The following is a 72,089-nucleotide window of genomic DNA, read 5'->3' as shown; positions in this document are numbered from 1 at the left end:
TCAGCTCAGACCATTTCCTGCTAGAAATGTTCCCTTGCGGAAATTAACCAATGAGCAGGATCCCCTGAGTGTCTGGCTTGAGCCCAGGCAGAATCCCTGTCTCTGAGCAGAGTTGTTAGTTGCCGCGGGCCTAACATAATAAGCATTTGCATAGCAGTGCGATACACTCCTCCTAATTGATTTCCATTTGTTGTCAATGGGAGCAGACTGAAGCACCCTACAGATGGTCTAATGGCTCTGAATACTGTACCCACACAGGTACTGGTGGTAGCATTGTTCTCACTGAATAGCTACCCAAATACCTCTGATGGGCAATAGCTTAACATTGAACTCAATTTACATCACAGTCTGCCGTCCTTTCCTTCCCATGCTGGGTGCCGCGCCCCTTCTCTGCCTCTGACCCTCATCCCCAGGTGGGATGACAACATATCACGTCCTGTATTGATTCTAAACGGACCTCGAGATGTAATTGTCAAATACAATTATGTATATTATGAGACGGGTGGAAACTCCAATCTAAGAATCACAATTTCAGTCACCAGCCAACTGGATGGTCAGTAATGTAAGTAATGTCAGACTCAATGATTTTCAAAAACCATGGAATACATCAAATCAATACATTTCCTAAAGACACTTAAACAAAAAGTCTCACTAAACATTATATTTGATTTGGAACCTATATGGGCTAAATTCTGATCATCCAGTATCTTGTAAGAGAGAGAAGATTGAAATAATGAAAGTACAATAAGTACAAATAAAACAAAAATATATGCAAGTGCAAATACTGCACACATACATTATTGATTGTACAAAGGGCAGCATAATAGTTGTCTTCCAATATAATTATAAGAGGAAATATCACCGTGTGTTTGATGGATGGGGTGTCTATTCTGATTGGCCAATCAGTTCAAAGCAGCTAACTGCTCAACGATTGGCTCTGTTGTATAAGAACAAGGCTGTTTTCCTGACTGAAGTACTCATTCAACCAAACAGACTGGATAATCTGCTGGTTGACTTGAACCCCTCTCTGTGGCAGAACACATTCTCTACTGGAACAAGACTTTATACTAAAACCATCTGGATCTGGATTGCTTCTGATAACATATAGCAGACTTTTGATACCACAACATCTGTAAGTAGAATTATCTATTTTATTTTTTTCCGGTGCAGAGCCTCTCTTATTGTCTGCTTATTTCCTGTCTAAATATGCCGTCTAATATTTTGAATCTCTGTTGTTTATTTCTCTTCAATATGTAAAGGTATATTTGTACAGTTAAGACCACAATGACATATTGCAGATAAGTGTCAATTTTGTTGTGCACAGTATTTTAGCTAATGCTGACTCGTTTTTAATACCCATCCATGGAGCAGATTCACTTTCAAACCCTGCTTGATACTGCACTGCCAATCAGTTTCTCTGATGTGTGGTTTGTAATTGAGTGGGGATAAGGAAGGTGGTGCTATTGCTGGCCACACCTCAGGCTCTGACAAGAGAGGTCTGGAGAATGTCACACTATAATTAGTTACTATCTAAGCTTGATAAGGGGGGAGTTGTTGCAGCCGCATTTTTAGATCTAAAGAAAGCCTTCGACACTGTGGATCATGGTGTCCTGCTCACCAAGCTTTCTCGGTACAACTTCTCCCCTAATACCATCACATACATGAAGTCTTATCTTGAAGGTAGAACTCAGAGAGTAAGGGCAAATGGTGAGCTATCCTCTGCCCTTAGCTGTGGTTTTGGTGTCCCCCAAGGATCTATATTGGGACCGCTGTTGTTTAGTTTATACATTATTGATCTTCCAGCTGTATGCAATAAGTCTGACATCCAGATGTATGCAGATGATACGGTCATTTATGTCCACGCAGAAACCAAGCAGCAAGCTGCAAACAAGTTAACAGCGGTGTTGACATCGGTCACTGAATGGTTGACTAACTCATGTCTGCATTTAAACACCAAAAAGACTGTTTGCATGTTTTTTACAAAGAGGCTGATGAATACTGTCTCACCTGATGTCTATGTCAGAGGAGAAAGGTTGACAGTTGTATCTGAATATAGATACCTTGGGATAAAAATGGACTCCAATCTTACATTTAAAAAACAAATCAAATCGGTAGTAAACAATGCAAAGTTTCACTTATCAAACTTCCGTCACATCAGAAACTCTCAGCAGCACTGTATTTTAATGCCATTATTATGTCACACTTAACATACTGTCTGACTAGCTGGACACAAGCCTCCTGTACAACATTACGATCTGTACAGGTAGTTTACCATCAGGCTGTGAAAGTTCTGGACAGGAAAACAAACAGCCACCACCATTGTTATAGCATAGCAAACCAGAACCTACTGAGCTGGGACAATCTTGTCAAATTCAAAGATGCCTGCCTTACCTATAAAATCCTACATGGCTTGGCTCCTCCCCCCCTCTGTACTTTCATAAAACAGAAAGCATCTGCTGATAGATATACCAGGTCTGTAGTCAGAGGGGACTGTGTAGTCCCAAACAGGAGGTCTGCTTTTAGTCAGACAGCCTTTTCCGTGAGAGCAGCCCACACCTGGAACAGTCTGCCAACACGGCTCAGGGAGTATCAAAGTTACATCTCATTTAAAACTAACTTAAAATCATGGTTGAGAGATGGTCAAGTGTGCGACCATTTTAACTGAGGGGTTGTATTTTAATGTATGTATTTTAGTGTATTGTAACCTATACTGATTCCTACTGTGTTTTAATTATTGTACTATGTTTTTTAACTGAGGGGTTGTATTTTAATGTATTTATTTGTATGTATTTTAGTGTATTGTAACCTATATTGATTCCTACTGTGTTTTAATTATTGTACTATGTTTTAATTATTGTTGTGCTCATGTCACCTGCCCCAGAGACTACAGTTGAAAATTAGCCAACTTGGCTAAACTGGCATATTTACAGTCAAATGTTCCTTAATATGCACTGTCTCTGTATTTTAAACTAATAAATACAAAATACAAATACAAATACTAAACTAACTCCAACTACAACCCACACATCAGACCAAAACAAAATATATAAACAAGTGCAATACCGAAATACAGATTCTACCTTAAATAACATTTTTGAAACTACAAATTCAACCAAAACCCAATCTGAAATGTTCATTGTGGTTCTCTCTATTCCAGATACAATTGTTCACCAACAACAAATAATGGCTGATTCAAGGCCTCACTGCTGTGACCAATGTGGAAAGAGCTTCATCAAAAAGCGTCAACTTCAAATACACCAGCGTATTCATACAGGAGAGAAGCCCTACCACTGTGACCAGTGTGGGAAGAGCTTCAACCAGTCTGGCAGCTTAAAGATACACCAGCGTATTCATTCATTCATTCAGTCTCATCATATTGACTTTTCAATTGCAAATCTATCATGTGGATGTGGCCACTGTATCTCACTTGCTATACAAATGTTTTTTACGTATGACTGGGCCATTGGCTCTGGTATTTCCATTGTTGTTAACTCGTCATCACTGTAAATGAGGGAAACCTCAGTGCTTTCACGAGTATAAATAAAGGTTTGAAATGAAATTGTCACTATAGTTTCATGTGTAAATTGTTTGGGGGTAGGTAGGGAGGGGCACTGGGTTGCAGAGTCATTAGACATTTATTTTGAAATATATTTTTTCAGTTTTAGTGAAGTAATAATTTATTTGGTTTTGGTTACATTTAAATCCAGAAAACAGCCATCACACCAGGGCTGTACCGAATGCTTCGAAGCTTCGAAGCTTCGATCATAATGTTGACATTCGAATTCTAAATCAACATTTTTTATTTTGAATAAAAATATTTTTTTTTAATCTTTTTTTTGTGTCTATTCCATCTGTTTAAACTAATGGGGGTTTTCTTCACAGTTGCAGTTAAAGATTAGGCTACACTAATATTATAATATTATACTATAAGACGTCACCATCACTTTCATACCAACCGTGCCCTTATTGGATTATTTATGTTGACGAAACTGATGAGTTATATTCATTAAAGAAAGTTGATTTAATAAAAGAAAAATACTAATTTAATCAGATTAATCACTTTATTAAAATTTAGGATTTAGTTTGAGAAAAAAAACTTTTTTTTTATAAAGGTACATTTTTTTATAGACATTCAAAGCTTTGTTCGAATACTTCAATGGAAGCTTTGAATGTTAAAAAATGACATTCTGTACAGCCCTAAGTCTTGTATTATGGGTCCATGTGATCTATCTGACTGACTGAGAAGAGATAAGATAACTCTGTCATCAGCCATTTTTACAATATGGTGATTTATATATTTGCTAAAACAGTCGTTTGTTTATGAAACAAAAATAAGAGAAGAAAGAACACAGCCCTGCAGTGAGCCAGTGGAAATTAGAATTGATTTGGAACTTTTTCCATTTATACTTACTGTCTAGTTATATTAGTAAGAAAACTGATAATCCATCTGATAAATTGATGATCCAAGTGAAAGTAATTTATCAGTTGTTCTATGAGTATGTGAGGCTGCATTGTATTGAAGGGTGATGAAGAGTCAACAAAAAGTATGGATGGGGAGTCTATTGTTCTTCTGATTGACCAATCAGTTAAAAGCAGCTAACTGCTCAACTATATGCTCTCATGTATGAGAACAGGGCTGTTTTCCAGACTGAAGTACTCTGCATTTCTATAGCGCTTTTTTCCAAAGTGCTAAGTGAAGGCTCTCATGGGGGTGTCCGTTCATTATTATGTGCTGTCCTCTAGTGAAAATGTCAGCAACTGCAATATCAAAAAGTGTAAAGTGTCGTTCTACTGAAATCGACTTTTAGGCTGTAATTCCAAGCACATGTAACTCTCTGATATTCTAAACAGTTGCATATAATAATGCATCAGACACAGTAGTGAAATAATTGAAAAGTCAGACAATATAGATGGATCTTTGTCAGACATTACTCCATTTTCTTTAGCAAAACAGAAACACGTTTTATTTCTATAACTCATTCACTTGGAAACACTCACATTTTCATTTCAACCTTTATTTAAAAGCATCTGAGGTTTCCCTCATTTACAGAAACGACAATTGAACAAAATTTAAACAGTACATAATACAAACAATATTCACAGAAATGTAAACACCAGAGTAAAAATTAAAAACGTTTCAGATAATTTAAAAAGATCAGCTAAAACAGTTACAGGTAGTCACACAATGATCTGAAATCATACGTTTAAACATCCCAAGGGAAGGGAGAACCTCCAATTTTAAGAGTTGATGCCTATAAATTACATCACCATAGTCCAAAACTGATAAGAAGACTGATTCAACAATAATTTTTCTACTAAATAGAGGAAAATTGGATCTGTTTCAGTACAGCAAACATTTTCTGTCACAGTTTAGAGGCAAGATTGTCCACATGGAACTTAAATGTACATTTCTCGTCAAGCCACAGGCCAAGATATTTATACTCAGTAACTCTCTCTATACAAACACGCTGTGTCAGCTATACAGTATATAATGGTATCTTCCACATATAAATGGGCAATATAATTTATATAAATGGTGAAGGGGACTGGACCCAGGTTTGAACCCTGTGGAACACCCATATTTTATCTGTAAGAATTCAGATAAATTGGCATTTTTCAATCATTCTGATACCAGTCACAGGCTTTTCTACCCATACCAATGTTATATAATTTCTGTAAGAGCAAAGGAAGATCCACTGTATCAAATGCTTTAGATATATCGACAAAAAGAGCAGCACAATGCTTCTTGTTCTCTAATGCAAATATAATGTAATTTGTAATTAATGTGACAGCTGAAATGGTGCTGTGATTTGTTCCAAATCTAGAATGATGCAGATTTTAAAAACTGAATGAGTTGAAAGGAATGATTTGAATTAGTTCTCAATCAAGGATTCTATGATTTTAGACAAGCATGGTAGAATATTGGCCACTAATTGTTTAAGTCACTTCTATCTCCACTCTCACATTGGCCAATTATTTCCAAGCATAACGAAACTCACCTGTTAAAATAGAAAGATTAAATACATGCGCTAACTGTTCTACAACATCTAGAGCGGAATGTCCATCCCATCCACCTGGAGTCCATGGAGTGCAAACAGCCACCATATTCAACCTGCAGGTTGGTCCTGTTTTTGCTAGATTAACCACCTTCCACAATTTTGTCAGGTTTGTATATGAGGTTGTGAATTGATCCAGATAGAAGCTAGATGTAGCTGTTCTTATAGCAGAGGTACATTTATTTAGTGAAAATTAACCAATGAGCAGGATCCCCTGAGTGTCTGGCTTGAGCCCAGGCAGAATACCTGTCTCTGAGCAGAGTTGTTAGTTGGCGCGGGCCTAACATAATAAGCATTTGCATAGCAGTGCGATACACTCCTCCTAATTGATTTGCAATTGGTGTCAATGGGAGCAGACTGGAGCACCCTACAGATGGTCTAATGGCTCTGAATACTGTACCCACACAGGTACTGGTGGTAGCATTGTTCTCACTGAATAGCTACCCAAATACCTCTGATGGGCAATAGCTTAACATTGAACCCAATTTACATCACAGTCTGCCGTCCTTTTCTTCCCATGCTGGGTGCAGCGCCCCTTCTCTGCCTCTGACCCTCATCCCCAGGTGGGATGATCACGTCCTGTATTGATTCTAAATGGACCTCAAGATGTAATTGTCAAATACAATTATGTATATTATGAGACGGTGGAAACTCCAATCTAAGAATCACAATTCCAGTCACCAGCCAACTGGATGGTCAGTAATGTAAGTAATGTCAGACTCAATGATTTTCAAAAACCATGGAATACATCAAATCAATACATTTCCTAAAGACACTTCAACAAAAAGTCTCACTAAACATTATATTTGATTTGGAACCTATATGGGCTAAATTCTGATCATCCAGTATCTTGTAAGAGAGAGAAGATTGAAATAATGAAAGTACAATAAGTACAAATAAAAAAATATATATACAAGTGCAAATACTGCACACATACATTATTGATTGTACAAAGGGTAGCATAATAGTTGTCTTCCAATATAATTATAAGAGGAAATATCACCTTGTGTTTAATGGATGGGGTGTCTATTCTGATTGGCCAATCAGTTCAAAGCAGCTAACTGCTCAACTATTGGCTCTGTTGTATAAGAACAGGGCTGTTTTCCTGACTGAAGTACTCATTCAACCAAACAGACTGGATACTCTGCTGGTTGACTTGAACCCCTCTCTGTGGCAGAACACATTATCTACTGGAACAAGACTTTATACTAAAACCATCTGGATCAAAACTTGCTTCTGATTACATATAGCAGACTTTTGATACCACAACATCAGTAAGTACAATTATTTATTTGATTGTTTCCGTTGCAGGGCTGCTCATATTTTCTGCTTATTTCCTGTCTAAATATGCTGTCTAATATTATGTTGTTTATTTCTCTACAATATATGTATATGTAAAGTTATATTTGTAAAGTCACGACAATGACATATTGCAGATAAGTGTGCATTTAGTTGTGCACAGTATTTTAGCTAATGCTGACTAGTTTTTAATACCCATCCATGGAGCAGATTCACTTTCAAGCCCTGCTTGATACTGCACTGCCCATCAGTTTCTCTGATGTGTGGGTTGTAATTGAGTGGGGATAAGGAAGGTGGTGCTATTGCTGACCACACCTCAGGATCTGCCAAGAGAGGCCTGGAGAACATCACACTATAATTAGTTACTAAACTAAAACTACAACCCACACATCAGAATATATAAACAAGTGCAATACGGAATTACAGATTATACCTTAAATCACATTTTTGAAACAAAATACAAAATTCAAACCAAAACACAATCTGAAATGTTCATTGGAGTGCTTCTCTCTATTCCAGATACAATTGTTCCCCAACAACAAATAATGGCTGAGTCAAGGCGTCACTGCTGTGACCAATGTGGAAAGAGCTTCGTCAAAAAGTATAATCTTCAAATACACCAGCGTATTCATACAGGAGAGAAGCCCTACCACTGTCACCAGTGTGGGGCGAGCTTCAATCAGTCTGGCCACTTAAAGACACACCAGACGATTCATACAGGAGAGAAGCTCTATCCATGTGACCAGTGTGGGAAGAGCTTTAATAAGTCTGGCAGCTTAAAGATACACCAGCGTATTCATACAGGAGATAAGCCCTATCTTTGTGACCAGTGTGGGAAGAGCTTCAGACACGTTGGTGCCTTAAAGAAGCACCAGAACCAGAACATTCATTCAGAAGAAGCTTCTATCCCCAGGCCATCAGGCTGCTAAACGAACAATGAACACTACACAACAACAACCATCAAACGCACATAGCACACACATCCACACGCACACACTCACTTTAAACAAACACACTGTAGCACCCACTCCACACACTTTATAGCACACACTCACTTTAAACAAACACACTGTAGCACCCACTCCCCACACTTTATATTTATTGATGAAGGATTGCACTACAACTCGTACACCTTACTGTAAATTGTACCTAAATTGTACCTCATCCCATTTCTGCTTTGCACTATATAGTACTGTACATTAGTACACTGCATAGTATTGTATATTATATGGTAACTCAGTTACGTCTATTCTGCATCGAACATTGTACATATGTCTATACTGAACACTGTGACCTCATTTTCTACTTCTAAATTACATGCTATACTATGTTATTTGATACTATCTTGTCTAGCACAGTCTCTGGAGCGTAACAGTAAGAAGCATTTTGTATGAAAGTATTCTGTACTTCTGTATGACAACTATTAAAGAAACTTGAAACTTGAAACTTGAGAAGCACTATCCATGTGACCAGTGTGGGAAGAGCTTCAGTCGGTCTGGCAGCTTAAAGAGTCACCAGTGTATGCATACAGGAGAGATCCCTACCACTGTGACCAATGTGGAAAGTGATTCAGACATTTGAGTCACTTAAAGGGGAACTATTTTACTATTTCTTTCACTATTTGGGCACTTTTACACAATTCCTGTGAGTCTATGGAACACCTCTGTAATATATATATTTTTTTTATTCATTGTTTTGTATTTCTAATCAAGTCCTCAAAAACAGCATTTTTCTACCTCAAGATCTCGAGCCGTTTTGAGCTGATGTGGACTGGGGTGCAGGTGGAGGAGCCTGAGGAGCCACATTAACATGCAGCAGTGACTGTATGACATCACATATAGGCACATTTTCAAACGACTCAGTTCAGTGAGGGTGAATATTGTGAGAGGAGAATTGGAAGAATGCGCCAATATGAGAATTTTGAGACATAGATCATATTAATATAAGTTCACATAGCTAGGAAACAATGCTAAACACTCAAAAAGGCCATTTATAAGATAGTTCCCCTTTAAAAAGACACCAGAACATCCATACAGGAGAGAAGCACTATCCCTTTGACCAGTGTGGGAAGAGCTTCAGTACATTTTACATCTTAAAGATACACCAACATATTCATATAGGTGTAAAACCCTAGAATTATGTAGAAATCTGCTTTAATAAATCTATATACTCAAAAGCGCATTCATACGGGAAAGAAATCCAACATACTGCCTATTGTATAAACCTATGCATTTCAAAATAAAATCTGCAAACCTAATTACATTAATATAGTCAGAACAGCATTATGTTTGTAGATGAAGTATTTAATGTTCTCTTGGTCATTTACACCTTGTTTAACAACCAGGAAATGCCTAAGAGATGTTTGTATGTACTTTACTTGATCCATTCATGAATATGATTTTTTCAGTTTTTTCCCTCGCGGAGAAACCCAAGCATCTGTACAAGAACCAGCAGGTTCAGGGACAGTTTTTTCCCACAAGACTCCTGAACAAGGACAAGAACAGGAGATAACCCTTTTAAAAAACTCATACACCTCATAAAAACTCTTGTGTATTTCGGTATTCACTGACATCTTTAACCTGTCCTTAGAACAGGCTGTCATCCCCACCTGTCTGAAGAAGTCCACCATCATCCCTGTACCCAAAAAATCTACGCCCGCTTGCCTCAACGACTACCACCCTGTAACCCTCACCTCCATAGCCATGAAGTGCTTTGAGAAGCTAGTGAAGGGCTACATCTGTTCCTCCCTCCCCATCAACCTGGACCCCCTGCAATTTGCATACCGCCCTAACAGATCCACGGAGGATGCCATAGTCCATTTGCTGCACACAGCAGCATCACACCTGGACAAGAGGCAGGGGAACTATGTGAGAATGCTGTTCATTGACTACAGCTCAGCATTCAATACCATAGTCCCCTCCAAACTCATAGCCAAGCTCAGGGACCTGGGCTTGAACTATGACCTCTGCCAGTGGGTCTTGGACTTCCTGATGGGCAGACCCCAGGTGGTAAGAGCAGGCAACTGCACCTCCTCATCCATCACGCTCAACATAGGGGCCCCCCAGGGCTGTGTTCTGAGCCCCCTCCTCTACTCCCTGTACACACATGACTGCGTGGCACAGCGGAACAACAACACAATCGTCAAATTTGCTGATGACACAGTAGTGGTGGGCCTGATCTCTGCCAACGACGAGAGGGCCTACCTGGAAGAGGTAGAGAATCTGTCACAGTGGTGTCAGGAGAACTGCCTCTCCCTGAACATCAGCAAAACAAAAGAGATGATTGTGGACTTCAGGAGATCGGGGGTCAAGGACTACAGCCCCCTCAGCATCGACGGGGCACCGGTTGAGAGAGTGAACAGTTTCAAGTACCTCGGAGCCCACATATCCGAGGACTTGACATGGACCACACACATTCAAATCAAATCAAATCAAATTTATTTATAAGGCCCGACAACACACGTTAATGTCCCCATGGGCCGTACAGGTCTTCTTTAAACAAGTCAAGAAGAAAACATAACAATAAGTCAAGAACAAAACAAGAACACCATAAGGTCCAAACATTTTTAGATGAATGCAAAAAAAATTAAAAATTAAAGAATGCAAGCACTCCCAGTGTTGTGAAGAAGGCACGACAACGCCTCTACTTCCTCAGGCGCCTAAGGAAGTTCCAAGTCAGTCAGAAGATCCTTCTACTCATGTACAATAGAGAGCATCCTGACTGGCAACATCACCTCCTGGTTTGGGAATAGCACTGCACAAGACCGTAGCAGACTACAAAGAGTGACACGTTCAGCCGAACGCACTATTGGAGGGGGGCTTCCCACCCTCCAGAACATTTACAACAAGCGGTGCAGGGGGAAGGCTAAGAGAATCATCAAGGACTCCAGCCACCCGAACAACTGCCTCTTTGAACTGCTGCGGTCAGGCAAGCGATACCAGAGTCTTAAGGCGAGCACAGAAAGACTCAGAAGAAGCTTCTATCCCCAGGCCATCAGGCTGCTCAACGAACAATAAACACTATGCAACAACCATCAAATGCACACAGCACACACATCCACACGTACACACTCACTTTAAACAAACAACTCACTGCAGCACCCACTTTACACAATTTAGAACACCCAAACACACTTTACACTTTATATTTATTGGTAAAGGATTTGCACTACAACTCATACACCTTACTGTAAATTGTACCTAAATTGTACCTCATCCCATTTCTGCTCTGCACTATATAGTATTGTATATTAGTACATTGCATAGTATATTGTATATTGTATGGTAACTCAGTTACTTCTATTCTGGATCGAACATTGTACATATGTCTACTGAACACTGTGACCTCTATTTTTACTTCTATTTTACATGCTATACTTTTTATTTCATACTTATCTTGTCTAGCACAGTCTCTGGAGCGTAACAGTAAGAAGTATTTTGTATAAAAGTATTCTGTACTTCTGTATGACAACTATTATTATTACTATTGAAACTTGAACTTGACAAATAAAGAACTTGAACTTCCCTTCCTCTAACTCAGTACTGCCCAAACTTAATCTACCTGGCTATCTGTCTACCCACGGAACAATTTACAAATAAAACACAACAACACTGATGACATACCAGAGCCAATGGCCCGGGCATAACGTAATAAGGATTTGTATAGCCACCAATATGATGAGACTGAAGTACCCTTTAAACATCGACATAGCAGGGAACAATTAAGGTACTAAGGCTGAATGGGGGTAGTTAGTGTGACCAATACAGTAGCATTATTCATGCTGAATACCTCTGATAGGTATCCCATCTTTAATGTCCTCTATTCTGCTATATCTCCATAGAATCCATGCCTTATTTCTTACTTATCAATGATGATGTTTAATCAGTATAGTGAGTTATTTCATTCTTGCTTCTCATGTCAATGTGCTCAAGCTACTTTCGATACAAGCTGACTGAAGACTGCACTTTACCTTAATATGCACATACACTGTAAATATTTAATATTTTACTTTACCGTACCTCATTTTATATTTGATCTTACTACTACTACTTATGTTACCATTCTTGTATTCATTGTTGTTTCTTAATTGTGCACTGTTGCAATGCCCCTGTATTGTTGTGTATTTGACAAATAAAGAACTTGAACTTCCCTTCCTCTAACTCGGTGCTGCTCAAACATATGCTGCGTCCCAATTATCCCCTTTGCGCTATGGCTTGGCCCTACGGCTAGGTTTAGCATATTTCTTACATATATGTTGGATTATGTAATTGGTTTGTCATGACAAACCAATTAAAAATTGCAAATTTGTAGTTATCCTACAACCCTAGTTATATGATTACTGGCGAAGCGGATTGATTGATTGGCAATTTTATTAACAGATTGCAGAATGGGTACAATACAGTACGGCTCAATACACACAATTGGGATGCAGACCAGAGAAAGACTTTCGTCTTGTTTACATCAGGGTCCCCCATTTTCAATTCATCATAACATTTATGACATACAGATAAACAGTACTGTTACATCCAGATATTTATGACATACAAGATATACAAATGTACAGTACTGTTTAAGAGACAGAGCTTCTAAAAGAGAGTATATACATTTGAGGGGGAGGAAAACAGATCGCTTCTTGGCCCTGTTTCAACGCATGGTTGACAAAATGCCAGAACAATAGTCTGGGTACTGTATTGGGGGGGGGGGGGTAAATTAATTTATTAAAATGTATTTTCTACAATTGTTAATATTTGCCAGTGGATTTGTATTCTCTTTACATATACATGTGAATTACTAGAATTTATATCAAGAGAACCTAGAAGTAAAAAGTTAATATGTACTACCACTACCAGTACCATGTAATACACTGCAGTATTAACCTGCAATACCATGTTGTACCCTGTACTACCATGGTCATATTCTGCTGTATCATGTAGTACGCTATACTGCCATGTAGTACCATGCAATACCATGCTTTATATGCTTTATTATAGTCTCACCCATTCATTTGATATTTGACTGACATACTGTATGAATATAAAGAACCGGACTAACATTTGATTAAACTTGTGCTACAAAATAACAACAGAAAATGAGTTTGATACCAAAAATCTTTTTATATACAAGCATAAACACTGAAGACATTTGTTATAATGTACATGGTATGCAGAGCAAGCTTCATGGTCCTTCTGATGTAAGCTGCCTGTAAGTAATGTATACAGTCAGCGTGTGGGTGTGTTGCGTCATTACACTGTCGGCAACTGAGTGCTTAGTGCTGTCCCATTTCGTAGTGCAATTCACCCCTTGTGGCTCCGCTCTGAAGGGTGACTCCCATCAAGGGCACTCCAAGCCGTAGGGCCAAGCCGTAGGGCCAAGGGGAGAATTGGGACCCAGCCTTAATCTACCTGGCTATCTGTCTACCCACAAATAAAACACAACAACACTGATGACATACCAGAGCCAATGGCCCGGATATAACGTAACACACATTTGTTTAGCGGGATAAACTCCACCTAATTGATTTGCAATTTAAAAGTCACAGGCTACATATTCAACATGTCTCTATCCAATGCTTAACATGTATATCTGTATACAGTCTGTGGTTTATCTTTAGCTGTGACCAACACCTATATAGGTCACTCTTTTGATTAGTTGGTCCAGGTTTCGCCCTAGGAGACTCAAATGTGGCATGGAGGTGAAGTGTGTGTGTGTGGTGTGTGTTCATGCCTAAAAGGGGGCATGGTAATGGGAGTGTCCTATCACAAAAAGCGATTATGAAATTGCGCTTCTTACTAGAAAAGGTTCAACCACAATGACACATTTGTGTTGTATCACACTATTCAGTCAAAGGTAACCTACTTTCAATATCCGTACATGGAGCAGATTGTTAGACATACAGTATACAGTAAATGGGGGATTAGGCGTCTTGCTCAGGGCCACGTTGGCAGTATTCGGGGACTGTCAGTATCGAGGAATGACCGAGCAACCCTTTGACCACTAGGCGTCAAAAAGGCCAGACAAACCGGCCAACCTGCCAACCCAGACCGTCCTAACAAGGTTATTCATGGTCTGATTGATTCCATGTGATGCTCAGTGAGTATATTCACAAGGAAGACGGAAAGAACAGGACACACCCTGAGCTGCTTGATCTTTGCCTGGATGTCACTGTCACAAGTGTCACATACAAAGGTCTATAAATATTGTGTATAATGATGTATATGTTTTATAGACGTATGAAGTTACCCTGTATGGTAGCTGGACCGGGTTGCTGTGAACATCAACCCATCCAGTAGGTGCTTTTAGCACGGGTCCCGGCAGGAAGATATAATGGAGATGTTTTCCAAAAGTAAATGGGTATTTATTAAATGAAAGGGGAATGAAACACAATAGGGACAATGTAAGGGATAACAAACAGGGATACCAGTCTAAACGTGCCTGAATGTCTGTTGTTTATTTGTCTTCAATATAATATGTTTATGTAAGAGTTTATTTGTACAATGAAAGATACTACCACAATGACATATTGCAGGCAACTGCCCAGTATTTTAGAATTGAATGGGAGTTGAAGAGGTTGTTATTGTCTGGCCACACCTCAGGCTCTGCCAAGAGAGGTCTGGAGAAACACCAGAGTAGAGTCCTTTCTTGGCACAAATCCTAGTTTCTCATTCTAGCTCTGGCTAGTTAGCCAAACAACTATATGTCAATTCAATGGGGTCAAGTTCCTGTCTGTACAGGCTGACTTAAGCTCACAGAAATAGACTTTGGGTACAAAGTAGAATATATTTCAGTTGTCTTCAGTCATCTTGTAACAAAAGTAGCTTCACCGCATTGACATGAGAAACAAGAACGAAATAACTCACTATACCGATCCAACATAATCATTGATAAGTAATAAATAAGGTGTGGGTTCTATGGATATATAGCAGAATACAGGACATTGAAGATTGTTTACCTATCAGAGGTATTCACCATGAATAATGCTACAGTATTGGTCACACTAACTACCCCCATTCAGTACCCTAATTGTTCCCTGCTATGCACATGTTTATAGGGTACTTCAGTCTCATCATTATTGACTTTTCAATTGCAAACATCATCAGGTGGATGTGGCCACTGTATCTCACTTGCTATACAAATGATTATTACGTATATGACTGGGACATTGGCTCTGGTATTTCCATTGTCACTGTATAGTTTCATGTGTAAATTGTTTGGGGGTAGGCAGGGAGGGGCACTGGGGTGCAGAGTCATTAGAAATTTAGTTTGAAATATATTGTGAAATACATTAACCAATATAAAATACATCATGTCAACATTATATGTTTTGCAAATCTTGAAATCCCATCTGTAAAACAATATCCAGACCTGAAAAATGTTTTTGTAATCTGGTGGCTTAATACAAGAATCACAGTTTCAGTCACCAGCTAACTGTCAATAATACAATGTTGATTCTTGTTTCCAACATTAAACTTGAGCACTAGTCTCGTTGGTTTCATTTTCATTCTGAGACTCAATGCTTAACAAATACCATGGAATAAATCAAATCAATACATTCCTAAAGACACACAATTAAAAGTACGACTGAGGATTATGTCTGATTTGGAACCTGAAATATGGCAAATTCATTCTATTTTCAATATTAAAAAATTGGGTTAAGTGATAACACAGTATGTTGCAAGAGAGACATGATTTAAATAATTAAAGTACAATAGGTACAATTAAAAATATATACTGTATATGCAAGTGCAGATACTGCACAGATACATAGTGATTGTACAAAGTGATGTCTTCCAAGATGATCAGAGAGGAAATAACAGTTTGATGGAGGAAGTGTCTGGAGGAAGAGTCTGATTGGTGAATCAGTTCCAAGCGGCTAAATGCTCAACTATTGTCTCTCTTGTATAAGAACAGGGTTGTTATCCAGACTGAAGTACTCATTCAACCATAAAGACTGGATAGTCAGCTGGTTGACTTGAACACTTCTCTGTGGCAGAACACATTGTCTACTGGACCAAGACTTTCTACTAAAATCCATCCATCTGGATCAAAACGTGCTTCTGGAAACAGAGATCAGACTGTGGACAACACAACAGCTGTAAGTACAATCATTTATTAGATTGTTTTCATGGCATTGCAGAGCCTCTCTTATTTTCTGTGTTTCCAAGAATACCAGTCTAAACGTGCCTGAATGTCTGTTGTTTATTTGTCTTCAATATAATATGTATATGTAAGAGTTTATTTGTACAATGAATAGTTTGCAATACAGCAGTATCAAGACTTACAGGTGATTCTATGATTGTAACTTGAATGGAAGTGGAAGTAAATTAAAAATCAATGCATTTGAAAAGCCAATGTGGGTATCGGTGCTTATTTTATTTAATAAAAATAAATGTTAATATTTCCCATTGGTCAGCATTGGGTTGAAATGGAACATAGCCACATTATATGTTAAATGGGAAACAATTTATTTCTGTGTTCGGTAGGCCTCGGAATGCTGATCCAACATTGATTGATTGATTGATGATTGATTGATTTTTATTGTGGAGTAAAAGACAGCATCCAAGGGATAAAAACATGAGAAAGTGCAAGCACTTATTTCCATCATGGTCCCTGATTTTGGACATGGACAGACATCATAAAACATAGAGCATCACAATAAAACATACTAAAACAGAGCATCATAATAAAACATAGAGCATCATAATAAAACATAGAGCATCATAATAAAACATAGAGCATCATAATAAAACATAGATCATCATAATAAAAAACAGAATAAAACATAATAGCAACCCCATACAAAAAAAAAACACTTCCTACCCTCTCCTTCCTATGGCTATTCTATACTTCACTGGCTAGCCATTTCTTTGTGGCACGTCTAAAACGTCCCCCCTCTTCGATGTTTTTCAGGGCCACTGGAAGCTTGTTCCACTCCAGTGCTGCAGAATATAAAAATGTATTTGTGCCCATTAGGGAGTTAAATTTTGGCAGAATAAAATCCGTACTGCTCCTTCTAGTGGAGTATGAATGATTGTCACGGAATCGATTAAAATAATTAGATAGATATTTCGGACCTGTATTTTGAACTATCTTGTGTGTGAGACCTAATTTGATGTGAATTACCCTTTTATTGACCGGAAGCCAGTTTAGTTGCCTAAAGAAAGTTGGCCCTAGGTGAGTGCGTGGAGGTAGTTTAAGGACTACTCTCATTAATTTGTTTTGAGCTGTCTGAAGTTTATTTTTCAGGACCTGTTAATTGATCAATATCAAATATCAAATACATCAGGTCAACATTTGATGAAATACATGTTTCATAAATCATGAAAATAAATCTGCAACCAAGATGCCTCCCTGTTCGACAATATCTTGCTCTGATAAATTAATTTTTTGTAATCTGATGCCATAATCCAAGATTCACAATTTCAGTCACCAGCCAACTGGATGGTCAGTAATGTAAGTAATGTCAGACTCAATGTTTATCAAAAACCATGGAATACATCAAATCAATACATTTCCTAAAGACACTTATATTTAAAATCTTTGATTTGGAACCTGAAAGATGTCATTATTTAAGGATTTAAATTATGATCATCCAGTACCTTGTAGAGAAAATTAAAATAATGAAAGTACAACAAGTACAAATAAAACAAAAATATATACAGGTGAAAATACTGCACACATACATTATTGATTGTACAAAGTGTAGCATAATAGTTGTCTTCCAAGATGATTATAAGAGGTTTTATCACCTTGTGTTTGATGGATGGGGTGTCTATTCTGATTGACCAATCAGTTCAAAGAAGCTAACTGCTCTACTATTGGCTCTGTTGTATAAGAACAGGGCTGTTTTCCAGACTGAAGTACTCATTCAACCAAAAACACTGGATAGTCTGCTGTTTGACTTGAACCTCTCTGTGTGGCAGAACACATTCTCTACTGGAACAAGACTTTATACTAAAACCATCTGGATCAGAACTTGCTTATGATAACATATAGCAGACTTTTGATACCACAACATCAGTAAGTACAATTATTTATTTGATTGTTTCCGTTTCAGAGCCTCTCTTTTGTCCTGCTTATTTCCTGTCTAAATATGCCCTCTAATAATTTTAATCTCTGTTGTTTATTTCTCTTCAGTATATTTAAAGGTATATTTGTACAGTTACGAACACAATGACATATTGCAGATAAGTGACCATTTTGTTGTGCACAGTATTTTAGCTAATGCTGACTAGTTTTTAATACCCATCCATGGAGCAGATTCACTTTCAAGCCCTGCTTGATACTGCACTGCCAATCAGTTGCTCTGATGTGTGGTTTGTAATTGAGTGGGGATAAGGAAGGTGGTGCTATTGCTGGCCACACACCAGGCTCTGCCAAGAGAGGTCTGGAGAACATCACACTATAATTAGTTACTAAACTACAACTACAACCCACCCACCCACAAAACAAAACAAAATATATAAACAAAGTGCAATACGGAATTACAGATTTTACCTTAAATCAAATTTTTTAAACTACAAATTCAACCAAAACACAATCTGACATGTTCATTGTGCTTCTCTCTATTCCAGATACAAGTGTTCCCCAACAACAGATAATGGCTGAGTCAAGGCCTCACTGCTGTGACCAATGTGGAAAGAGCTTTGTCAAAAAGTCTACTCTTCATATACACCAGCGTATTCATACAGGACAGAAGCCCTACCAATGTGACCAGTGTGGGGAGAGCTTCAATCAGTCTGGCAGCTTAAAGAGGCACCAGCGTATTCATACAGGAGAGAAGCCCTATCCCTGTGACAAGTGTGGGGAGAGCTTCAATCAGTTTGGCACCTTAAAGATACACCAGAACATCCATACAGGAGAGAAGCACTATCCCTGTGACCAGTGTGGGAAGAGCTTCAATCAGTCTGGCACCTTAAAGAGTCACCAGCGTATTCATACAGGAGAGAAGCCCTACCACTGTGATCAATGTGGAAAAAGCTTCAGACATTTGAGTAACTTAAAGAGACACCAGAACATCCATACAGGAGAGAAGCTCTATCCCTGTGACCAGTGTGGGAAGAGCTTCAATCACTCTAGCACCTTAAAGAGTCACCAGAAAATTCATACAGGAGAGAAGCCTGTGACCAGTGTGGAAAGAGCTTCAGACACTTTAGTAACTTAAAGAGACACAAACATCCATACAGGAGAGAAGCCCTATCCCTGTGACCAGTGTGGGAAGAGCTTCAATCGATCTGGCAGCTTAAAGACACACCAGGATATTCATACAGGAGAGAAGCCTGTGACCAGTGTGGGAAGAGCTTCAGTACATTTGACTTCTCAGATATTTGAGTCACTTAACGAGACACCAGAACATTCATACAGGGGAGAAGCACTACCACTGTGACCAGGATGGGAAGAGTTTCAATGAGTATTGCAGCTTAAACAGACACCAGAACATTCATACAGGGGAGAAGGACTATCCTTGTGACCAGTGTGGGAAGAGCTTCAGACACTTTAAGAACTTAAAGAGTCACCAGAACATCCATACAGGAGAGAAGCCCTATCCCTGTGACCAGTGTGGGAAGAGCTTCAGAGACTTTAGTAACTTAAAGAGACACCAGAACATTCATACAGGGGAGAAGCACTATCCCTGTGACCAGTGTGGGAAGAGCTTCAATCTGTCTGGCAGCTTAAAGAAACACCAGCTTATTCATACAGGAGAGAAGTGCTACCACTGTGACCAATTCATACAGGTGTCAACCCCTAAAATTATGTAGAAAAAATAAATATATATACTCAACAGCGCATTCATATTGGACAGAAATTCAACCTACTTCTGCATATTGTATAAACCTATGCATTTAAAAATAAAATCTGCAAACCTAATTACGGTACATCAATATTGGCTGAACAGTATTATGTTTGTAGATGAAGTATTTAATTTTATCTTGGCCATTTTTACATTGTTTAACAACCAAGAGATGTTTGTATGTACTTGATCCATACATAAATATGATTTTTTCATTTTTTTCTCTCGTGGAGAAACCGGAGCATCCGCACAAGAACAAGCCGGTTCAGGGACCGTTTTTTCCCACAAGCCACAAGACTCCTGAACAAGGACAAGAACAGGAGATAACCATATTAAAAAAACTCTTGAACAGAAATACTGCATAAAAAAAAAACATACACACACACACACACACCCTGCTTTCTGTGAATATTTTATTTTTGATTTAGCCTTACCTCATTTTACTCATCTTACTACTACTACTTCTTGTTACCATTCTTGTATTCATTGTTGTTTCTTAATTGTGCACTGTTGCAATGCCCCTCCATTGTTGTGTATTTGACAAATAAAGAACTTGAACTTGAACTTTCCTTCCTCTAACTCAGTGCTGCCCAAACTTAATCTACCGGGTTATCTGTCTACCCACAGAACAATTTACAAATAAACCACAACAACACTGATGACATACCAGAGCCAATGGCCCAGGCATAATGTAATAAACATTTGTATAGCAGTGGGATACACTCTTCCTAATTGATTTGCAATTGTATTAAATAATAATAAATACCCATTTACTTTTGGAAAACATCAATGGGAGCAGACTGGAGCATCCTACAGATGGTTTAATGTCTCTGAATACTGTACACGCAGGTGTGCAGAGGCTGAACTGGTGGTAGTATTGTTCTCACTGAATAGCTACCCAAATACCTCTGATGGGCAATAGCTTAACATTGAACTTCAATTTGCCTCTGATTAGCTTACCTAGTATGTTGTAAGAGAGAGAAGATTGCTATATTTGAAGTAAAATATGTACAAATTAAACTCAAATATATGCAGGTGGAGATATCACAGTTATGCATAGTGATTGTACAAAGTGTAGCCGAATAGTTGACTTCCAAGATGATTGGAAGAGGAAATATCACCATGTGTTTCAATTAAATAAAAAAAACGTTATTAGTCCTGCAAGGGACAATTTAAGGCATGAATACGGCAAACAGCTGCACTTATACACATACAAGACAGAACAAGAGACATACATGACACTATTAAAGCACAAGAAACATGACACTGTTAGAACAGGATCCTTATATAGCTGAGCTGTCAAGTCTAATAAATAAATTCGGTCCGTACAAAAAAAGTGGGGTCAAAAGGTGCATATTAGTGAACTGACCATTCCTTGCACTGTGGCCATTCACCAGTCGAATGGCCTCTGGAACAAAACCAAACTTCCTTATGTTTGTTTTACAGGCAGGCTGTCTAAAGCGCTTTCCTGATGGCAGAACGTCAAAACACACAAGAAGGACATGTGTGGAGTCAGTCACTAATTATCTTATGTGCTTTCTTGAGCACTGGGGTGCAGAGTCATTAGAAATGTATTTTGAAATATATTGTGAATTACATTAACCAATATAAAATACATCATGTCAACATTTTATGTTTAGCAAATCTTGAAATCACATCGGTAAAACAATATCCTGACCTGACAAATGTTTTTGTAATCTGGTGGCTTAATACAAGAATCACAGTTTCAATCACCAGCTAACTGATGGTCAATAATACAATGTTGATTCTTGTTTCCCATGTTAAACTTGACCACTGGTCTCTTTGGTTTCATTTTTATTCTGATACTCAATGTTTAACAAATACCATGGAATAAATCAAATCAATACATTCCTAAAGACACACAATTAAAAGTCCCACTGAGGATTATGTTTGATTTGGAACCTGAAATATGGCAAATTCATTCTATTTTCAATATTTAAATAAACTAATTGGGTTAAGTGATAACCCAGTATGTTGTAAGAGAGAGAGGATTTAAATAATTTTGGTAATCACGTCAACATTTGATCAAATAAATGTTTCATAAATCTTGAAAGCACAAGAAACATGACACTGTTAGAACAGGATCCTTATATAGCTGAGCTGTCAACTCTAATAAATAAATTCGGTCCGTACAAAAAAAGTGGGGTCAAAAGGTGCATATTAGTGAACTGACCATTCCTTGCACTGTGGCCATTCACCAGTCGAATGGCCTCTGGAACAAAACCAAACTTCCTTATGTTTGTTTTACAGGCAGGCTGTCTAAAGCGCTTTCCTTATGGCAGAACGTCAAAACACACAAGAAGGACATATGTGGAGTCAGTCACTAATTATCTTATGTGCTTTCTTGAGCACTTGAGCGCTGTTTGTGTTTTGCCGATAATTTTTTTGAGCTAAGGTTGACAACACCTTGCAGTCTGTCCTTGTCTCTTTGACAGAGGGATGTGAACCAACATACAAATGAAAAGGTTAGAATACTTTAAATAAAGGAAGAATAAAACATTGCCAGAATTTTCAGCCAGCTTGTATCGAAAGTAGCTTCACTGCATGAGAAACAAGAACGAAATAACTCACTATACTGATTCAACATGATAAGTAAAAAAGAAGGCATGGGTTCTATGGTCATATAGCAGAATACAGTACATTGAAGATGGGATACCTATCAGAGGTATTCAGCATGAATAATGCTACTGTATTGGGCCACTAACTACCCCTATTCAGTACCCTAATTGTTCCCTGCTATGTACATGTTTATAGGGTACTTCAGTCTCATCATATTGACTTTTCAATTGCAAATCTATCATGAGGTGGATGTGGCCACTGTATCTCACTTGCTATACAAATGCTTATTACGTATGACTAGGCCATTGGCGCTGGTATTTCCATTGTCACTGTATAGTTTCATGTGTAAATTGTTTGTGGGTAGGCAGGGAGGGGCACTGGGGTGCAGAGTCATTAGAAATGTATTTTGAAATATATTGTGAATTACATTAACCAATATAAAATACATCATGTCAACATTTTATGTTTAGCAAATCTTGAAATCACATCGGTAAAACAATATCCTGACCTGACAAATGTTTTTGTAATCTGGTGGCTTAATACAAGAATCACAGTTTCAATCACCAGCTAACTGATGGTCAATAATACAATGTTGATTCTTGTTTCCCATGTTAAACTTGACCACTGGTCTCTTTGGTTTCATTTTTATTCTGATACTCAATGTTTAACAAATACCATGGAATAAATCAAATCAATACATTCCTAAAGACACATAATTAAAAGTCCCACTGAGGATTATGTTTGATTTGGAACCTGAAATATGGCAAATTCATTCTATTTTCAATATTTAAATAAACAAATTGGGTTAAGTGATAACCCAGTATGTTGTAAGAGAGAGAGGATTTAAATCATTTTGGTAATCACGTCAACATTTGATCAAATAAATGTTTCATAAATCTTGAAAGCACAAGAAACATGACACTGTTAGAACAGGATCCTTATATAGCTGAGCTGTCAACTCTAATAAATAAATTCGGTCCGTACAAAAAAAGTGGGGTCAAAAGGTGCATATTAGTGAACTGACCATTCCTTGCACTGTGGCCATTCACCAGTCGAATGGCCTCTGGAACAAAACCAAACTTCCTTATGTTTGTTTTACAGGCAGGCTGTCTAAAGCGCTTTCCTTATGGCAGAACGTCAAAACACACAAGAAGGACATGTGTGGAGTCAGTCACTAATTATCTTATGTGCTTTCTTGAGCACTTGAGCACTGTTTGTGTTTTGCCGATAATTTTTTTGAGCTAAGGTTGACAACACCTTGCAGTCTGTCCTTGTCTCTTTGACAGAGGGATGTGAACCAACATACAAATGAAAAGGTTAGAATACTTTCAATAAAGGAAGAATAAAACGTTGCCAGAATTTTCAGCCAGCTTGTATCGAAAGTAGCTTCACTGCATGAGAAACAAGAACGAAATAACTCACTATACTGATTCAACATGATAAGTAAAAAAATAAAAAATAAGGCATGGGTTCTATGGTCATATAGCAGAATACAGTACATTGAAGATGGGATACCTATCAGAGGTATTCAGCATGAATAATGCTACTGTATTGGGCCACTAACTACCCCTATTCAGTACCCTAATTGTTCCCTGCTATGTACATGTTTATAGGGTACTTCAGTCTCATCATATTGACTTTTCAATTGCAAATCTATCATGAGGTGGATGTGGCCACTGTATCTCACTTGCTATACAAATGCTTATTACGTATGACTAGGCCATTGGCGCTGGTATTTCCATTGTCACTGTATAGTTTCATGTGTAAATTGTTTGTGGGTAGGCAGGGAGGGGCACTGGGGTGCAGAGTCATTAGAAATGTATTTTGAAATATATTGTGAATTACATTAACCAATATAAAATACATCATGTCAACATTTTATGTTTAGCAAATCTTGAAATCACATCGGTAAAACAATATCCTGACCTGACAAATGTTTTTGTAATCTGGTGGCTTAATACAAGAATCACAGTTTCAATCACCAGCTAACTGATGGTCAATAATACAATGTTGATTCTTGTTTCCCACATTAAACTTGACCACTAGTCTCTTTGGTTTCATTTATATTCTGATACTCAATGTTTAACAAATACCATGGAATAAATCAAATCAATACATTCCTAAAGACACATAATTAAAAGTCCCACTGAGGATTATGTTTGATTTGGAACCTGAAATATGGCAAATTCATTTTCAATATTTAAATAAACAAATTGGGTTAAGTGATAACCCAGTATGTTGTAAGAGAGAGAGGATTTAAATAATTTTGGTAATCACGTCAACATTTGATCAAATAAATGTTTCATAAATCTTGAAAGCACAAGAAACATGACACTGTTAGAACAGGATCCTTATATAGCTGAGCTGTCAACTCTAATAAATAAATTCGGTCCGTACAAAAAAGTGGGGTCAAAAGGTGCATATTAGTGAACTGACCATTCCTTGCACTGTGGCCATTCACCAGTCGAATGGCCTCTGGAACAAAACCAAACTTCCTTATGTTTGTTTTACAGGCAGGCTGTCTAAAGCGTTTTCCTGATGGCAGAACGTCAAAACACACAAGAAGGACATGTGTGGAGTCAGTCACTAATTATCTTATGTGCTTTCTTGAGCACTTGAGCGCTGTTTGTGTTTTGCCGGTCATTTTTGAGCTAAGGTTGACAACACCTTGCAGTCTGTCCTTGTCTCTTTGACATAGGGATGTGAACCAACATACAAATGAAAAGGTTAGAATACTTTCAATAAAGGAAGAATAAAACGTTGCCAGAATTTTCAGCCAGCTTGTATCGAAAGTAGCTTCACCGCATGAGAAACAAGAACGAAATAACTCACTATACTGATTCAACATGATAAGTAAAAAAAAAAAAAAAATGAAAAAAAGGCATGGGTTCTATGGTCATATAGCAGAATACAGTATATTGAAGATGGGATACCTATCAGAGGTATTCAGCATGAATAATGCTACTGTATTGGGCACACTAACTACCCCTATTCAGTACCCTAATTGTTCCCTGCTATGTACATGTTTATAGGGTACTTCAGTCTCATCATATTGACTTTTCAATTGCAAATCTATCATGAGGTGGATGTGGCCACTGTATCTCACTTGCTATACAAATGCTTATTACGTATGACTAGGCCATTGGCGCTGGTATTTCCATTGTCACTGTATAGTTTCATGTGTAAATTGTTTGTGGGTAGGCAGGGAGGGGCACTGGGGTGCAGAGTCATTAGAAATGTATTTTGAAATATATTGTGAATTACATTAACCAATATAAAATACATCATGTCAACATTTTATATTTAGCAAATCTTGAAATCACATCGGTAAAACAATATCCTGACCTGACAAATGTTTTTGTAATCTGGTGGCTTAATACAAGAATCACAGTTTCAATCACCAGCTAACTGATGGTCAATAATACAATGTTGATTCTTGTTTCCCATGTTAAACTTGACCACTGGTCTCTTTGGTTTCATTTTTATTCTGATACTCAATGTTTAACAAATACCATGGAATAAATCAAATCAATACATTCCTAAAGACACATAATTAAAAGTTCCACTGAGGATTATGTTTGATTTGGAACCTGAAATATGGCAAATTCATTCTATTTTCAATATTTAAATAAACAAATTGGGTTAAGTGATAACCCAGTATGTTGTAAGAGAGAGAGGATTTAAATAATTTTGGTAATCACGTCAACATTTGATCAAATAAATGTTTCATACATCTTGAAAGCACAAGAAACATGACACTGTTAGAACAGGATCCTTATATAGCTGAGCTGTCAACTCTAATAAATAAATTCGGTCCGTACAAAAAAAGTGGGGTCAAAAGGTGCATATTAGTGAACTGACCATTCCTTGCACTGTGGCCATTCACCAGTCGAATGGCCTCTGGAACAAAACCAAACTTCCTTATGTTTGTTTTACAGGCAGGCTGTCTAAAGCGCTTTCCTTATGGCAGAACGTCAAAACACACAAGAAGGACATGTGTGGAGTCAGTCACTAATTATCTTATGTGCTTTCTTGAGCACTTGAGCACTGTTTGTGTTTTGCCGATAATTTTTTTGAGCTAAGGTTGACAACACCTTGCAGTCTGTCCTTGTCTCTTTGACAGAGGGATGTGAACCAACATACAAATGAAAAGGTTAGAATACTTTCAATAAAGGAAGAATAAAACGTTGCCAGAATTTTCAGCCAGCTTGTATCGAAAGTAGCTTCACTGCATGAGAAACAAGAACGAAATAACTCACTATACTGATTCAACATGATAAGTAAAAAAATAAAAAATAAGGCATGGGTTCTATGGTCATATAGCAGAATACAGTACATTGAAGATGGGATACCTATCAGAGGTATTCAGCATGAATAATGCTACTGTATTGGGCCACTAACTACCCCTATTCAGTACCCTAATTGTTCCCTGCTATGTACATGTTTATAGGGTACTTCAGTCTCATCATATTGACTTTTCAATTGCAAATCTATCATGAGGTGGATGTGGCCACTGTATCTCACTTGCTATACAAATGCTTATTACGTATGACTAGGCCATTGGCGCTGGTATTTCCATTGTCACTGTATAGTTTCATGTGTAAATTGTTTGTGGGTAGGCAGGGAGGGGCACTGGGGTGCAGAGTCATTAGAAATGTATTTTGAAATATATTGTGAATTACATTAACCAATATAAAATACATCATGTCAACATTTTATGTTTAGCAAATCTTGAAATCACATCGGTAAAACAATATCCTGACCTGACAAATGTTTTTGTAATCTGGTGGCTTAATACAAGAATCACAGTTTCAATCACCAGCTAACTGATGGTCAATAATACAATGTTGATTCTTGTTTCCCACATTAAACTTGACCACTAGTCTCTTTGGTTTCATTTATATTCTGATACTCAATGTTTAACAAATACCATGGAATAAATCAAATCAATACATTCCTAAAGACACACAATTAAAAGTCCCACTGAGGATTATGTTTGATTTGGAACCTGAAATATGGCAAATTCATTTTCAATATTTAAATAAACAAATTGGGTTAAGTGATAACCCAGTATGTTGTAAGAGAGAGAGGATTTAAATAATTTTGGTAATCACGTCAACATTTGATCAAATAAATGTTTCATAAATCTTGAAAGCACAAGAAACATGACACTGTTAGAACAGGATCCTTATATAGCTGAGCTGTCAACTCTAATAAATAAATTCGGTCCGTACAAAAAAGTGGGGTCAAAAGGTGCATATTAGTGAACTGACCATTCCTTGCACTGTGGCCATTCACCAGTCGAATGGCCTCTGGAACAAAACCAAACTTCCTTATGTTTGTTTTACAGGCAGGCTGTCTAAAGCGTTTTCCTGATGGCAGAACGTCAAAACACACAAGAAGGACATGTGTGGAGTCAGTCACTAATTATCTTATGTGCTTTCTTGAGCACTTGAGCGCTGTTTGTGTTTTGCCGGTCATTTTTGAGCTAAGGTTGACAACACCTTGCAGTCTGTCCTTGTCTCTTTGACATAGGGATGTGAACCAACATACAAATGAAAAGGTTAGAATACTTTCAATAAAGGAAGAATAAAACGTTGCCAGAATTTTCAGCCAGCTTGTATCGAAAGTAGCTTCACCGCATGAGAAACAAGAACGAAATAACTCACTATACTGATTCAACATGATAAGTAAAAAAAAAAAAAAAAAAAGGAAAAAAAGGCATGGGTTCTATGGTCATATAGCAGAATACAGTATATTGAAGATGGGATACCTATCAGAGGTATTCAGCATGAATAATGCTACTGTATTGGGCACACTAACTACCCCTATTCAGTACCCTAATTGTTCCCTGCTATGTACATGTTTATAGGGTACTTCAGTCTCATCATATTGACTTTTCCAATTGCAAATCTATCATGAGGTGGATGTGGCCACTGTATCTCACTTGCTATACAAATGCTTATTACGTATGACTAGGCCATTGGCGCTGGTATTTCCATTGTCACTGTATAGTTTCATGTGTAAATTGTTTGTGGGTAGGCAGGGAGGGGCACTGGGGTGCAGAGTCATTAGAAATGTATTTTGAAATATATTGTGAATTACATTAACCAATATAAAATACATCATGTCAACATTTTATATTTAGCAAATCTTGAAATCACATCGGTAAAACAATATCCTGACCTGACAAATGTTTTTGTAATCTGGTGGCTTAATACAAGAATCACAGTTTCAATCACCAGCTAACTGATGGTCAATAATACAATGTTGATTCTTGTTTCCCATGTTAAACTTGACCACTGGTCTCTTTGGTTTCATTTTTATTCTGATACTCAATGTTTAACAAATACCATGGAATAAATCAAATCAATACATTCCTAAAGACACATAATTAAAAGTCCCACTGAGGATTATGTTTGATTTGGAACCTGAAATATGGCAAATTCATTCTATTTTCAATATTTAAATAAACAAATTGGGTTAAGTGATAACCCAGTATGTTGTAAGAGAGAGAGGATTTAAATCATTTTGGTAATCACGTCAACATTTGATCAAATAAATGTTTCATAAATCTTGAAAGCACAAGAAACATGACACTGTTAGAACAGGATCCTTATATAGCTGAGCTGTCAACTCTAATAAATAAATTCGGTCCGTACAAAAAAAGTGGGGTCAAAAGGTGCATATTAGTGAACTGACCATTCCTTGCACTGTGGCCATTCACCAGTCGAATGGCCTCTGGAAAAAAACCAAACTTCCTTATGTTTGTTTTACAGGCAGGCTGTCTAAATCGCTTTCCTGATGGCAGAACGTCAAAACATACAAGAAGGACATGTGTGGAGTCAGTCACTAATTATCTTATGTGCTTTCTTGAGCACTTGAGCGCTGTTTGTGTTTTGCCGATCATTTTTGAGCTAAGGTTGACAACACCTTGCAGTCTGTCCTTGTCTCTTTGACAGAGGGATGTGAACCAACATACAAATGAAAAGGTTAGAATACTTTCAATAAAAAAGGAAGAATAAAATGTTGCCAGAATTTTCAGCCAGCTTGTATCGAAAGTAGCTTCACCGCATGAGAAACAAGAACGAAATAACTCACTATACTGATTCAACATGATAAGTAAAAAATAAGGCATGGGTTCTATGGTCATATAGCAGAATACAGTACATTGAAGATGGGATACCTATCAGAGGTATTCAGTGTAGCGTGATCCAATCTGCGTTGTGTCTGGTGTGGTGTAGAAGTAGACTCCGACAACGGTACTCAATTGACAGCTGGTTTTATTGGTGATCTCCTGTTATCGAACCAAAAACAGCACACACAACATGGTGATGAGCTACCGTCCTAGCCGGTGGAATCCACCTCTGTTCTCTTCCACGTTAAACTCAAAGAGAGCGCGCACACTCAAAACAGTGCGCCATCCACAGTTACAGCAATTGTTAGCTACTATCAAATACACGTAACTCAATACAAGTCAACTTCAGCAAAAACATATGAAATAATATGAAATGAAAGACAGTGTGTAAGCATTAATTAAACCGAAATACAAAAACAACGGTTCATACCTGTTATCGAACCAAAAACAGCACACACAACATGGTGATGAGCTACCGTCCTAGCCGGTGGAATCCACCTGTTATTGTTACAGAATAACTAGGCTGTTTTACACAGGGCGAATTAATGTCATCACACACAGGACAATTTCAGTACCAAAACCAAAACATAAATCAACTTTACAAGTTATACATCGCAATTAAACCAAACATTAGGTAACCGAAAGTGCATACCTCTGTTCTCTTCCACGTTAAACTCAAAGAGAGAGATCACTTCCGCCGGCGTTTCTCTTGCCGACGAACCGGCTAAACCATTATGTACATTATTTGAAAGTATTTACAATACAACAAATACTCAACTGGAAAGATGACCTATCCTCTCTAAACCCATTATAAAAGACCAAAAGGGATTTCGTTTGGAGAATCAATAACTCAATATGAGGAAATTAATATAAACTAATAACCAAGACACCCCTCCAAAACACTCGAGTGAGCTCGGTCCACTTTGTTCCTTCAAAATAAGAGTGTTTCCGTCTTGACCTACTTATTTAAGATGAAAGATAAACGTTTCTGTCCATGATCTAGCATAACAACTTCACTCTGCTACATTCACCCCTACTGTTTTATGCCAGATTATGGACATTGTTCCCTTCAATTAACTCAACAGCGCAAGTACAAACCAAAGAAATAGAAAATTAAAAAAGTATCACAATGAGTCAACGCGTCACATGTAACTCGGTGTATTCCCTTAATTCCAAACCTAGAAAATAGGTTGACCAGCTCAAAAGCTATCCGATGAAGGATCAGGAAAAATAAAGGGTAGCTAATCCCTCATCTAACCATAGAAAAAAAAACATGCCATGTACATATTTATACCATGGAATACACCAAAATTACTAAATCATGTCTAATGCAATAGACAACCATAACTACCAGTATGACTCAAAGAAAATCAAACAGCAAAATCAAAGAAAGAAAAGAAAAAAAATTATTAATAAAAAGAATCACTAAAAAGAAAACAAAAAAAATTGTGTCATCTTTTAAGATGACAGCAGAGCCCTGACTCTTTGTACAGCCATCGTCTGAATGAGCCTGTTAACTGGCCTGATGAACCTCCCCAGCCTAGTGTAAACCCCTTGAGGTACCCCAACTACACTCGGTATGACAGTGACAATGGCCGATTCAGGTTCACACACTGGTACAAGTAAGGATGAACTACAAGGGGCCTCCTCCGGAGCCATCATGTCCTCAGTGCCTGATTCCACAGTTGTCGTGTCTGACGACTGATCACTATCCTGATAAACAATTACAGAGTATGACTCCTCTGATTCAACATCTGCATCTGGTCCCTCCATCCAAAAGTGGCGTGGTTTCTTCAGTTTACACTCCTGCTCCCCACCATTATGTGTCTCAAGTGTAATTCTATGATGTTGATCACTACTCATACTTCCCACCTGCACCTCTGCTGTCTCTGATATACCCGTCCCTGTCATGGTATCTACTACCCCCTCCACACTGGACTCAGGAAGATGAGCAACCCACCGGGCAGTTCTCAGCTCATCCTGATCAGAATCATCTGTCATTTCCTCACTCGGAACAGTGCCTGGAATAGACACCTCAATCTCTGGCTCATCCCATGACGGCAGAGGCAGGAAATTGACGGGCATAATCAAGTTCCTATGAACAGTCTTAATCCTCCCTGTGACAGGATGACGGATACTGTATATGTTCAGCACACTGTTTTTACACACTACAGTATAGACAGCACTCTCCCAGCGGTCAGCTAGCTTTTTCTTGCCTCGCTCCCCCTTATTTGCCAGTAAGACCCGATCCCCCTTCTCTACCGAATGTCCCTTTAACTGTCTGTTATACACCTCAGCTTGCCTGGTCTGTTGCTTCTCAGCATGCTTTTGAGCAAGTGCCATTGCTTCCCTCAGATCCTTTCCCAGTGACTGGACATACTTATCCACATCCACCGTATCTCCATCCAAAAGGACACTCTCAAACATGACATCGACAGGTAATCTTGGGGTGCGGCCAAACATCAAAAAGAAGGGTGGGAGCCCTGTGGTCTCATGCACTGTGCAATTATAAGCAAACGTCAATGTGTTCAACATCTGAGGCCATTTCACCTTGGAACGAGGTGGCAAAGCACGGATCATATTACCTAAAGTGCGGTTTAGACGTTCTGCCTGTCCATTTCCCATAGGATGGTATGGCGTGGTATGGGATTTTTCAACCCCTGCCATCTGAAGCATTTCTGCTATGAGTGCACTCTCAAAATTAGCCCCTCTGTCGCTATGAATGCAGGCTGCAAAACCATAAACAGAAAAAAAATTATTCCAAAGCACTCTGGCCACTGTCTTGGCAGATTGATTGGGACACGGGTAAGCACATGCTAGTTTGGTAAAATGGTCAGTTATAACAAGCACATCAATGGACTTATTATTGGCATCCTCAGCCGACCAAAAGTCAATACACACCAACTCCAGCGGTGCAGTGGTGACTATAGATACCAACGGAGCTCTAGCCTCAGGCTCCGGTGCTTTGCTCAGTACACATATCTTACAATGACTCACATATTCTTTGACATCCTTTTCCATGGAGTTCCAATAGAAACGTTGTCTAGTGAGCCACAATGTGCGCTGCTGGCCCTGGTGACCAGCCTCATCATGTACCCCTTTCAGCACCTGTCCTCTCAGAGCGCTCGGTACAACATATTGAAAGACCTTCTTCTTACTCACAGCGTGTTTGTGAGTTTTCCCCACTGTCTCAGTGTGCGGTTTGTTTCTTTTGACTCATGAACTCTCTCTCTTCGAGATGGGCGGCGGCCTCTATCTACAAAGAATTTGACTCTACTAGTAACAGGGTCCTGGCACTGCTTGTCGTACAATTCTTTATGAGTGAGGACAGGCAATGGGCTCTGTCCCATGGACACCAACCTTTCTAACTGCTGCACATGAGAGACTGCTCTCATAGCTGCGCCATCCTCCCAACAGCGATGTGTGTGGAGTACAGCAGATACCTCTTCACGGGATATGCTCCCACTGTCACTACCCACCTCACCACTAGCCTTAAGGGAACTCTGGGTGGACAACCCTAGGCCCTTCCTCCTCACCTCTGGTTCCTCACAGGTAAGACGGAACATGTTCTGCACGTCATCCACCTCCAAACCTCTAGCCTCCCTCAACAAGACATCATACGAGGTCCTTGTCAGCCTGTGCATCACCCTAGGCCGAGTAAAAGGCTCCCTGCTCAGTGCATCAGCTACTGTATTCTTAGGCCCAGGAATGTACTGAATGTCAAAATCAAAAGATGCCAGCTTAGCTACCCATCTCTGCTCGCATGCATCAAGTTTTGGCTTTGTGAGGATGTACTTAAGTGGATTATTATCTGTCCACACTGTAAATCTATGTCCTCGCAGCCAATGGCTAAACTTGTCGTGTATAGCCCATTTCATGGCGAGAAACTCAAGCCTATGAGCTGGATATTTAGACTGAGCATGATTCAAAGATTTACTAGCAAAAGCTATGGGCCTGGCTGTGCCACACCCTTCCTGCACTTGTGAAAGCACAGCTCCCAGTCCACTAGTGGATGCATCTACAGACAATAGAAATGGCTGAGAAAAGTCAGGGTGAGCCAACAGAGCTTGTCCCACCAATGCGGCTTTTAACGCCTCAAAGGCCTCCCTACACTCCACAGTCCAGTCTGCTGCACTAAGCTTACGAAGGGGGGCAGCTCTCTTCCCTTTAACTTTGCCTCTCCGTGGCTTTTTCACACCCGTGGTCAGCTGAAACAGTGGTCTTGCAACTACAGAGCAGTTCTCAATGTAATGTTGATAATACACCACCATTCCTAAGAATGACCGGATCTTATTGGCAGACGGGGTGACACCATCCGACTCCATAATATCGCTCTCCGTCACACCCACTATAGCCTGCACCTTATCAGGGTCTGTGGCTATCCCTTCCCAAGAAACAATATGTCCCAAAAACTTCAGTGACTTTCTCAGAAACTGACACTTAGATGGAGACAACTTCAGGTTGTGTTCTCGTAAACGCTGAAATACCATCTCCAGCCTCTGCAAGCTCTCTTCTTCAGACTTGCCAAAGACCAGAAGGTCATCTAAGTAACAGAGAAGACTCAGTGAGTTCTGATCACCAAAGATTGTGAGCATCATTCTCATGAACGTAGCTGGACTGTTACAAAGCCCCTGGGGCATACGGTTATATTCATGTAAACCGAGGGGAGAGGAGAAAGCAGTGTATTTCTTATCATCCTCATGCAGTGGGACATTGTAATATCCGGATGTCAAATCCATAGAACTGAAAAAGGCATTGCCTCCCAACGCTGCAAGTACATCTGCTTGGTGAGGTAAGGGATGTGCATCTTTCACCGTGCGAGCATTTAACCACCTGAAATCTGTGCACAGTCTCAAGTCACCATTCTTTTTCCAACAAAGAACAAGTGGGGATGCATACTCGCTACTCGACTTCCTAATTATCTCCCTGTCCTCCATCTCGTTCAGAGTCTCTCTCAACTTTTGGTAATGGGCGGGGGAGAGCCTCCGGTAAGGTAACCGAAAGGGCCGATCGTCAGTCAGTCGGATACGATGACAGAAGCCACTAGCCTCACCACAATCCAACCGATGTCTAGAAAACACATCCTCATAGTTCTCAATTAGGTCAGTCAGTCTATCCTTCCAGACTGGTGAGACCTGACAGTCATCAACTGACAGGTTCTGGAGCCCTAGACTAGCCAGTCTATCATTCCCCCTAGCTACATTGTTGCTAGCACAACTCCTAGCTGTGAGACTGCCGTGAGAGCTGCCACTACTCACTCTACCGGCATTCTGGTGGACTGTCGTGTTCGTATCACTGTCAAAATCCTCTAATGCAATGCATGGATACACGTCAGCCACTTTTGCATTCCTTCTCAAGGTGATAGATTTGGTAGTCGGGTTTATAATCTTGACAGGAAGCCACCCATCCCCCCAGAGAGGTGTAACTACCCTGCCAACTAGTATGTTACGGTGCACACAACGAGAGGCGCTGGGCTCAACAATAACCGTACTTCCCATAGAAAGTTTTGTCCTGGGTGGGAGACGACCCCACACTACATGCTCACTCATAGGTTCAAGTGTCACGGCCTGTTTCAACTTGACTGTTCCCACTTTGTCAGGAATTTCCTCCCCCCTCCATCTCTCAAGGTTGGCCATGAACCTGATAAACTGACTGTTTTCATCCTGACATGGTGACTCAGCTTTTCCCAATATGCGCCAGTAGGCCCCAGTGGATTTGAACTGTCTGATTAAGGGCTTCATCACATTTGTGCCTATAATGAGCTCATCAACCTGACCCTCAACTATCAGGACTGGTACTATGTATTCAAACCGTAAAGCTTAAGTTCAGCTCACCACGTTCCCACCGGACTAGTCTGTTTCCCACCACAACCCACAAGAACAACATTGATAGTAGATATCAAGTCACCCGTTACTACTCCTGCCTCCCTCAGCCGAGGAACCACATCTGCATGCAGAGAAGTAGCCATGGATCCACTATCTAACATCCCCTGTAACTCAACTTGTCTCCTGTTAATACAGTGGTTGAAAATAAAGGAATGTCACTTTGGGGATGTTTGTTTGTTTGTTTGTTTGTTTATTAACACAGTTAACAGAAGTAAAAACAATACATAATAAGTTATAACGATTGTGAAGAGAAGTTAGAAGCCTAGAGGCTTATCAAGAACGTCCCCCGTTTTATAAATCAAACATACAAAAATACAAGAATATGCATATTATAAAATACCAGAATATTCACTTTGGGATGTTCTGGTCACATTCTGCATATTACTGTTTTGTCTTTGGGTGCTGCTTCACAAACGGACGTATATACAGACTGAATATCATCATTACAATTGGAGGAAAAACCATAGGGGCCCACATTGTCCTCCTTTGAATGGGGGCCGTCTAGTTTTCCTGAGGAGGACCAGTCTGTCTCTGACCAGGGGGCTGTCTATGAGTGGTCTGCCCACAATAGATACCGATATGCCCTGGCCGAGACACTTGAAGCACAGCCTGTGCGTCCTACAGTGCGTCCTAGTGTTGTGCTCCAAACTGCCACAAACCTGACTTCTTGAGAATGTTTGGGGAATTGTTTATGGGGGCCATGTTGTACATATGGGCCATTTTGTACATAGGGGCCATTTGTACAGACTGAGTGTTGTTGCCTAAGCCATCTCTAACACTCTCACTAACACTCTCAAAACTCTATCCATTGTGTTATTCTCAGATACAGACGACAGCTGCTCTAACTCTGGACTACTGACAGCAATAGGTGACGCGCTTTGTTCGTGGTTAACACCCGCCCTCTCCTGTGATGACTCAATGGCGACCACATGTTGTGTCAACCGACCTCGACTCGCTCTGTGCTCTCTCAAATATTCATCCAAATGTTCCTGCACCTCACATGCTGTCCACTCACGAGATGGCTTACTTTTGAACACTAAGGACAACTCCTTATCAGGGAAGTTACGGATGAACATGAGAACTAGATGCTGGCTCAGGTTAGTCTGAGGTTCCCCCTTACTAAGAAGACACTGCTCCGTGGCTTCTGCTGCTTTGTTAAGCCTAATCCAATAGTCAAGAGGATTCTCGCTTGCATATGCTTTGACTGCATAAAAGTCAGCTAACGGAAGATCTGAGTGAATAATATCACCAAAATGTTGCCTAAGAATGCTAAAAATAACACCCACCTCACTGACAGTTGAGTTGCTACGCATCCATACTTTGGTAACGTCCCGGGCCCTCCCCATTAGCTTGTTCATAACCTCCTCAACTTGTTCAGCCCCAGTACAGTTATTTTTCTTTCTGATATACGTCCTCATGAGTTCCTCCCACTCAAAAACAGAGCACTTATCTGTGCTGTCCCCTCTAAAATAGGGTGGGGCATTTGCATCTGAACGTAACACAAGATTGATTTTGGATGCATCAATCACAGTATTCCCACATTGGTCAGGTTGGAACATCTGTTGGGGATTTTGAGAAGCTAATGCAGGTGAAGTCCCCGAGGTTGTGTTCTGCATTAACGTCATTCTAATAGCTTCCCCTATTTCTGACCCAATGGATTTTATCAAATTGGCCATTTGGCTGGGGGATGTTTCAACACTAGTGTTGTTCATTTCACCGGGTGAGGGAACAACCGGGGTGAAAATTAAAGGTGGGGCATTTCTCTCAGAGGGACCCTCTACACTCTCCCTTCCAGGACTAGAGGGACCTGAAAAACCTGGACTCGCCGGAGTAGACTGCATAACTGGTGTGTACATTAGAGCCCCTCTCCCTCTCCCCACAGTCAAGCTCCCTGTAGGAGTGTTTCCTATGTTCAAAGTCATTTTCAGTATCAAATGGTACTTTTACCGTTACTTGTTTTAGGTAACACACTCGAAATCAATAAACTTGATGAGAGACCATATCTTTTTCAAAGGATTCAGTGCTCTCCAGCCTCCTCAGGAACAGACGGCGAATGCAGCGTCCACGTGACCAGGCCGCGCCGGCAGCCTCCACGCGACCAGGCCGCACATGAAGCCTCCACGTCTCTCCAGCAACACTGGTGGTCGGCTTCCGCTGACCAGTTGATCCGGATTGTCTCGGCACCAGTTTGTAGCGTGATCCAATCTGCGTTGTGTCTGGTGTGGTGTAGAAGTAGACTCCGACAACGGTACTCAATTGACAGCTGGTTTTATTGGTGATCTCCTGTTATCGAACCAAAAACAGCACACACAACATGGTGATGAGCTACCGTCCTAGCCGGTGGAATCCACCTCTGTTCTCTTCCATGTTAAACTCAAAGAGAGCGCGCACACTCAAAACAGTGCGCCATCCACAGTTACAGCAATTGTTAGCTACTATCAAATACACGTAACTCAATACAAGTCAACTTCAGCAAAAACATATGAAATAATATGAAATGAAAGACAGTGTGTAAGCATTAATTAAACCGAAATACAAAAACAACGGTTCATACCTGTTATCGAACCAAAAACAGCACACACAACATGGTGATGAGCTACCGTCCTAGCCGGTGGAATCCACCTGTTATTGTTACAGAATACGAGTTAGCACACGACGGTACTGTGGCTGTTTTACACAGGGCGAATTAATGTCATCACACACAGGACAATTTCAGTACCAAAACCAAAACATAAATCAATTTTACAAGTTATACATCGCAATTAAACCAAACATTAGGTAACCGAAAGTGCATACCTCTGTTCTTTTTCCACGTTAAACTCAAAGAGAGAGATCACTTCCGCCGGCGTTTCTCTTGCCGACGAACCGGCTAAACCATTATGTACATTATTTGAAAGTATTTACAATACAATAAATACTCAACTGGAAAGATGACCTATCCTCTCTAAACCCATTATAAAAGACCAAAAGGGATTTCGTTTGGAGAATCAATAACTCAATATGAGGAAATTAATATAAACTAATAACCAAGACACCCCTCCAAAACACTCGAGTGAGCTCGGTCCACTTTGTTCCTTCAAAATAAGAGTGTTTCCGTCTTGACCTACTTATTTAAGATGAAAGATAAAAGTTTCTGTCCATGATCTAGCATAACAACTTCACTCTGCTACATCAGCATGAATAATGCTACTGTATTGGTCACACTAACTACCCCTATTCAGTACCCTAATTGTTCCCTGCTATGTACATGTTTATAGGGTACTTCAGTCTCATCATATTGACTTTTCAATAGCAAATCTATCATGAGGTGGATGTGGCCACTGTATCTCACTTGCTATACAAATGCGTATTACGTATGACTAGGCCATTGGCGCTGGTATTTCCATTGTCACTGTATAGTTTCATGTGTAAATTGTTTGTGGGTAGGCAGGGAGGGGCACTGGGGTGCAGAGTCATTAGAAATGTATTTTGAAATATATTGTGAATTACATTAACCAATATAAAATACATCATGTCAACATTTTATGTTTAGCAAATCTTGATATCACATTTGTAAAATAATATCCTGACCTGACAAATGTTTTTGTAATCTGGTGGCTTAATACAAGAATCACAGTTTCAATCACCAGCTAACTGATGGTCAATAATACAATGTTGATTCTTGTTTCCTACGTTAAACTTGACCACTGGTCTCTTACTCAATGTTTAACAAATACCATGGAATAAATCAAATCAATACATTCCAAAAGACACATAATTAAAAGTCCCAGTGAGGATTATGTTTGATTTGGAACCTGAAATATGGCAAATTCATTCTATCTTCAATATTTAAAAAAACAAATTGGGTTAACTGATAACCCACTATGTTGTAAGAGAGAGAGGATTTAAATCATTTTTGTAATCACGTCAACATTTGATAAAATAAATGTTTCATAAATCTTGAAAGCACAAGAAACATGACACTGTTAGAACAGGATCCTTATATAGCTGAGCTGTCAAGTCTAATAAATAAATTCGGTCCGTACAAAAAAAGTGGGGTCAAAAGGTGCATATTAGTGAACTGACCATTCCTTGCACTGTGGCCATTCACCAGTCAAATGGCGTCTGGAACTAAACCAAACATCCTTATGTTTGTTTTACAGGCAGGCTGTCTAAAGCGCTTTCCTGATGGCAGAACGTCAAAACACACAAGAAGGACATGTGTGGAGTCAGTCACTAATTATCTTATGTGCTTTCTTGAGCACTTGAGCACTGTTTGTGTTTTGCCGATAATTTTTGAGCTAAGGTTGACAACACCTTGCAGTCTGTCCTTGTCTCTTTGACAGAGGGATGTGAACCAACATACAAATGAAAAGGTTAGAATACTTTCAATAAAGGAAGAATAAAACGTTGCCAGAATTTTCAGCCAGCTTGTATCGAAAGTAGCTTCACCGCATGAGAAACAAGAACGAAATAACTCACTATACTGATTCAACATGATAAGTAAAAAAAAAAAAGGCATGGGTTCTATGGTCATATAGCAGAATACAGTATATTGAAGATGGGATACCTATCAGAGGTATTCAGCATGAATAATGGTACTGTATTGGTCACACTAACTACCCCTATTCAGTACCCTACTTGTTCCCTGCTATGTACATGTTTATAGGGTACTTCAGTCTCATCATATTGACTTTTCAAGTGCAAATCTATCATGAGGTGGATGTGGCCACTGTATCTCACTTGCTATACAAATGCTTATTACGTATGACTGGGCCATTGGCGCTGGTATTTCCATTGTCACTGTATAGTTTCATGTGTGAATTGTTTGTGGGTAGGCAGGGAGGGGCACTGGGGTGCAGAGTCATTAGAAATGTATTTTGAAATATATTGTGAATTACATTAACCAATATAAAATACATCATGTCAACATTTTATGTTTAGCAAATCTTGATATCACATTTGTAAAATAATATCCTGACAAATGTTTTTGTAATCTGGTGGCTTAATACAAGAATCACAGTTTCAATCACCAGCTAACTGATGGTCAATAATACAATGTTGATTCTTGTTTCCCACGTTAAACTTGACCACTGGTCTCTTTGGTTTCATTTTTATTCTGATACTCAATGTTTAACAAATACCATGGAATAAATCAAATCAATACATTCCTAAAGGCAAGGTGTCTCTCGCGAGGGAAGGTGTTGTCAATTTGAAAGGTCACGATATTGGTGTTATTTCAATCAATTTAAACATGGCCCATTTCATGACTATTTTGTTGGGGCGAGGGGGGGGGGGGCAAGATATTTTGGTCCGCCAAAGGGGGGCCTGACAGAAAAAGTTTGAGAAGCACTGCACTATACTGATTCAACATGATAAGTAAAAAACAAATAAGGCATGGGTTCTATGGTCATATAGCAGAATACAGTACATTGAAGATGGGATACCTATCAGAGGTATTCAGCATGAATAATGGTACTGTATTGGTCACACTAACTACCCCTATTCAGTACCCTAATTGTTCCCTGCTATGTACATGTTTATAGGGTACTTCAGTCTCATCATATTGACTTTTCAATTGCAAATCTATCATGAGATGGATGTGGCCACTGTATCTCACTTGCTATACAAATGCTTATTACGTATGACTGGGCCATTGGCTCTGGTATTTCCATTGTCACTGTATAGTTTCATGTGTAAATTGTTTGTGGGTAGGCAGGGAGGGGCACTGGGGTGCAGAGCCATTAGAAATTTATTTTGAAATATATTGTGAATTACATTAACCAATATAAAATACATCGTGTCAACATTTTATGTTTAGCAAATCTTGATATCACATTTGTCAAATAATATCCTGACCTGACAAATGTTTTTGTAATCTGGTGGCTTAATACAAGAATCACAGTTTCAATCACCAGCTAACTGATGATCAATAATACAATGTTGATTATTGTTTCCCACGTTAAACTTGACCACTGGTCTCTTTGGTTTCATTTTTATTCTGATACTCAATGTTTAACAAATACCATGGAATAAATCAAATCAATACATTCCTAAAGACACATAATTAAAAGTCCCACTAAGGATTATGTTTGATTTGGAACCTGAAATATGGCAAATTCATTCTATTTTCAATATTTAAAAAAACAAATTGGGTTAAGTGATAACCCACTATGTTGTAAGAGAGAGAGGATTTAAATAATTTTGGTAATCACGTCAACATTTGATAAAATAAATGTTTCATAAATCTTGAAAGCACAAGAAACATGACACTGTTAGAACAGGATCCTTATATAGCTGAGCTGTCAAGTCTAATAAATAAATTCGGTCCGTACAAAAAAAGTGGGGTCAAAAGGTGCATATTAGTGAACTGACCATTCCTTGCACTGTGGCCATTCACCAGTCAAATGGCGTCTGGAACAAAACCAAACATCCTTATGTTTGTTTTACAGGCAGGCTGTCTAAAGCGCTTTCCTGATGGCAGAACGTCAAAACACACAAGAAAGACATGTGTGGAGTCAGTCACTAATTATCTTATGTGCTTTCTTGAGCACTTGAGCACTGTTTGTGTTTTGCCGATAATTTTTGAGCTAAGGTTGACAACACCTTGCAGTCTGTCCTTGTCTCTTTGACAGAGGGATGTGAACCAACATACAAATGAAAAGGTTAGAATACTTTCAATAAAGGAAGAATAAAACGTTGCCAGAATTTTCAGCCAGCTTGTATCGAAAGTAGCTTCACCGCATGAGAAACAAGAACGAAATAACTCACTATACTGATTCAACATGATAAGTAAAAAAAAAAAAAGGCATGGGTTCTATGGTCATATAGCAGAATACAGTATATTGAAGATGGGATACCTATCAGAGGTATTCAGCATGAATAATGGTACTGTATTGGTCACACTAACTACCCCTATTCAGTACCCTACTTGTTCCCTGCTATGTACATGTTTATAGGGTACTTCAGTCTCATCATATTGACTTTTCAAGTGCAAATCTATCATGAGGTGGATGTGGCCACTGTATCTCACTTGCTATACAAATGCTTATTACGTATGACTGGGCCATTGGCGCTGGTATTTCCATTGTCACTGTATAGTTTCATGTGTGAATTGTTTGTGGGTAGGCAGGGAGGGGCACTGGGGTGCAGAGTCATTAGAAATGTATTTTGAAATATATTGTGAATTACATTAACCAATATAAAATACATCATGTCAACATTTTATGTTTAGCAAATCTTGATATCACATTTGTAAAATAATATCCTGACAAATGTTTTTGTAATCTGGTGGCTTAATACAAGAATCACAGTTTCAATCACCAGCTAACTGATGGTCAATAATACAATGTTGATTCTTGTTTCCCACGTTAAACTTGACCACTGGTCTCTTTGGTTTCATTTTTATTCTGATACTCAATGTTTAACAAATACCATGGAATAAATCAAATCAATACATTCCTAAAGGCAAGGTGTCTCTCGCGAGGGAAGGTGTTGTCAATTTGAAAGGTCACGATATTGGTGTTATTTCAATCAATTTAAACATGGCCCATTTCATGACTATTTTGTTGGGGCGAGGGGGGGGGGGGGCAAGATATTTTGGTCCGCCAAAGGGGGGCCTGACAGAAAAAGTTTGAGAAGCACTGCACTATACTGATTCAACATGATAAGTAAAAAACAAATAAGGCATGGGTTCTATGGTCATATAGCAGAATACAGTACATTGAAGATGGGATACCTATCAGAGGTATTCAGCATGAATAATGGTACTGTATTGGTCACACTAACTACCCCTATTCAGTACCCTAATTGTTCCCTGCTATGTACATGTTTATAGGGTACTTCAGTCTCATCATATTGACTTTTCAATTGCAAATCTATCATGAGATGGATGTGGCCACTGTATCTCACTTGCTATACAAATGCTTATTACGTATGACTGGGCCATTGGCTCTGGTATTTCCATTGTCACTGTATAGTTTCATGTGTAAATTGTTTGTGGGTAGGCAGGGAGGGGCACTGGGGTGCAGAGCAATTAGAATTGTATTTTGAAATATATTGTGAATTACATTAACCAATATAAAATACATCGTGTCAACATTTTATGTTTAGCAAATCTTGATATCACATTTGTCAAATAATATCCTGACCTGACAAATGTTTTTGTAATCTGGTGGCTTAATACAAGAATCACAGTTTCAATCACCAGCTAACTGATGATCAATAATACAATGTTGATTATTGTTTCCCACGTTAAACTTGACCACTGGTCTCTTTGGTTTCATTTTTATTCTGATACTCAATGTTTAACAAATACCATGGAATAAATCAAATCAATACATTCCTAAAGACACATAATTAAAAGTCCCACTAAGGATTATGTTTGATTTGGAACCTGAAATATGGCAAATTCATTCTATTTTCAATATTTAAAAAAACAAATTGGGTTAAGTGATAACCCACTATGTTGTAAGAGAGAGAGGATTTAAATAATTTTGGTAATCACGTCAACATTTGATCAAATAAATGTTTCATAAATCTTGAAAGCACAAGAAACATGACACTGTTAGAACAGGATCCTTATATAGCTGAGCTGTCAAGTCTAATAAATAAATTCGGTCCGTACAAAAAAAGTGGGGTCAAAAGGTGCATATTAGTGAACTGACCATTCCTTGCACTGTGGCCATTCACCAGTCAAATGGCGTCTGGAACAAAACCAAACATCCTTATGTTTGTTTTACAGGCAGGCTGTCTAAAGCGCTTTCCTGATGGCAGAACGTCAAAACACACAAGAAAGACATGTGTGGAGTCAGTCACTAATTATCTTATGTGCTTTCTTGAGCACTTGAGCACTGTTTGTGTTTTGCCGATAATTTTTGAGCTAAGGTTGACAACACCTTGCAGTCTGTCCTTGTCTCTTTGACAGAGGGATGTGAACCAACATACAAATGAAAAGGTTAGAATACTTTCAATAAAGGAAGAATAAAACGTTGCCAGAATTTTCAGCCAGCTTGTATCGAAAGTAGCTCACCGCATGAGAAACAAGAACGAAATAACTCACTATACTGATTCAACATGATAAGTAAAAAAAAAAAAAAAAAAAAAAAAGGCATGGGTTCTATGGTCATATAGCAGAATACAGTACATTGAAGATGGGATACCTATCAGAGGTATTCAGCATGAATAATGGTACTGTATTGGTCACACTAACTACCCCTATTCAGTACCCTACTTGTTCCCTGCTATGTACATGTTTATAGGGTACTTCAGTCTCATCATATTGACTTTTCAAGTGCAAATCTATCATGAGGTGGATGTGGCCACTGTATCTCACTTGCTATACAAATGCTTATTACGTATGACTGGGCCATTGGCGCTGGTATTTCCATTGTCACTGTATAGTTTCATGTGTGAATTGTTTGTGGGTAGGCAGGGAGGGGCACTGGGGTGCAGAGTCATTAGAAATGTATTTTGAAATATATTGTGAATTACATTAACCAATATAAAATACATCATGTCAACATTTTATGTTTAGCAAATCTTGATATCACATTTGTAAAATAATATCCTGACCTGACAAATGTTTTTGTAATCTGGTGGCTTAATACAAGAATCACAGTTTCAATCACCAGCTAACTGATGGTCAATAATACAATGTTGATTCTTGTTTCCCACGTTAAACTTGACCACTGGTCTCTTACTCAATGTTTAACAAATACCAAATTATCACGAAAGTGCTATATGTTGCAGCTGCACTGTTCTCCATGAAAATACCATATTTGGATAAATTTGACCATTTCTCAAAATCATTATTTAATAAAAAAACAGTGAACTTTACAGACAACATTGAGACAAAGCTTCCTGACACATCTCCATCCAAACTCTTGGAAGCTGGCTTTTCATCCATGACAGCTCTGAAAAAAAATATAGGGCCAAGTTGAGCCTTGAGGATGACATGCGTGTTGCCTTGTCAAAGACTGACAGCAATAAAGACTGTTTGCTTATTTCCTATGTTCGCTTTGTAAATTCCCAGTCACTGAGTGAAGATCTGCTGTTTTGCAAATATGTCAAAAACAGAGCAACAGCTGATGAGCTCTTCAAAATTATTGACAGTTACCTGACAGAACATGGACTGAAATGGGAGAACTGTGTGGGCTTTTGCTCTGATGGTGCGCAGGCCATGGCAGGGAAAAGGAGGGGGCTACAGGCGCTCATCAAGGAGGTCTCGCCAAACGCGCAATGGACGCACTGTAAATTCACAGAGGCGCCAGCGTCAAGACAGCTTAGCCCTGAGCTGAATGAGGTTTTGACAGAAGTTATAAACGTGGTAAATTTCATCAAAACCCGACCCCTGAAAGCGCGCCTGTTCTCTGCGCTGTGTGAGGAGATGGGAGCTGCCCATTCTGCAGTGCTGTTTCACAGCGAGGCAAGGTGTCTCTCGCGAGGGAAGGTGTTGTCAATTTGAAAGGTCACGATATTGGTGTTATTTCAATCAATTTAAACATGGCCCATTTCATGACTATTTTGTTGGGGCGAGGGGGGGGGGGCAAGATATTTTGGTCCGCCAAAGGGGGGCCTGACAGAAAAAGTTTGAGAAGCACTGCACTATACTGATTCAACATGATAAGTAAAAAACAAATAAGGCATGGGTTCTATGGTCATATAGCAGAATACAGTACATTGAAGATGGGATACCTATCAGAGGTATTCAGCATGAATAATGGTACTGTATTGGTCACACTAACTACCCCTATTCAGTACCCTAATTGTTCCCTGCTATGTACATGTTTATAGGGTACTTCAGTCTCATCATATTGACTTTTCAATTGCAAATCTATCATGAGATGGATGTGGCCACTGTATCTCACTTGCTATACAAATGCTTATTACGTATGACTGGGCCATTGGCTCTGGTATTTCCATTGTCACTGTATAGTTTCATGTGTAAATTGTTTGTGGGTAGGCAGGGAGGGGCACTGGGGTGCAGAGCCATTAGAATTGTATTTTGAAATATATTGTGAATTACATTAACCAATATAAAATACATCGTGTCAACATTTTATGTTTAGCAAATCTTGATATCACATTTGTCAAATAATATCCTGACCTGACAAATGTTTTTGTAATCTGGTGGCTTAATACAAGAATCACAGTTTCAATCACCAGCTAACTGATGATCAATAATACAATGTTGATTATTGTTTCCCACGTTAAACTTGACCACTGGTCTCTTTGGTTTCATTTTTATTCTGATACTCAATGTTTAACAAATACCATGGAATAAATCAAATCAATACATTCCTAAAGACACATAATTAAAAGTCCCACTAAGGATTATGTTTGATTTGGAACCTGAAATATGGCAAATTCATTCTATTTTCAATATTAAAAAAAACAAATTGGGTTAAGTGATAACCCACTATGTTGTAAGAGAGAGAGGATTTAAATAATTTTGGTAATCACGTCAACATTTGATCAAATAAATGTTTCATAAATCTTGAAAGCACAAGAAACATGACACTGTTAGAACAGGATCCTTATATAGCTGAGCTGTCAAGTCTAATAAATAAATTCGGTCCGTACAAAAAAAGTGGGGTCAAAAGGTGCATATTAGTGAACTGACCATTCCTTGCACTGTGGCCATTCACCAGTCAAATGGCGTCTGGAACAAAACCAAACATCCTTATGTTTGTTTTACAGGCAGGCTGTCTAAAGCGCTTTCCTGATGGCAGAACGTCAAAACACACAAGAAAGACATGTGTGGAGTCAGTCACTAATTATCTTATGTGCTTTCTTGAGCACTTGAGCACTGTTTGTGTTTTGCCGATAATTTTTGAGCTAAGGTTGACAACACCTTGCAGTCTGTCCTTGTCTCTTTGACAGAGGGATGTGAACCAACATACAAATGAAAAGGTTAGAATACTTTCAATAAAGGAAGAATAAAACGTTGCCAGAATTTTCAGCCAGCTTGTATCGAAAGTAGCTCACCGCATGAGAAACAAGAACGAAATAACTCACTATACTGATTCAACATGATAAGTAAAAAAAAAAAAAAAAAAAAAAAAAGGCATGGGTTCTATGGTCATATAGCAGAATACAGTATATTGAAGATGGGATACCTATCAGAGGTATTCAGCATGAATAATGGTACTGTATTGGTCACACTAACTACCCCTATTCAGTACCCTACTTGTTCCCTGCTATGTACATGTTTATAGGGTACTTCAGTCTCATCATATTGACTTTTCAAGTGCAAATCTATCATGAGGTGGATGTGGCCACTGTATCTCACTTGCTATACAAATGCTTATTACGTATGACTGGGCCATTGGCGCTGGTATTTCCATTGTCACTGTATAGTTTCATGTGTGAATTGTTTGTGGGTAGGCAGGGAGGGGCACTGGGGTGCAGAGTCATTAGAAATGTATTTTGAAATATATTGTGAATTACATTAACCAATATAAAATACATCATGTCAACATTTTATGTTTAGCAAATCTTGATATCACATTTGTAAAATAATATCCTGACAAATGTTTTTGTAATCTGGTGGCTTAATACAAGAATCACAGTTTCAATCACCAGCTAACTGATGGTCAATAATACAATGTTGATTCTTGTTTCCCACGTTAAACTTGACCACTGGTCTCTTTGGTTTCATTTTTATTCTGATACTCAATGTTTAACAAATACCATGGAATAAATCAAATCAATACATTCCTAAAGGCAAGGTGTCTCTCGCGAGGGAAGGTGTTGTCAATTTGAAAGGTCACGATATTGGTGTTATTTCAATCAATTTAAACATGGCCCATTTCATGACTATTTTGTTGGGGCGAGGGGGGGGGGGGCAAGATATTTTGGTCCGCCAAAGGGGGGCCTGACAGAAAAAGTTTGAGAAGCACTGCACTATACTGATTCAACATGATAAGTAAAAAACAAATAAGGCATGGGTTCTATGGTCATATAGCAGAATACAGTACATTGAAGATGGGATACCTATCAGAGGTATTCAGCATGAATAATGGTACTGTATTGGTCACACTAACTACCCCTATTCAGTACCCTAATTGTTCCCTGCTATGTACATGTTTATAGGGTACTTCAGTCTCATCATATTGACTTTTCAATTGCAAATCTATCATGAGATGGATGTGGCCACTGTATCTCACTTGCTATACAAATGCTTATTACGTATGACTGGGCCATTGGCTCTGGTATTTCCATTGTCACTGTATAGTTTCATGTGTAAATTGTTTGTGGGTAGGCAGGGAGGGGCACTGGGGTGCAGAGCAATTAGAATTGTATTTTGAAATATATTGTGAATTACATTAACCAATATAAAATACATCGTGTCAACATTTTATGTTTAGCAAATCTTGATATCACATTTGTCAAATAATATCCTGACCTGACAAATGTTTTTGTAATCTGGTGGCTTAATACAAGAATCACAGTTTCAATCACCAGCTAACTGATGATCAATAATACAATGTTGATTATTGTTTCCCACGTTAAACTTGACCACTGGTCTCTTTGGTTTCATTTTTATTCTGATACTCAATGTTTAACAAATACCATGGAATAAATCAAATCAATACATTCCTAAAGACACATAATTAAAAGTCCCACTAAGGATTATGTTTGATTTGGAACCTGAAATATGGCAAATTCATTCTATTTTCAATATTTAAAAAAACAAATTGGGTTAAGTGATAACCCACTATGTTGTAAGAGAGAGAGGATTTAAATAATTTTGGTAATCACGTCAACATTTGATCAAATAAATGTTTCATAAATCTTGAAAGCACAAGAAACATGACACTGTTAGAACAGGATCCTTATATAGCTGAGCTGTCAAGTCTAATAAATAAATTCGGTCCGTACAAAAAAAGTGGGGTCAAAAGGTGCATATTAGTGAACTGACCATTCCTTGCACTGTGGCCATTCACCAGTCAAATGGCGTCTGGAACAAAACCAAACATCCTTATGTTTGTTTTACAGGCAGGCTGTCTAAAGCGCTTTCCTGATGGCAGAACGTCAAAACACACAAGAAAGACATGTGTGGAGTCAGTCACTAATTATCTTATGTGCTTTCTTGAGCACTTGAGCACTGTTTGTGTTTTGCCGATAATTTTTGAGCTAAGGTTGACAACACCTTGCAGTCTGTCCTTGTCTCTTTGACAGAGGGATGTGAACCAACATACAAATGAAAAGGTTAGAATACTTTCAATAAAGGAAGAATAAAACGTTGCCAGAATTTTCAGCCAGCTTGTATCGAAAGTAGCTCACCGCATGAGAAACAAGAACGAAATAACTCACTATACTGATTCAACATGATAAGTAAAAAAAAAAAAAAAAAAAAAGGCATGGGTTCTATGGTCATATAGCAGAATACAGTACATTGAAGATGGGATACCTATCAGAGGTATTCAGCATGAATAATGGTACTGTATTGGTCACACTAACTACCCCTATTCAGTACCCTACTTGTTCCCTGCTATGTACATGTTTATAGGGTACTTCAGTCTCATCATATTGACTTTTCAAGTGCAAATCTATCATGAGGTGGATGTGGCCACTGTATCTCACTTGCTATACAAATGCTTATTACGTATGACTGGGCCATTGGCGCTGGTATTTCCATTGTCACTGTATAGTTTCATGTGTGAATTGTTTGTGGGTAGGCAGGGAGGGGCACTGGGGTGCAGAGTCATTAGAAATGTATTTTGAAATATATTGTGAATTACATTAACCAATATAAAATACATCATGTCAACATTTTATGTTTAGCAAATCTTGATATCACATTTGTAAAATAATATCCTGACCTGACAAATGTTTTTGTAATCTGGTGGCTTAATACAAGAATCACAGTTTCAATCACCAGCTAACTGATGGTCAATAATACAATGTTGATTCTTGTTTCCCACGTTAAACTTGACCACTGGTCTCTTACTCAATGTTTAACAAATACCAAATTATCACGAAAGTGCTATATGTTGCAGCTGCACTGTTCTCCATGAAAATACCATATTTGGATAAATTTGACCATTTCTCAAAATCATTATTTAATAAAAAAAACAGTGAACTTTACAGACAACATTGAGACAAAGCTTCCTGACACATCTCCATCCAAACTCTTGGAAGCTGGCTTTTCATCCATGACAGCTCTGAAAAAAAATATAGGGCCAAGTTGAGCCTTGAGGATGACATGCGTGTTGCCTTGTCAAAGACTGACAGCAATAAAGACTGTTTGCTTATTTCCTATGTTCGCTTTGTAAATTCCCAGTCACTGAGTGAAGATCTGCTGTTTTGCAAATATGTCAAAAACAGAGCAACAGCTGATGAGCTCTTCAAAATTATTGACAGTTACCTGACAGAACATGGACTGAAATGGGAGAACTGTGTGGGCTTTTGCTCTGACGGTGCGCAGGCCATGGCAGGGAAAAGGAGGGGGCTACAGGCGCTCATCAAGGGGGTCTCGCCAAACGCGCAATGGACGCACTGTAAATTCACAGAGGCGCCAGCGTCAAGACAGCTTAGCCCTGAGCTGAATGAGGTTTTGACAGAAGTTATAAACGTGGTAAATTTCATCAAAACCCGACCCCTGAAAGCGCGCCTGTTCTCTGCGCTGTGTGAGGAGATGGGAGCTGCCCATTCTGCAGTGCTGTTTCACAACGAGGCAAGGTGTCTCTCGCGAGGGAAGGTGTTGTCAATTTGAAAGGTCACGATATTGGTGTTATTTCAATCAATTTAAACATGGCCCATTTCATGACTATTTTGTTGGGGCGAGGGGGGGGGGGGCAAGATATTTTGGTCCGCCAAAGGGGGGCCTGACAGAAAAAGTTTGAGAAGCACTGCACTATACTGATTCAACATGATAAGTAAAAAACAAATAAGGCATGGGTTCTATGGTCATATAGCAGAATACAGTACATTGAAGATGGGATACCTATCAGAGGTATTCAGCATGAATAATGGTACTGTATTGGTCACACTAACTACCCCTATTCAGTACCCTAATTGTTCCCTGCTATGTACATGTTTATAGGGTACTTCAGTCTCATCATATTGACTTTTCAATTGCAAATCTATCATGAGATGGATGTGGCCACTGTATCTCACTTGCTATACAAATGCTTATTACGTATGACTGGGCCATTGGCTCTGGTATTTCCATTGTCACTGTATAGTTTCATGTGTAAATTGTTTGTGGGTAGGCAGGGAGGGGCACTGGGGTGCAGAGCCATTAGAAATGTATTTTGAAATATATTGTGAATTACATTAACCAATATAAAATACATCGTGTCAACATTTTATGTTTAGCAAATCTTGATATCACATTTGTCAAATAATATCCTGACCTGACAAATGTTTTTGTAATCTGGTGGCTTAATACAAGAATCACAGTTTCAATCACCAGCTAACTGATGATCAATAATACAATGTTGATTATTGTTTCCCACGTTAAACTTGACCACTGGTCTCTTTGGTTTCATTTTTATTCTGATACTCAATGTTTAACAAATACCATGGAATAAATCAAATCAATACATTCCTAAAGACACATAATTAAAAGTCCCACTAAGGATTATGTTTGATTTGGAACCTGAAATATGGCAAATTCATTCTATTTTCAATATTTAAAAAAACAAATTGGGTTAAGTGATAACCCACTATGTTGTAAGAGAGAGAGGATTTAAATAATTTTGGTAATCACGTCAACATTTGATCAAATAAATGTTTCATAAATCTTGAAAGCACAAGAAACATGACACTGTTAGAACAGGATCCTTATATAGCTGAGCTGTCAAGTCTAATAAATAAATTCGGTCCGTACAAAAAAAGTGGGGTCAAAAGGTGCATATTAGTGAACTGACCATTCCTTGCACTGTGGCCATTCACCAGTCAAATGGCGTCTGGAACAAAACCAAACATCCTTATGTTTGTTTTACAGGCAGGCTGTCTAAAGCGCTTTCCTGATGGCAGAACGTCAAAACACACAAGAAAGACATGTGTGGAGTCAGTCACTAATTATCTTATGTGCTTTCTTGAGCACTTGAGCACTGTTTGTGTTTTGCCGATAATTTTTGAGCTAAGGTTGACAACACCTTGCAGTCTGTCCTTGTCTCTTTGACAGAGGGATGTGAACCAACATACAAATGAAAAGGTTAGAATACTTTCAATAAAGGAAGAATAAAACGTTGCCAGAATTTTCAGCCAGCTTGTATCGAAAGTAGCTCACCGCATGAGAAACAAGAACGAAATAACTCACTATACTGATTCAACATGATAAGTAAAAAAAAAAAAAAAAAAAAAGGCATGGGTTCTATGGTCATATAGCAGAATACAGTACATTGAAGATGGGATACCTATCAGAGGTATTCAGCATGAATAATGGTACTGTATTGGTCACACTAACTACCCCTATTCAGTACCCTACTTGTTCCCTGCTATGTACATGTTTATAGGGTACTTCAGTCTCATCATATTGACTTTTCAAGTGCAAATCTATCATGAGGTGGATGTGGCCACTGTATCTCACTTGCTATACAAATGCTTATTACGTATGACTGGGCCATTGGCGCTGGTATTTCCATTGTCACTGTATAGTTTCATGTGTGAATTGTTTGTGGGTAGGCAGGGAGGGGCACTGGGGTGCAGAGTCATTAGAAATGTATTTTGAAATATATTGTGAATTACATTAACCAATATAAAATACATCATGTCAACATTTTATGTTTAGCAAATCTTGATATCACATTTGTAAAATAATATCCTGACCTGACAAATGTTTTTGTAATCTGGTGGCTTAATACAAGAATCACAGTTTCAATCACCAGCTAACTGATGGTCAATAATACAATGTTGATTCTTGTTTCCCACGTTAAACTTGACCACTGGTCTCTTACTCAATGTTTAACAAATACCAAATTATCACGAAAGTGCTATATGTTGCAGCTGCACTGTTCTCCATGAAAATACCATATTTGGATAAATTTGACCATTTCTCAAAATCATTATTTAATAAAAAAACAGTGAACTTTACAGACAACATTGAGACAAAGCTTCCTGACACATCTCCATCCAAACTCTTGGAAGCTGGCTTTTCATCCATGACAGCTCTGAAAAAAAATATAGGGCCAAGTTGAGCCTTGAGGATGACATGCGTGTTGCCTTGTCAAAGACTGACAGCAATAAAGACTGTTTGCTTATTTCCTATGTTCGCTTTGTAAATTCCCAGTCACTGAGTGAAGATCTGCTGTTTTGCAAATATGTCAAAAACAGAGCAACAGCTGATGAGCTCTTCAAAATTATTGACAGTTACCTGACAGAACATGGACTGAAATGGGAGAACTGTGTGGGCTTTTGCTCTGACGGTGCGCAGGCCATGGCAGGGAAAAGGAGGGGGCTACAGGCGCTCATCAAGGGGGTCTCGCCAAACGCGCAATGGACGCACTGTAAATTCACAGAGGCGCCAGCGTCAAGACAGCTTAGCCCTGAGCTGAATGAGGTTTTGACAGAAGTTATAAACGTGGTAAATTTCATCAAAACCCGACCCCTGAAAGCGCGCCTGTTCTCTGCGCTGTGTGAGGAGATGGGAGCTGCCCATTCTGCAGTGCTGTTTCACAACGAGGCAAGGTGTCTCTCGCGAGGGAAGGTGTTGTCAATTTGAAAGGTCACGATATTGGTGTTATTTCAATCAATTTAAACATGGCCCATTTCATGACTATTTTGTTGGGGCGAGGGGGGGGGGGGCAAGATATTTTGGTCCGCCAAAGGGGGGCCTGACAGAAAAAGTTTGAGAAGCACTGCACTATACTGATTCAACATGATAAGTAAAAAACAAATAAGGCATGGGTTCTATGGTCATATAGCAGAATACAGTACATTGAAGATGGGATACCTATCAGAGGTATTCAGCATGAATAATGGTACTGTATTGGTCACACTAACTACCCCTATTCAGTACCCTAATTGTTCCCTGCTATGTACATGTTTATAGGGTACTTCAGTCTCATCATATTGACTTTTCAATTGCAAATCTATCATGAGATGGATGTGGCCACTGTATCTCACTTGCTATACAAATGCTTATTACGTATGACTGGGCCATTGGCTCTGGTATTTCCATTGTCACTGTATAGTTTCATGTGTAAATTGTTTGTGGGTAGGCAGGGAGGGGCACTGGGGTGCAGAGCCATTAGAAATGTATTTTGAAATATATTGTGAATTACATTAACCAATATAAAATACATCGTGTCAACATTTTATGTTTAGCAAATCTTGATATCACATTTGTCAAATAATATCCTGACCTGACAAATGTTTTTGTAATCTGGTGGCTTAATACAAGAATCACAGTTTCAATCACCAGCTAACTGATGATCAATAATACAATGTTGATTATTGTTTCCCACGTTAAACTTGACCACTGGTCTCTTTGGTTTCATTTTTATTCTGATACTCAATGTTTAACAAATACCATGGAATAAATCAAATCAATACATTCCTAAAGACACATAATTAAAAGTCCCACTAAGGATTATGTTTGATTTGGAACCTGAAATATGGCAAATTCATTCTATTTTCAATATTTAAAAAAACAAATTGGGTTAAGTGATAACCCACTATGTTGTAAGAGAGAGAGGATTTAAATAATTTTGGTAATCACGTCAACATTTGATCAAATAAATGTTTCATAAATCTTGAAAGCACAAGAAACATGACACTGTTAGAACAGGATCCTTATATAGCTGAGCTGTCAAGTCTAATAAATAAATTCGGTCCGTACAAAAAAAGTGGGGTCAAAAGGTGCATATTAGTGAACTGACCATTCCTTGCACTGTGGCCATTCACCAGTCAAATGGCGTCTGGAACAAAACCAAACATCCTTATGTTTGTTTTACAGGCAGGCTGTCTAAAGCGCTTTCCTGATGGCAGAACGTCAAAACACACAAGAAAGACATGTGTGGAGTCAGTCACTAATTATCTTATGTGCTTTCTTGAGCACTTGAGCACTGTTTGTGTTTTGCCGATAATTTTTGAGCTAAGGTTGACAACACCTTGCAGTCTGTCCTTGTCTCTTTGACAGAGGGATGTGAACCAACATACAAATGAAAAGGTTAGAATACTTTCAATAAAGGAAGAATAAAACGTTGCCAGAATTTTCAGCCAGCTTGTATCGAAAGTAGCTTCACCGCATGAGAAACAAGAACGAAATAACTCACTATACTGATTCAACATGATAAGTAAAAAAAAAAAAAAAAAAAAAAAAAGGCATGGGTTCTATGGTCATATAGCAGAATACAGTACATTGAAGATGGGATACCTATCAGAGGTATTCAGCATGAATAATGGTACTGTATTGGTCACACTAACTACCCCTATTCAGTACCCTACTTGTTCCCTGCTATGTACATGTTTATAGGGTACTTCAGTCTCATCATATTGACTTTTCAAGTGCAAATCTATCATGAGGTGGATGTGGCCACTGTATCTCACTTGCTATACAAATGCTTATTACGTATGACTGGGCCATTGGCGCTGGTATTTCCATTGTCACTGTATAGTTTCATGTGTGAATTGTTTGTGGGTAGGCAGGGAGGGGCACTGGGGTGCAGAGTCATTAGAAATGTATTTTGAAATATATTGTGAATTACATTAACCAATATAAAATACATCATGTCAACATTTTATGTTTAGCAAATCTTGATATCACATTTGTAAAATAATATCCTGACAAATGTTTTTGTAATCTGGTGGCTTAATACAAGAATCACAGTTTCAATCACCAGCTAACTGATGGTCAATAATACAATGTTGATTCTTGTTTCCCACGTTAAACTTGACCACTGGTCTCTTTGGTTTCATTTTTATTCTGATACTCAATGTTTGACAAATACCATGGAATAAATCAAATCAATACATTCCTAAAGACACATAATTCAAAGTCCTACTGAGGATTATGTTTGATTTGGAACCTGAAATATGGCAAACCCACTATGTTGTGAGAGAGAGAGGATTTAAATAATTTTGGTAATCACGTCAACATTTGATCAAATAAATGTTTCATAAATCTTGAAAGCACAAGAAACATGACACTGTTAGAACAGGATCCTTATATAGCTAAGCTGTCAAGTCTAATAAATAAATTCGGTCCATACAAAAAAAGTGGGGTCAAAAGGTGCATATTAGTGAACTGACCATTCCTTGCACTGTGGCCATTCACCAGTCGAATGGCCTCTGGAACAAAACCAAACTTCCTTATGTTTGTTTTACAGGCAGGCTGTCTAAAGCGCTTTCCTGGTGGCAGAACGTCAAAACACACAAGAAGGACATGTGTGGAGTCAGTCACTAATTATCTTAGGTGCTTTCTTGAGCATTTTAGCGCTGTTTGTGTTTTGCCAATCTTTTTTTAGCTATGGTTGACAACACCTTGCAGTCTGTCCTTGTCTCTTTGACAGAGGGATGTGAACCAACATACAAATGAAAAGGTTAGAATACTTTCAATAAAGAAAGAATAAAATGTTGCCAGAATTTTTAGCCAGCTTGTATCGAAAGTAGCTTCACCACATGAGAAACAAGAATGAAATAACTCACTATACTGATTCAACATGATAAGTAATAAGGCATGGGTTCTATGGTCATATAGCAGAATACAGTACATTGAAGATGGGATACCTATCAGAGGTATTCAGCATGAATAATGCTACTGTATTGGTCACACTAACTACCCCTATTCAGTACCCTAATTGTTCCCTGCTATGTACATGTTTATAGGGTACTTCAGTCTCATCATATTGACTTTTCAATTGCAAATCTATCATGAGGTGGATGTTGCCACTGTATCTCACTTGCTATACAAATGCTTATTACGTATGACTAGGCCATTGGCGCTGGTATTTCCATTGTCACATAGTTTCATGTGTAAATTGTTTGTGGGTAGGCAGGGAGGGGCACTGGGGTGCAGAGTCATTAGAAATGTATTTTGAAATATATTGTGAATTACATTAACCAATATAAAATACATCATGTCAACATTTTATGTTTAGCTAATCTTGGTATCACATTTGTAAAATAATATCCTGACCTGACAAATGTTTTTGTAATCTGGTGGCTTAATACAAGAATCACAGTTTCAATCACCAGCTAACTGATGGTCAATAATACAATGTTGATTCTTGTTTCCCACGTTAAACTTGACCACTGGTCTCTTACTCAATGTTTAACAAATACCATGGAATAAATCAAATCAATACATTCCAAAAGACACATAATTAAAAGTCCCAGTGAGGATTATGTTTGATTTGGAACCTGAAATATGGCAAATTCATTCTATTTTCAATATTTAAAAAAACTAATTGGGTTAAGTGATAACCCACTATGTTGTAAGAGAGAGAGGATTTAAATAATTTTGGTAATCACGTCAACATTTGATAAAATAAATGTTTCATAAATCTTGAAAAAATATCTGCAACCAGATTACTCCCTGTTCGACAATATCTTGCTCTGACAAATTCCCTTTCTGTAATCTGATGTCATAATCCAAGAATCACTATTTCAGTCACCAGCCAACTGGATGGTCAGTAATGTAAGTAATGTCAGACTCAATGTTTATAAAAAAACATGGAATACATCAAATCAATACATTTCCTAAAGACACTTAAATTAAAAGTATCACTGAGGACTATGTTTGATTTGGAACCTGAAATATGTCAATCATTAAGGATTTGGGCTAAATTCTTATTATCCAGTTACAGTATATAATGAAAGTACAATAAGTACAAATAAAACAAAAATATGTACAGGTGCAAATACTGCACACATACATGTCTTCCAAGATTATTATAAGAGGTATTATCACCTTGTGTTTGATGGGTGGGGTGTCTATTCTGATTGGCCAATCAGTTCAAAGCAGCTAACTGCTCAACTATTGGCTCTGTTGTATAAGAACAGGGCTGTTTTCCTGACTGAAGTACTCATTCAACCAAAAACACTGGATAGTCTGCTGGTTGACTTGAACCCCTCTCTGTGGCAGAACACATTATCTACTGGAAGAAGACTTTATACTAAAACCATCTGGATCAAAACTTGCTTCTGATAACATATAGCAGACTTTTGATACCACAACATCAGTAAGTACTATTATTTATTTGATTGTTTCCGTTGCAGGGCTGCTCTTATTCTGCTTATTTTCTGTCTAATATGCTGTCTAATATTATGTTGTTTATTTCTCTTCAATATATGTATATGTAAAGTTATATTTGTAAAGTTACGACAATGACATATTGCAGATAAGTGTGCATTTAGTTGTGCACAGTATTTTAGCTAATGCTGACTAGTTTTTAATACCCATCTATGGAGCAGATTCACTTTCAAGCCCTGCTTGATACTGCGCTGCATCAGTTGCTCTGATGTGTGGTTTGTAATTGAATGCGGATAAGGAAGGTGGTGCTATTGCTGGCCACACCTCAGGCTCTGTCAAGAGAGGTCTGGAGAACGTCACACTATAATTAGTTACTAAACTCCAACTACAACCCACACATCAGACCAAAACAAAATATATAAACAAAGTGCAATACGGAATTACAGATTCTACCTTAAATCTATTTTTTTAAACTTACAAATTCAACCAAAACACAATCTGAAATGTTCATTGTGTTTCTCTCAATTCCAGATACAAGTGTTCCCCAACAACAGATAATGGCTGAGTCAAGGCCTCACTGCTGTGACCAATGTGGAAAGAGCTTCGTCAAAAAGTGTAATCTTCATATACACCAGCGTATTCATACAGGAGAGAAGCCCTATCCCTGTGACCAGTGTGGGAAGAGCTTCAATCAGTCTGGACACTTAAAGATACACCAGCGTATTCATACAGGAGAGAAGTCCTACCACTGTGACCAGTGTGGGAAGAGCTTCAATGAGTCAGGCAACTTAAAGATACACCAGCGTATTCATACAGGAGAGAAGCCCTACCACTGTGACCAGTGTGGGAAGAGCTTCAATCAGTCTGGCAGCTTAAAGATACACCAGATTGTTCATACAGGAGAGAAACCATATCCCTGTTACCAGTGTGGGAAGAGCTTCAATCAGTCTGGACACTTAAAAATACACCAGCATATTCATACAGGAGAGAAACCCTATCCCTGTGACCAGTGTGGGAAGAGCTTCAGAGACTTTAGTACCTTAAAGAGACACCAGAACATTCATACAGGGGCGAAGCTCTATCCCTGTGACCAGTGTGGGAAGAGCTTCAGTCGGTCTGGCAGCTTAAAGAGTCACCAGCGTATGCATTCAGGAGAGATCCCTACCACTGTGACCAATGTGGAAAGAGATTCAGACATTTGAGTCACTTAAAAAGACACCAGAACATCCATACAGGAGAGAAGCACTATCCCTGTGACCAGTGTGGGAAGAGCTTCTGTACATTTTATATCTTAAAGATACACCAACATATTCATACAGGTGTAAAACCCTAAAATTATGTAGAAATCTGCTTTAATAAATCTATATACTCAAAAGCGCATTCATGCTGCATGGACAGAAATCCAACATACGGCCCATTGTATAAACCTATGCATTTAAAAAATAAAATCTGCAAACCTAATTACATTAATATAGTCAGAACAGAATTATGTTTGTAGATGAAGTATTTAATGTTCTCTTGACCATGTTCACCTTGTTTAACAACCAGGAAATGCCTAAGAGACGTTTGTATGTACTCTACTTGATCCATGCATGAATATGATTTTTTTTCAGTTTTTTCCCTCGCGGAGAAACCGGAGCATCCGCACAAGAACCAGCAGGTTCTGGGACAGTTTTTTCCCACAAGCCACAAGACTCCTGAAAAAGGACAAGAACAGGAGATAACCCTTAAAAAAAACGCATACACCTCATAAAAACTATTGAACACACACACAAACACACACCCTGCACTGCACCTTAATATGCACATACACTTTCTGTAAATATGTTATATTTTATTTTACTGTACCTCTTTTTTTTTTATATATCTTACTACTACTACGTATTTGATCAAGAAGAGGATATGGAGAGGGCTTCAGCGTTCTTGGTTTAGTGTTTCAGTAGGTGCTCTTTGGATTAAATCTGGGGTAGGATTTGTTATAGTTATAAAAAAGTTGAAGTCCAAGGCAGCTTTATTTAATGTCTCACATTATTTAGATAATCTTCAATACCCTGATGAAGGCCCTATGTAGGCAGAACCATGTTGGTTTCTTTTAAATTATCTAAATAATGTGAGCCATTAAATAAAGGCATTTTAAAATGTGTAGAGCTGCCTTGGACTACTACTATGTAGTGTTACCATTCTTGTATTCATTGTTGTTTCTTAACTGTGCACAGTTGAAATGCCCCTGTATTGTTGTGTATTTGACAAATAAAGAACTTGAACTTTCCTTCCTCTAACTCAGTGCTGCCCAAACTTAATCTACCTGGTTATCTGTCTGCCCACAGAACAATTTACAAATAAAACACAACAACACTGATGACATACCAGAGCCAATGGCCCAGGCATAATGTAATAAACATTTGTATAGCAGTGGGATACACTCCTCCTAATTGATTTGCAATTGTATTAAATAATAATAAATACCATTTACTTTTGGAAAATGTCAATGGGAGCAGACTGGAGCATCCTACAGATGGTTTAATGTCTCTGAATACTGTACACACAGGTGTGCAGAGGCTGAACTGGTGGTTGTATTGTTCTCACTGAATAGCTACCAAAATACCTCTGATGGGCAATAGCTTAACATTGAACTTCAATGTGCCTCTGATTAGCTTACCTGGTATGTTGTAAGAGAGAGAAGATTGCTATATTTGAAGTAAAATATGTACAAATTAAACTCAAATATATGCAGGTGGAGATATTGCAGTTATGCATAGTGATTGTACAAAGTGTAGCCGAATAGTTGACTTCCAAGATGATTGGAAGAGGAAATATCACCTTGTGTTTCAATTAAATAAAAAAAACGTTATTAGTCCTGCAAGGGACAATTTAAGGCATGAATACGGCAAACAGCTGCACTTATACACATACAAGACAGAACAAGAGACATACATGACACTATTAAAGGTGACATGCATTATAAATGTCATTTTTCAGTCTCTAGCATTGTATTATAGTAATAGGAGTTAGTATCAATGTGTTTTTGTGTCTAAATACCATATTGGCGGATTGCTCTCATTCAGCTCAGACCATTTCCTGCTAGAAATGTTCCCTTGCGGAGAAACCGGAGCATCCGGACAAGAACCAGCAGGTTCAGGGACAGTTTGTCTTGAGTTAGTATCAATGTGTTTTTGTGTCTAAATACCATATTGGTGAATTGCTCTCATTCAGCTCAGACCATTTCCTGCTAGATTTAATTAGGTCATTCTGATTTGAGGCACATGCTGACGTCAGTGGGCGCTGGGTAAGCGGACAGCCCACACAGCGAGTGGAAACCACTTCCTCAAAGTGCGAGGCAGAGTGAAACCCGACACCTCTGCATGCACTCTGCGAGGGAGAGAGAGAGAGATAGAGAGGGAGAAAGAGAGAGAGAGACAGAGAAAGAGAGGGAGAGAGAGAGAGAGAGAGAGAGGGAGGGAGAGAGGAGAGAGGGAAAAGGAGAGAGGAGAGAGCCCGCGTCTGTGTGTTTCATTCTCAGTCCCGCTGAGAGGGAGAGAGGAGAGAGGGAAAAGGAGAGAGGAGAGAGCCCGCGTCTGCGTGTTTCATTCTCAGTCCCGCTGAGAGGGAGAGAGGGAGAGAGAGGGAGGAGGGAGAGAGGAGAGAGCCCGCGTCTGCGTGTTTCATTCTCAGTCCCGCTGAGAGGGAGAGAGAGAGAGAGGGGGAGGGAGGGAGAGAGGAGAGAGCTTGCGTCTGCGTCATTCTCAGTCCCGCTGAGTCCGGAGCGCTCTCTCTCTCTCTCTCTCTCTCTCTCTCTCTCTCTCTCTCTCTCTCTCTCTCTCTCTCTCTCTCTCTCTCTCTCTCTCTCTCTCTCTCTCTCTCTCTCTCTCCTCAACTAAATCTAAATTAATGCACGTATTAGCCTGTATGATCCACAGCAGAAAATACAATTCATACAATTCATCAAACAGGATATCCTACTGTTAATATTTGCGCAATTGGAAAAATACCTATATATATATATAGTAATATAGGGTATTTTTCTGGGCGCCAGAGTCACCATGAGGCCTCCTGGAGGAGCTGAGGGAAGACGACTAGAGCTCCGGGCTCATGATCAGAAGATCACCGGTTCGAACCCTGGTCAAGGCCGTTGTCGGAAAAATTATGGTTTTGAGTACTTAATTAGAAATATAAAACAATGCATTTAAAAAAAAATAAACCTTACAGATGTCTTCAATAGACTCACATGAATTGTGTAAAGTTGCCCAAATAGTGCTAGGAATAGCAATGCAGGTCCCCTTTAAAGCACAAGAAACATGACACTGTTAGAACAGGATCCTTATAATATAATATATATAATATAAAATAATTTCTTGTGCTTTAATAGTGTCATGTATGTCTCTTGTTCTGTCTTGTATGTGTATAAGTGCATTCGTAAATTCGGCCCGTACAAAAAAAGTGGGGTCAAAAGGTGCATATTAGTGAACTGACCATTCCTTGCACTGTGGCCATTCACCAGTCGAATGGCCTCTGGAACAAAACCAAACTTCCTTCTGTTTTTTTTACAGGTAGGCTGTCTAAAGCGCTTTCCTGATGGCAAAACGTCAAAACACACAAGAAGGACATGTGTGGAGTCAGGGGAGTAGCTGGGGGGGGGTGGTTAGGATGATTCCAAGGGCCCAGCACTGGGGGGCCCAGAGAACACCTTGCAGTTTGTCCTTGTCTCTTTGGCAGAGGGATGTGAACCAACATACAAATGAAAAGGTTAGAATACTTTCAATAAAAAAAGAAGAATAAAATGTTGCCAGAATTTTCAGCCAGCTTGTATCGAAAGTAGCTTCACCGCATGAGAAACAAGAACGAAATAACTCACTATACTGATTCAACATGATAAGTAAAAAAAAAAATAAGGCATGGGTTCTATGGTCATATAGCAGAATACAGTACATTGAAGATGGGATACCTATCAGAGGTATTCAGCATGAATAATGCTACTGTATTGGTCACACTAACTACCCCTATTCAGTACCCTAATTGTTCCCTGCTATGTACATGTTTATAGGGTACTTCAGTCTCATCATATTTACTTTTCAATAGCAAATCTATCATGAGGTGGATGTGGCCACTGTATCTCACTTGCTATACAAATGCGTATTACGTATGACTAGGCCATTGGCGCTGGTATTTCCATTGTCACTGTATAGTTTCATGTGTAAATTGTTTGTGGGTAGGCAGGGAGGGGCACTGGGGTGCAGAGTCATTAGAAATTTATTTTGAAATATATTGTGAATTACATTAACCAATATAAAATACATCATGTCAACATTTTATGTTTAGCAAATCTTAATATCACATTTGTAAAATAATATCCTGACCTGACAAATGTTTTTGTAATCTGGTGGCTTAATACAAGAATCACAGTTTCAATCACCAGCTAACTGATGGTCAATAATACAATGTTGATTCTTGTTTCCCACGTTAAACTTGACCACTGGTCTCTTTGGTTTCATTTTTATTCTGATACTCAATGTTTAACAAATACCATGGAATAAATCAAATCAATACATTCCTAAAGACACATAATTAAAAGTCACACTGAGGATTATGTTTGATTTTGAACGTGACATATGGCAAATTCATTCTATTTTCAATATTTAAAAAAACAAATTGGGTTAAGTGATAACCCACTATGTTGTAAGAGAGAGAGGATTTAAATAATTTTGGTAATCACGTCAACATTTGATCAAATAAATGTTTCATAAATCTTGAAAAAAAATCTGCAACCAGATTACTCCCTGTTCGACAATATCTTGCTCTGACAAATTCCCTTTCAGTCACCAGCCAATTGGATGGTCAGTAATGTAAGTAATGTCAGACTCAATGCTTATCAAAAAACATGGAATACATCAAATCAATACATTTCCTAAAGACACTTAAATTAAAAGTATCACTGAGGATTATGTTTGATTTGGAACCTGAAATATGTCAATATTTAAGGATTTGGGCTAAATTCTTATCATCCAGTATATAATGAAAGTACAATAAGTTCAAATAAAACAAAAATATGTACAGGTGCAAATACTGCACACATACATGTCTTCCAAGATTATTATAAGAGGAAATATCACCTTGTGTTTGATGGATGGGGTGTCTATTCGGATTGGCCAATCAGTTCAAAGCAGCTAACTGCTCAACTATTGGCTTTGTTGTATAAGAACAGGGCTGTTTTCCTGACTGAAGTACTCATTCAACCAAACAGACTGGATAATCTGCTGGTTGACTTGAACCCCTCTCTGTGGCAGAACACATTCTCTACTGGAACAAGACTTTATACTAAAACCATCTGGATCTGGATTGCTTCTGATAACATATAGCAGACTTTTGATACCACAACATCGGTAAGTACAATTATCTATTTTATTTTTTTCCAGTGCAGAGCCTCTCTTATTGTCTGCTTATTTCCTGTCTAAATATGTTGTCTAATATTTTGAATCTCTGTTGTTTATTTCTCTTCAATATGTAAAGGTATATTTGTACAGTTAAGACCACAATGACATATTGCAGATAAGTGTCAATTTTGTTGTGCACAGTATTTTAGCTAATGCTGACTCGTTTTTAATACCCATCCATGGAGCAGATTCACTTTCAATCCCTGCTTGATACTGCACTGCCCATCAGTTTCTCTGATGTGTGGTTTGTAATTGTGTGGGGATAAGGAAGGTGGTGGTATTGCTGGCCACACCTCAGGGTCTGCCAAGAGAGGTCTGGAGAACGTCACACTATAATTAGTTACTAAACTACAACCCACCCACAAAACAAAACAAAATATATAAACAAAGTGCAATACGGAATTACAGATTCTACCTTAAATAAAAAACTACAAATTCAACCAAAACACAATCTGACATGTTCATTGTGCTTCTCTCTATTCCAGATACAAGTGTTCCCCAACAACAGATAATGGCTGAGTCAAGGCCTCACTGCTGTGACCAATGTGGAAAGAGCTTTGTCAAAAAGTGTAATCTTCATATACACCAGCGTATTCATACAGGACAGAAGCCCTATCCCTGTGACCAGTGTGGGGAGAGCTTCAATCAGTCTGGCAACTTAAAGAGTCACAAGATAATTCATACAGGAGAGAAGCCCTACCACTGTGACCAGTGTGGGAAGAGCTTCAATCAGTTTGGCAGCTTAAAGAGGCACCAGCTTATTCATACAGGAGAGAAGCCCTATCCCTGTGACCAGTGTGGGGAGAGCTTCAATCAGTCTGGCAGCTTAAAGAGTCACCAGCGTATTCATACAGGAGAGAAGCCCTATCCCTGTGACCAGTGTGGGGAGAGCTTCAATCAGTCTGGCAGCTTAAAGAGTCACCAGCGTATTCATACAGGAGAGAAGCCCTACCACTGTGACCAATGTGGAAAGAGCTTCAGACATGTGAGTCACTTAAAGACACACCAGAACATTCATACAGGGGCGAAGCTCTATCCATGTGACCAGTGTGGGAAGAGCTTCAGTGTATTTGACAGTGTTAAGATACACCAGCGTATTCATACAGGAGAAAAGCCCTACCACTGTGACCAGTGTGGGAAGAGCTTCAGAGACTTTAGTACCTTAAAGAGACACCAGAACATTCATACAGGGGAAAAGCACTATCCATGTGACCAGTGTGGGAAGAGCTTCAGTCGGTCTGGCAGCTTAAAGAATCACCAGCGTATGCATACAGGAGAGATCCCTACCACTGTGACCAATGTGGAAAGAGATTCAGACATTTGAGTCACTTAAAAAGACACCACAACATCCATACAGGAGAGAAGCACTATCCCTTTGGCCAGTGTGGGAAGAGCGTCAGTACATTTTACATCTTAAAGATACACCAACATATTCATATAGGTGTAAAACCCTAAAATGATGTAGAAATCTATTGCCCCTGTATTGTTGTGTATTTGACAAATAAAGAACTTCCCTTCCTCTAACTCAGTGCTGCCCAAACTTAATCTACCTGGTTATCTGTCTACCCACAGAACAATTTACAAATAAAACACTGATGACATACCAGAGCCAATGGCCCAGGGATAACGTAATAAACATTTGTATAGCAGTGGGATACACTCTTCCTAATTGATTTGCAATTGTATTAAATAATAATAAATACCCATTTACTTTTGGAAAACGTCAATGGGAGCAGACTGGAGCACCCTACAGATGGTTTAATGTCTCTCAATACTGTACACACAGGTGTGCAGAGGCTGAACTGGTGGTAGTATTGTTCTCACTGAATAGCTACCCAAATACCTCTGATGGGCAATAGCTTAACATTGAACATCAATTTGCCTCTGATTAGCTTACCTAGTATGTTGTAAGAGAGAGAATATTGCTATATTTGAAGTAAAATATGTACAAATTAAACTCAAATATATGCAGGGTGGAGATATCGTAGTTATGCATAGTGATTGTACAAAGTGTAGCCGAATAGTTGACTTCCAAGATGATTGGAAGAGGAAATATCACCTTGTGTTTCAATTAAATAAAAAAAACGTTATTAGTCCTGCAAGGGACAATTTAAGGCATGAATACGGCAAACAGCTGCACTTATACACATACAAGACAGAACAAGAGACATACATGACACTATTAAAGCACAAGAAACATGACACTGTTAGAACAGGATCCTTATATAGCTGAGCTGTCAAGTCTAATAAATAAATTCGGTCCGTACAAAAAAAGTGGGGTCAAAAGGTGCATATTAGTGAACTGACCATTCCTTGCACTGTGGCCATTCACCAGTCGAATGACCTCTGGAACAAAACCAAACTTCCTTATGTTTGTTTTACAGGCAGGCTGTCTAAAGCGCTTTCCTGATGGCAACATGTCAAAACACACATGAAGGTGTGTGGAGTCAGTCACTAATTATCTTATGTGCTTTCTTGAGCACTGTTTGTGTTTTGCCGATCATTTTTGAGCTAAGGTTGACAACACCTTGCAGTCTGTCCTTGTCTCTTTGACAGAGGGATGTGAACCAACATACAAATGAAAAGGTTAGAATACTTTCTATAAAGGAAGAATAAAACGTTGCCAGAATTTTCAGTCAGCTTGTATCGAAAGTAGCTTCACCGCATGAGAAACAAGAACGAAATAACTCACTATACTGATTCAACGTCATCATTGATAAGTAAAAAAAAAAAAAAAAAAAAAAAAAAAAAAAAAAAGGGCATGGGTTCTATGGTCATATAGCAGAATACAGGACATTGAAGATGGCATACCTATCAGAGGTTTTAGCATGAATAATGCTACTGTATTGGTCACACTAACTACCCCCATTCAGTCTTAGTACCCTAATTGTTCCCTGCTATGTACATGTTTATAGGGTACTTCAGTCTCATCATATTGACTTTTCAATTGCAAATCTATCATGAGGTGGATGTGGCCACTGTATCTCACTTGCTATACAAATGCTTATTACGTATGACTGGGCCATTGACTCTGGTATTTCCATTGTCACTGTATAGTTTCATGTGTAAATTGTTTGGGGGTAGGCAGGGAGGGGCACTGGGTGCAGAGTCATTAGACATTTATTTTGAAATATATTGTGAATGACATTAACCAATATAAAATGCATCATGTCAACATTTTATGTTTTGCAAATCTTGAAATCACATATCGCTGCTGTCGGGACAAAACCTCATAACTCCATTTTTTGAATTTTTTTTTTATTATATAAATCAACTCCGTAGATCATCCTCCATATGTGTGTGTGGGTTTTACAAAGTTTAAACAATGGGAAAGCATTAAACCGATCATCTGTCTAAACCTCTTAACTCTATTCACCCTCAAATCTGTGTTAGTTTTTTTCATCTGCTGAAAAGTTGGGTTTTTGGAGTTATGAGGTTTTGTCCCGACAGCAGCGATATGTAAAACAATATCCTGAACTGACAATTTTTTTGTAATCAGGTGGCTTAAGTTAATTCAAGAATCACAGTTTCAGTCACCAGCTAACTGATCAATAATACAATGTTGATTCTTTTTTCCCACATTAAACTTGAGCACTAGTCTCTTTGGTTTCATTTATATTCTGAAATCAAACATCTTAAACATCTTAAACATCTTTGGCATGTATTGCCACAAGCAGAGTGTGCACATAGTTTGCAATAGCAACAGCATCAAGACTTACAGGTTTGTAACTGATTGTAACTTGAAGTTGAAGTAAATTGAAATCAATGGATTTGAACAGCCAATGTGGGGATCAGTGCTTATTTTATTTGATCAAAACAAATGTTAATATTTCCCATTGGTCAGCATTGGGTTGAAATGGAACAGGGAAACTATTTATTTCTTCGGTAGGTCCTGGGAATGCTGATCCAACATTGGGAAATTAATCACGTCAACATTTGATAACATACATTTTTCATAAATCTTGAAAATAAATCTGCAGCCAGATTACTCCCGGTTCGACAATACCTTTCTCTGACAAATTCATTTTTTGTAATCTGATGCAATAATCCAAGAATCACAATTTCAGTCACCAGCCAACTGGATGGTCAGTAATGTAAGTAATGTCACACTCAATGCTTACCATGGAATACATCAAATCAATATATTTCCTAAAGACACTTAAATTAAAAGTCTCACTGAGGATTATATTCGATTTGTAACCTGAAATATGTCAATATTGGATTCAGGATTTGGGCTAAATTCTGAAACATCCAGTATCTTGTAAGAGAGAAGATTGAAATAATGAAAGTACAATAAGTACAAATAAAACAAAAATATATACAGGTGCAAATACTGCACACATACATTATTGATTGTACAAAGTGTAGCATAATAATAGTTGTCTTCCAAGATGATTATAAGAGGTTTTATCACCTTGTGTTTGATGATGGGGTGTCTATTCTGATTGACCAATCAGTTCAAAGCAGCTAACTGCTCTACTATTGGCTCTGTTGTATAAGAACAGGGCTGTTTTCCAGACTGAAGTACTCATTCAACCAAAAACACTGGATAGTCTGCTGTTTGACTTGAACCCCTCTCTGTGGCAGAACACATTCTCTACTGGAACAAGACTTTATACTAAAATCATCTGGATCAGAACTTGCTTATGATAACATATAGCAGACTTTTGATACCACAACATCAGTAAGTACAATTATTTATTTGATTGTTTCCGTGTCAGAGCCTCTCTTATGTTCTGCTTATTTCCTGTCTAAATATGTCCTCTAATATTTTTAATCTCTGTTGTTTTTTTCTCTTCAGTATATGTAACGGTATATTTGTACAGTTACGAACACAATGACATATTGCAGATAAGTGACAATTTTGTTGTGCACAGTATTTTAGCTAATGCTGACTAGTTTTTAATACCCATCCATGGAGCAGATTCACTTTCAAGCCCTGCTTGATACTGCACTGCCCATCAGTTTCTCTGATGTGTGGGTTGTAATTGAGTGGGGATAAGGAAGGTGGTGCTATTGCTGACCACACATCAGGCTCTGCCAAGAGAGGTCTGGAGAAGGTCACACTATAATTAGTTACTAAACTACAACTACAACCCACACATCAGAATATATAAAGTGCAATACGGAATTACAGATTCTACCTTTTTGAAACTACAAATTCAAACCAAAACACAATCTGAAATGTTCATTGGAGTGCTTCTCTCTATTCCAGATACAATTGTTCCCCAACAACAAATAATGGCTCAGTCAAGGCCTCACTGCTGTGACCAATGTGGAAAGAGCTTCGTCAAAAAGTGTAATCTTCAAATACACCAGCGTATTCATACAGGAGAGAAGCCCTACCACTGTGGCCAGTGTGGGAAAAGCTTCAGTGAGTCTGGCAACTTAAAGAATCACCAGCGTATTCATACAGGAGAGAAGCCCTACCACTGTGACCAGTGTGGGGAGAGCTTCAATCACTCTGGCAGCTTAAAGAGGCACCAGCGTATTCATACAGGAGAGAAGCCCTACCACTGTGACCAGTGTGGGGAGAGCTTCAATCACTCTGGCAGCTTAAAGAGTCACCAGCGTATTCATACAGGAGAGAAGCCCTACCACTGTGACCAGTGTGGGGAGAGCTTCAATCACTCTGGCAGCTTAAAGAGGCACCAGCGTATTCATACAGGAGAGAAGCCCTATCCCTGTGACCAGTGTGGGAAGAGCTTCAGAGACGTTGGTACCTTAAAGAAACACCAGAACATTCATACAGGAGCGAAGCTCTATCCCTGTGACCAGTGTGGGAAGAGCTTCAATCACTCTGGCAGCTTAAAGATTCACCAGCGTATTCATACAGGAGAGAAGTCCTACCACTGTGACCAGTGTGGGAAGAGCTTCAATCAGTCTAGCAACTTAAAGAGTCACCAGAAAAGTCATACAGGAGAGAAGTCTGTGACCAGTGTGGGAAGAGCTTCAGAGACTTTAGTACCTTAAAGAGACACCAGAACATTCATACAGGAGAGAAGCTCTATCCATGTGACCAGTGTGGGAAGAGCTTCAGTCTGTCTGGCAGCTTAAAGAGGCACCAGCGTATGCATACAGGAGAGATCCCTACCACTGTGACCAATGTGGAAAGAGATTCAGACATTTGAGTCACTTAAAAAGACACCAGAACATCCATACAGGAGAGAAGCACTATCCCTGTGACCAGTGTGGGAAGTGCTTCAGTACATTTTACATCTTAAAGATACACCAACATATTCATATAGGTGTAAAACCCTAAAATGATGTAGAAATCTGCTTTAATAAATCTATATACTCAAAAGCACATTCATACTGGACAGAAATCCAACATACTGCCTATTGTATAAACCTATGCATTTAGAAATAAAATCTGCAAACCTAATTACATTAATATAGTCAGAAGAGTATTATGTTTGTAGATGAAGTATTTAATCTTCTCTAGGCCATTTACACCTTGTTTAACAACCACAAAATGCCTAAGAGACGTTTGTATGTACTTTACTTGATCCATGCATGAATATTTTTTTCAGTTTTGTCCCTTGCAGAGAAACCGGAGCATCCGCACAAGAACCAGCAGGTTCAGGGACAGTTTTTTCCCACAAGCCACAAGTCTCCTGAACAAGGACAAGAACAGGAGATAACCCTTTAAAAAAAACTCATACACCTCATAAAAACTCTTGAACACACACACACAAACACGCACCCTGCACTGCACCTTAATATGCACACTTTCTGTAGATATGTTATATTTTATTTTACCTTACCTCATTTTTTTTAAATATATC

General features: G+C 38.7%; 1 protein-coding gene across 1 annotated transcript; it reads left to right on the top strand.

Moving 5' to 3' along the window:
- Positions 1–18,951: 18,951 nt before the first annotated feature.
- Positions 18,952–70,111, top strand: LOC311225165 (uncharacterized protein; the record flags this gene model as incomplete). Its single annotated transcript, XM_084310370.1, has 4 exons — positions 18,952–19,113; positions 19,282–19,371; positions 66,188–66,286; positions 70,103–70,111. The coding sequence occupies 4 exons, from the start codon at positions 18,952–18,954 to the stop codon at positions 70,109–70,111; spliced, it is 360 nt and encodes a 119-aa protein (XP_084166496.1).
- Positions 70,112–72,089: the final 1,978 nt, after the last annotated feature.

This window comes from Notolepis coatsorum (genome assembly GCF_963971535.1).
Source record: "Notolepis coatsorum genome assembly, chromosome: 3".
Classification (NCBI taxonomy): domain Eukaryota; kingdom Metazoa; phylum Chordata; class Actinopteri; order Aulopiformes; family Paralepididae; genus Notolepis; species Notolepis coatsorum.
Note: the sequence above shows the minus strand (reverse complement) of the source record. Positions and strands in the feature narration are given on the sequence as shown.